General features: G+C 38.2%; 3 protein-coding genes across 3 annotated transcripts in view; 2 read left to right on the top strand and 1 right to left on the bottom strand.

Annotated features, from left to right (window-relative positions):
- The window catches only part of CTSO (cathepsin O), a 10,946-nt gene extending 1,989 nt beyond the window's left edge, over positions 1 to 8,957 (top strand). The window contains exons 2-8 of the mRNA XM_009893769.1: positions 703 to 808; positions 1,822 to 1,955; positions 3,139 to 3,306; positions 4,817 to 4,938; positions 6,171 to 6,334; positions 6,786 to 6,878; positions 8,894 to 8,957. Coding sequence (XP_009892071.1) covers positions 703 to 808; positions 1,822 to 1,955; positions 3,139 to 3,306; positions 4,817 to 4,938; positions 6,171 to 6,334; positions 6,786 to 6,878; positions 8,894 to 8,928 — 822 coding nt within the window. The 3' untranslated portion in view covers positions 8,929 to 8,957. The remainder of the gene's footprint in view (positions 1 to 702; positions 809 to 1,821; positions 1,956 to 3,138; positions 3,307 to 4,816; positions 4,939 to 6,170; positions 6,335 to 6,785; positions 6,879 to 8,893) is intronic.
- Positions 8,958 to 11,448: 2,491 nt separating this feature from the next.
- Positions 11,449 to 22,868, bottom strand: TDO2 (tryptophan 2,3-dioxygenase). The gene is made up of 12 exons (XM_009893709.1): positions 22,834 to 22,868; positions 22,374 to 22,473; positions 21,171 to 21,261; positions 20,251 to 20,321; positions 18,484 to 18,611; positions 16,693 to 16,879; positions 15,375 to 15,482; positions 14,288 to 14,399; positions 14,119 to 14,176; positions 13,513 to 13,592; positions 12,818 to 12,908; positions 11,449 to 11,602 (listed from the first exon to the last, which is right to left on the bottom strand). Exons 1-12 carry the CDS (start codon positions 22,866 to 22,868, stop codon positions 11,449 to 11,451), a joined length of 1,215 nt encoding a protein of 404 aa, XP_009892011.1.
- A 10,079-nt stretch (positions 22,869 to 32,947) lies between these two features.
- On the top strand, positions 32,948 to 49,582 carry ASIC5 (acid-sensing (proton-gated) ion channel family member 5). Its single transcript, XM_009893708.1, has 10 exons — positions 32,948 to 32,987; positions 36,623 to 36,929; positions 38,866 to 39,097; positions 40,231 to 40,350; positions 41,297 to 41,446; positions 42,036 to 42,183; positions 43,699 to 43,755; positions 45,315 to 45,483; positions 48,667 to 48,758; positions 49,383 to 49,582. Exons 1-10 carry the CDS (start codon positions 32,948 to 32,950, stop codon positions 49,580 to 49,582), a joined length of 1,515 nt encoding a protein of 504 aa, XP_009892010.1.
- The last annotated feature ends 4,961 nt before the right edge of the window (positions 49,583 to 54,543 follow it).

Genomic DNA, 54,543 nt, shown 5'->3' with positions numbered 1-54,543 from the left:
CGGAGCGCGGAGCCAGCCCGGCCCCGAGCGGCGGTGGCGGCGGGAGCGGCGGTGGCGCTGACGGGTGTTCCTCCCGTGCCTGAGGGGCCGGCGCGCGCCCTGCGGGGGGTGCGCTGAGGCCTCCGGGAAGGCCGAAGGTGGCGCTGAGTTTTTGGTTTTTCGTGTTGAACTTCGTCAAGCCGGAGAAGTTGGGGAGGGGGGTGCCAGGTTGTCTTGCTTTTGTCGGTTAAAAACATATTTTTCAGAGATCTGGGATTCCTGATAATTTAAAATTTAGGGTTGGGGCTTTTCTTTATGCCATTAGGCCATTCTACTGTTATTTTGCTTTATAAGGACATAAACTCTTATCTGAAGATACTTCTGTGTATCTCTGAACCACAAGGTTTGTTGTGCTGTCAGAGAAGGGCATCAGATGAATTTGACACAATTTGTTCTCAGCTTGCCTGTTTTGTCTATCTTGTATCTTTTTTTTGCCCTCTATTCACTTAACAAATGCTTTTTTGGTATCTTTCTTGGTGTTGAAATTAGTCTAATGGCTTTCATATTGGTTTGATAGGAATCCGCAATTAATCTGAGGTGAACAGCTGTCTTGTTATCAAAGTTCATGTTTACTGTTGCTAACCTTTTCTTTTTCTACTCTTATGGTTTTGTGACTACTGCTAACTTAATAATGTCCACAATATTACTTTTCTTTTCCTTCAGGAAAGCGCTAAAAGAATTAGATTACTGAATTCATCATCAAAAGATAATACGACTGCTTTCTATGGAATAAATCAGTTTTCTCACCTGTTTCCTGAAGAGTTCAAAGGTACATTTTCTGGCTGATGCTAATATCTTTTCTGTTATTTTTCTTATTCTTTCCCAGAACCTTGTATCTTTCACATTTACAGATTCTTCCACTGTTGATAGTCAGCTAGTTTACAGTGTCTGGTACCAAACTGTAAGTACTTCTGAAGGATACAACAGTCCTCTTCTTGTTTCTCTAGTCTTGCACGGTTGAATTGCCCAGAGCCTGAATTTGATTTAGTATACAGACTCTTCTTGCTGCCTTCTTCTTGGCTCTCTTCTCACTGGGACTTAAAAGACTTCTCCAGTTGCAACAGTTGTAAAATTGGAAAATACACGAGGCTCTTGAGTACCCTAAGTTCCTATTCTCTACCCTAAGGCAAAATTGACTACAATCCAAACAATGCTCGGAGGTCCAAGGCTGTCCAAGGCTGTTTCTATGACTTTCAGGAGCAATATGACAAGCTTAATTTTTTTACTAAGAAAATTTGTCTGATACCTAACCTAATCTTCCCTTCTTACCATTGAAGTATGCTGTTATATGTTCTATTCATTGGGGGATTTCACACCTTTTTAAATTTTAAATAATTAAGTAGGTTTCTTTAGTGAAAAACTAGCAATTTGAGTGTGTTTCAGAATCTTTACATTACTCTCCTCTTATTTTTCCCCTTTTCCATGACTAAAATAAAGTAATATTTTTCCAGTAAGCAAAATGTTGTGAAAATTTTCAAACAGAACTGTTTTTACAGAATGGTTATTGATCAGCTATAGTAAATCTTTACACTCTGTACGCACATTCCCTACATGGAATATTTCTGTTCCTTGTAGGACTGTAGGAATATTTACATTCTTTCTGGAGTATAATGATTATTTTAAAATACCTGGATTTTCTATGGATTTGAGAATGAGAAGTAATGTTATGATTGTAACTGCAGATAAAAGTTGCCTCTATGGCTTCTGGTAAAACAGTTTTTCGTGATTATTTTTTTTTTTTTTTAGTTAGTAGATTTATAGATGTTTGTATTCTGTGTTTAGCTATTTACTTAAGAAGCATACCTCACAAACTTCCCAGATACATAAAAGTGCCAAAGGGAAGGGAAAAACCTTTGCCAAAGAAGTTTGATTGGAGGGACAAGAAAGTCATTGCAGACGTGAGAAATCAGCAAACAGTAAGTCCTGGTGTTTTTCTTTCCTGGTTCTCAAGCACTGCTCAGAGACCGTTCCAGCAGGTGCGTCGTACAGCACAGTGAAGGTTTTGGAAGGGACCAGCACTGCCTCGAGACTCCTTGGAGCGCTGGCATAAGTATGGCTGGTTGAACGTATACAAAGTCACATCGCATTTTATGCAAAGTGGGATTAGACTTAAAAGCATGAGATGTAAAAGTTATGCATTTAGAAATTGTGCAATTATAAACAGTGTGTAATACGTTTTTTGATCTAATTAACTAAATCTGCAAATATTTTGCACCATGTGGATTTTGTATTTTTCTGAAGAGATGGCGGTAAGTTCAGTACCTGACCTCATTCCCCTCTTTCACCTGGATGGGTATAGATTGTTTGCTGTTGTTTTCTTTCATTGTTGAATGCCCTTGGCTGGTCAACACCTGTATCTTTACCAGTGAACAACTTGGGGGATGCATTCATGATAGGAAGATAACCAGACCCTACGTGATTACAATTTATCCCAAAGTGGTTATGGTCACCGGTAAGAAACAAACAAGCCGTTAAAACCCCAATGTCTTTCCTTTCTGTGCTTCTTATAGTGTAACCTGGACCTTGCCTAGGAATAAATTCTGCTTCCTATTTTAAATGTGACTGTTTAAAGAACATAGAACTGCAGGATAGACTCTGTTACTGTCAAAGAATTTTTCTATTATGTTTATTTTCAGTTTACTCTTTCTTAAAGTGGAATCTAATGTATTTCTATAAAATTCTTCAGACTGTAGGAAGTTGTAGACTGTGTCCTCAAGTGCATCCTTTTCAAAAAGTTACTAACTAATGTGGTTAAAAAGTAATTTCATCCTAAGCCCCAGTCCTTCTTTAAGAAAACATATCTTACAGTAAAAAGCATCCTCAGACCTATCTTAAAGGGCAAAAATGAATCAGGAAGAAATCCTTAAAGACAGACACCCATAATGCATTTCTAGCTTTCAGAGAGCAGTACAGGGGAAAAAAACAGTTCAATAGTTTAAATGGCTGATTAAATTTCTTCTATTATTGCCTTAAAAACGAAGTTCAAGGATGATGTAGTAAATGAAGAGCATTAGAAGACCTTTTTGACTCTTTTCATATCAGGCTTCAAAACCAAAGTTGACTCTTTTTTCTCCCCTGTTTCCCTTCTCTTTGTACCAGTGTGGAGGCTGCTGGGCTTTCAGCGTTGTGGGTGGTATAGAGTCTGCCTATGCAATTAAAGGAAATAACCTGGAAGAACTCAGCGTACAGCAGGTTATTGACTGTTCATACAATAATTATGGCTGCAGTGGGGGATCCACTGTTAGTGCTTTGAGCTGGCTGAACCAGGTTTGAAACTTTTCATAAATCTTGAACACTTCCTTAGCTTTCATATGAACTTTTTTTTTTTTTTTTACTGGGAAAAAGTGATGGGGAAGGTGGAGTGTACAGCTGATCTGATTTTTTTTTAATATGTGTGTGTATGTATGTTTGCATACACGTGTATATATATGTACGTGTATTTATTTAGTTTGGAATCAAGAGAAAGTTTGTTCAGGCAGAATTGAAACTTGATTGGAATTTTATAGTCTATATATGTTCTTGTGAATGTAACAAATTAGCCCACAAGGGTTGAAAATAATGTTCCTTGAAAGCTACAGTACTTCCACTGAGTTCAATTGGAACTGCAAGCATACAGTATCAGTGTAGAAGGAGCCATTTATCTATTTGTCATTTTGTGGATTTGAGTGTCCAGTTTAGGCACCAGCATCTTGGGAAAAGGAGGAATGTTGAGAATTTCTGCTTTTAAATTTCTGTGGTTTCTGTTTCAAAGACTGTAAAATCATAGGGAGTGTGGAGAACCTCAAAATAAATACCTTTGTTTCACTTGCAACCCAGAACAATGAAAATGCAGACATAGTTTCTACTTTAGTTGTAGCCAACACATCTCATTCATGAAAAATGCAAACTGTGTCTTAATAACGTGTAAGTGGAAACATTTTAATGACTTTGAAATAAGAAGTACTCTTTAGGAAGACGGTTTGAGTTACAAGAATATAAAAAGAATTCCTTAGGTTTTTTAAGTTTTTCAAAAAAGCTAATTACCCATTTTAAGAAACTCTGTAACCCATGAAGATTCATGTAACCCTGGCTAATAACAGTCTAGATAGTCTAGATAACTTGTTTAAGTTGGCATTTCAAGAAGGACAGAGGATATCCATCTGGATTCCTCTGCAGCAAAATTCCCTCTTGCTTGGCAACAGAGGGAGTACAAATGATTTAGACTGGAAAGGCACTGTGATAAACATACTGTACTGCAGGAGACAAGAAAAGCATAAAAGGTTGATGCAATGGCTTTGCAGCTGGACTTTGAACCGTGGCAGGCATTGTAATGCATTACATACTGGCATGAGGATTTGATGCTAACAGCAGAATTGGACTTAATTTCAATATTTTATCTAACAGTTCTTGGTATATTTGTGGTTCTTTATCTGTCTCAAGGGCAGGGTAATTTTGTGTATGGATGTCATTTGAAGAGAATAGAGTCATTCATTAAATGAATGCGTAGTCTCTGTGTCTTGAAATTGATGACATTGCTCATGAGGCTAGTTTAAACAAGAGATAGCTTTTAAGTTTTGATCATTATTTAAAGACTTCTGAGTCCCTTCTGAACCTTCCCGCACAAACACAGAAACTAGAGATAGTAAATAACTTATTTCCCAACATAACATTCTTATTTCTGATCTCGCCAAGAATACAGTGAATTTTGAGTCAGTTTTGTGGTCATTTTCATTGTGTTTTGATCTGCATAGTGTTAAAGTCAAATGCATTAAATTCTTATTCATTTATCTTCTTGCAGACAAAAGTAAAACTCGTGAGAGATTCAGAATACACTTTTAAAGCTCAGACAGGACTATGCCATTATTTTGGTCATTCAGATTTTGGAGTTTCAATAAGAGGATTTGCTGCATATGACTTCAGGTAGTGCCTATCGATTCTTTTTATTTGCTGTACTTTTTATTCTGTGTTCACTAACTTGTAGAGTAAGCTAGAGCCAATAGTGTGTTGACCAACCAAAGGTTAGGAGGTTGATTGCATCAGTTCTGTAGCTGTGTACTGCATAAGAATTAATACATAACATTTTTTAGGGTTATGGCTTGCCGCAATGAATCCACTCAACCCTGCCATCACTAAGCTTATTCAGATTAGAAAGCTTAAGTCAATGTCTTGCAATTAGGTCTTTTCAGTTGGCTGTGTTTAAATTGGAACATTGAGTCAGTTACAACTTTAAATATATGCTAAGTTACATTGCTTAAGTATCAGAAACTGTAAATCCTACCAATAGTAATTGTAATTTGTTGAAAAATTTAGGAAGTATTCTGTTATTTCAGTATGTATCCATTTACATACTCACCTGCATCCTCCTGTAGTCCATGACATAGCAAACAGTGTTGTCAACTGAATTTTGTAAAGACAACTGTTTGGGGTTTTTTTAAGGTTTCTGTACCAGGAAAGTTTGTTTCTAATTTTTGTCAGTACAATACAGCTGCATACTGAACTTCAAGACAAGAAATCTAATTTTGACTAGAATTGAATTATTGCCAGATATAAGTAACTAAGATCAATTACACCTTTGCCAGTCTCTATTTGCCAAATTTTGTTATTGCAGACATCATGCAGTGATAAAGATTCCTGTTCCAGCATATTACATAAGTAAAACTGTATGAGGATGCTAAGTCTGACAGTGGTAATGATGTCCTGTGTTTTGATATGTTTGAGATACATGTTTTAGTGTATTATTAGTGTATGTATTAGTGTATTATTAGTACGTGATACAAGAGGCACTTCTGCATGTTTGAAAACTAGTGGGAAATAATAATATAGGCTAATGGTTTGTCCAAAGCTGTTTTTTAATTGAGAAGAGTGATGTATAAAAGGTACCTAGTGCTCACTATTGCCCACTGACTTGAACCAGAAACCTGCTGCTTTTTAATAGCATCATATCTTTGGATCTACACCTCATGTTTGTATTACTGTGGTGTAGTATATAAAATATATATTCATTGATGTATGTTATATGGTGTATAGAACTCATAGGAAACAGTTGAATTATTTTATTTTTAAATTGTACTTAACAAGTAGATTACCACCTCTCCAATTGCTTTAGTGTGCTAACTTAAGTCACTTGGCATTATCGCTCACTTTTCTCACAGCGGTCAGGAAGAAGAAATGATGAGGATGCTTGTTAACTGGGGCCCTTTGGCAGTAACAGTAGATGCGGTTAGCTGGCAGGATTATCTTGGCGGGATCATACAGTATCACTGCTCCAGTGGAAGAGCAAATCACGCTGTTCTTATCACTGGTTTTGACAGAACAGGTGCGTTTCCATCACCTGAACTTCAGTCCAGTAGGTTTTATGTTTTTTCTCTTACTTACAACTTGCCTCCTGTAGAGCAGGTGATTAAAATCCAGAACTGTTGAGAGCTGTTTGATTTGGTGTCACATCAGTTCTGGAACCGCAGCCTGATCCCAGGAGAAAAACTCTTCTTGTCTGTGCTCCTTCAGTTCTGTGGAACTTCACATCCTTGTTAGGTCATGAACATGGCTGTATGTGTCTTTGTGCTAGCAGAGGATATATCCAGTCTGTTCAACGCTGGACTATAAGCTTTGTCCTCTATGGGAACAGCAGTAGTTTTCACTGTACTATATCATCAAACCATCAGAAACGATGAGATACTAGAATGGTAATTAACTCTGTAGAGTGTTAGAAGTTTTTTATGCTTCCCACATCTCATGTTGTCTCTTGTTGACAAAAATGTCTTTTGCAGGTAGTATACCTTACTGGATTGTACAGAACTCTTGGGGGCCTACATGGGGAATAGATGGCTATGTTCGTGTCAAGATAGGGGGCAATGTCTGTGGTAAGTCTGACAAAAAATAATTAAAGTGGTAAAGGCCACGTGCTGGGATATGTTTCTACATGTAAGTAAAGCAATATAATGGGATCTTCAGAGAGGAAATACAAATCATTGCTATGTTTTAAAAGAGATGAGATGAGTCCATCTGGAAAAGTAAATAAAGCGGTTGCTAGTTCAACCAGGCCATATAGTTGAATGATTGAAAAACACCATGCGATGGTAAAGCCATATAAGGCATAACAAATAAAATGCTATTGTACCTTACCGTGTAGAGGTAATGGCATTGTAAAGTGTACGGTCATGTATCATAGAATCATAGAATGGTTAGAGTTGGAAGGGACCTTAAAGATCATCTAGTTCCAACGCCCTGCTGTGCGCAGGAACACCTTCCTCTAGACCAGGTTGCTCAAAGCCCCATCCAACCTGGCTTTGAACACCTCCAGGAATGGGGCCTCCACAACTTCTCCATCATCTCTGTGGCCCTCTTCTGGACTTGCTCCAATGAGTCTGTGTCTTTCCTATGTTGGGGGCTCCAGATCTGGACGCAGTACTCCAGGTGGGGTCTCGCCAGAGCGGAGGAGAGGGGAAGAATTGCCTCCCTTGACCTGCTGGCCACACTTCTTTTGATGCAGCCCAGGATACGATTGGCTTTCTGGGCTGCGATCGTACATTGCCAGCTCATGTTGAGCTTCTCATCAATCGGCACCCCCAGGTCCTTCTCCTCAGGGCTGCTCTTGACCGATTCTTCAGTGGATCCGTGTGCCCTGATTGTGGCTTTTGTTGTAGGATAGAGGTATATACTTTTAGTGCTAGTTCCATCTCCCGCCCTGTGTCTGCATGAGATTTTTCTTGGCGTTTGAGGGGGTTTTGTGGTGTTTAATACCCAGTTTCTTCTGAGTTCCTGGATATGGAGGTAAGGTAGATGAAGCTCTTGTTTACCAGCAGAGATTGCTGAGCCAAATTGCTGGGATTTGACTACTAGATTGTAAGTGTTGTGTGTCCATTGAATTTTTGTCTTTAGATTAACACTGCAGGTCTTCCATTGGCTTCCCCTTCCATGAATGTTTCACAGTAGCTCTCAGTCATTGTAAAAGGTCTTAGATGATGTAAATCTTCTGCAAATAAGAATAGATAATATTTGGTTTTCCTGTACTGGGTAAAGATCAGGACGATGTATCTAATCATAACTTTTCCATGTTGGTTAAATTTTTGTTCTTACTATTGTATAAACAAACTATTTTGAAAGAGAAATTTAGAAGTAGCAATAACTAAAGCAAGTCAATTGTAGAAGTGGTCAGGAAGAACAGCCATGTTATTTCCAAAATTTATTCTCTCAAAAAGCAGAATCTTTCACGTTTTCTGTAGCATGTTACACAAGAACAATCCAGCAAAGGCCAGTAGTTGCTTTCCCCCACAGAAGTTGTTTTCTGATTTAGAGGTGCTCTGACACCACTTTTGAGGGTGTAAGAGCCATCATCCTTTGGTACCTTCACAGACTGTAGTCAGACTTTCCTTTTAGTGCTGGAAGGAGTACAACAACGCGAAAAGGACTGAGCATGAATAAAAGCCTAGTTTGCTCTCTATTTGTGTGCATATGAGTGTTCAAAAATGTGTCTTCTTATGGAATTTGTGATCTCTAGTCTCTTGGTGAGCTTTCAAAGCTGCATAGGTTCATATTGTCTATCCATTGCTAATGAATATGATTAAAAGGGAAGATGATATCAACGTTTAGATTGCTTTCAGCACCCATATTGGACCAATGCTGAATCCGCAAAAAGGACCTAAAGTTTTGAACATGAAAGCAGAGGAGGGAGGAGTGTAGAGCATAGCTGTAAAGTGTCAGGCAAGGAGGAAATAAAAGGGTTGCAGCTGATTCCCTGCCCCCCCACCCCAGCAGTCATGCATACTGTCATGGCATGGAGGGGAGAGGGCATTATGTGAATGTGAATTCTGGGAACTTATTTCTGGCAAGTCTCTGCTTCCAGTATTATTAAATTTTTTGTTTGTTTCATTTGTAGGTATAGCGGATACAGTCTCGTCGGTATTTGTTTGACACTGGCCAAAGACCACGATTATTACTTGGATAATAGCTTGGCCCACACTTTATATGAAGATATACTTCAAAGCAACATTTTCTAAAATAAGAAATTACTGTAAGGGCAATTCCTGCTTTTAGGCAGTACAGGAATGGGTTGGCTGGAGTTTTTAAAAGTGTTTTTATTTGGAATGTGTGTTGCATATCAAATCTCTGGTAGAATAAGAAGACTTGGAATCAACTGCAGAGTATGCAAAAAGAACTTACCAAGATGGACTTAAACTGTGAATGTGAACTCTATCCAGGTCTACTCCATAACAAAATCTTACAAGGAAAGAAGTGATGACAAATGATAAGGAATTTGGATCAAATAACCAATAGTATGACAGAATACAATCAAATTGCTTTGAATATAAGAAGAACCATGATTAGGTCTGCTTTTATTGCTGGGGAAGAAGGGCAGTTGGAAGAAAATATTCCCTCTGTTTTGCTCTGATACTTATCTTGGCTTTTCTAGCACCTCTGACAGAAACTTCCTCCTTTTTGTGAAATCCTATTTTTTTTCTACAGCTAGAGTAAAAGAAGAGGGAAATAGAGAGTCAAAGTTGTTTCCTGAGCACCCACTGTCTCTGAAGTGCTGCAGTCCTTCAGTTTCAGTCTTCAGACCTTTATTGGGTAAATACAACTTTAGAGCAGGGAGTGGGTTTTGGAAAGTGTGTAGAATATCTGAGCATTAATTTGTTAGGTGGATAGAAAATTAAGAAGTAGCTGTAGTTAGACAAACCAAGGCAGTTCCAGTTGTTTAACATCCTGTGTCCTGGCAGGCTGTATGTATTTGCAAATCAGCCTTTCCATGCTTTGAGACCTCGATCAGTTCCATGCCTTCTCTCTTCTCTACTTCCTAACAGTGAAGCCCATTGCAAAGCAGAAATTAAAAACCTTATTCATTATAGAAAAAAATATGAGGGTGGGGTTGTTAATGTATTTTTGCCACCTTTAGAAAGTCAGCCATTACAGAATACTCCAAGTAGGGTAGATGATAAATTTCTCTACATTAGTTGAATTCATAGGTGGGATTTGCTGGGAATCAAAAGGTGGTTCCAGCCCTGCTGACCTGTAAAACTGGACTTGCAGGCAAATGTAACTAGAATTCACAACCAAACATGGAATTCTAAAATGCTCTGGATTTTCCATCTGGAATGCTTTACCTGTATCCTTTCTGAAGCACTACCATGAAAAGTACTGAAGTAATTCTGTAATTTTTGCACTCAATTACTGTATTGTGTTTATAGATCCGTGTATTATTATCTTTTTATGACAAATGCAATCATAATTGTCTATTAGAAGTAGAAGGATTAAAATGAAAATGCTTACAAATGTTAATATTTTAAATGAAAGGAAGACCAAGTGCTATGTCTCACTACTTCAGGTTCTGTGACTTTCTGAATTTACTGGCTGAAAACTTTGGATTACAAAAGGGGAAGTCTTCTGTAGTTTGCCTTGCCTTAGCAGTGTACAAACAACAAATAGCACACTTCCATAACTGGAAAACAATAGCCAAAGTTCATAATTGGCATTGATAAAAGTAATATTGTTATAGTAGGATCGAGCACAGATGTTTTTGAGGTGCTACTACCAGGCATAAGTATCTAAAGCGCTAAGATACAGAGAAACTCACCAGAAATTAAGGCCTACAGTGTATTTCCAAGCAAAGCGTTTAAAAAACGAGTCCATCTAATGAGAAGAGAACACAGCTTTATCGGTATTCTATGGCCAAATTTGACTCACTTTTATTAGATACCAATTATATTTTGAATAAAAAACACTTTAAATGCCTGTTGTTTGAACTTTATGCTTGCTTTAGAAGACAACTTTACTAAAGATGAGCTTTAACACTGCTTTATTTGAAAGGCAAAGAAAGTTTATATCTGCCATTCTCAACAGTATTTCTATAGAAGGGATTTACATTCATATGTAACACAGAGATAGCAACATGATTCTTGATGTATGTAAAAGTTCAAGACGCTTGGGTATCTATAGACTTCTTTTTTTTAAATCTAGCTTTTGAAAATCTTAACCCAAAATTCCTTTTGAGATCCCACTAAAATTCAGAAACTAATATTCTTCTGAAGGTGATGAGACTAATTACGTCCTCAGCTAGAAGTAAATTAATAACAGCCATTAGGCAGAGAAACAAATACAAAAATATGTACAAATAAGACATAATGGTGATAATTCTGTATAATTTTCTCCTTCTCGCTAGGTGTAGGTTTTAAGAAGCCAACTAAGAGTTAACTGGTCGTTGAATTGAACTGGGGTATCATTTTAGTCTTAATGTCGGGTAACTCAATACAGATTATTTTTCTACGAACAATTAAGTTTCTTCCGTAAGGCGGTCATACTATTCACATAGCTGTCATACATAAATACGTATTTACACACCCACACTGCGTGAGAACAGCTGTTGTATTTGAGGGGTAGCACCACTTGAGGTGAAAGTCCTGAAGTTCTTTACAGCAACCCGTCTAGAAAGGCAGGCTAGTCAGAGTCGTCGCTGCTAAAATAGGAGCTGTCGCAATATTCTGCCGTGTAAAGGAATTTATGAATGGTTGGGTTCATCTTTGGTATCCAGTGTCTTGGCACTAGAAACGTTGAAAGATTGAACAAATCCACAAACACCTTGTATCTGTCACTGAAAAAGACAATTGGAACAATTAATACTGCGTTATCAGTATAGAAGGCCATAATTTCAAAATCCTCAGGAATCATTCCATCTCTTTTATTTATTTAATAAGATTTCTGCACTAGCCCTCCTCCTGAATATTCCAGAGTAAAAATCCAATCCTAACTGTTTCTGTGCGTAACAGATTAGACTTAAAGCAAATATGGTTGCTATAGTCACATCTGTCTTCTGAAAATGTGGAGTATGTAGGCTATAATCTCCAGACCTCCACCCTTGTGGTAGGTATGAAGTAGAATTTTTGTCTAGGAAAAATATTAGCCTGGAATTAAGGAAGAGCAAGAAAGCTTGCTGAAAGACAGTGAACCTTTAATATCTGAATTCAATCTGTCTACTTTCTATTCCACCCCCTGTGACGATGGTTGTTGATGGGAATCATTGCCCACAGCCGTACGCGGAAGTCACCACCTATGTGCCGTTTCTCTTTGAAAACCAACCTCAAAGAAGTTCTTTTTGAGAAGATGTTTTAAACAGCCTTGTGCTTTTTGACATAGTGTTGTTCAGGACTGTCAGGATGTAGTTGCAGCTAAAAGGTTTGAATTGTCTAACTAAGCTGAATCCTCAAATTTGGTGTAAATAAAGCTGTACCCATTCAGAGAGTTCTGTGCTCCAGGACGGCCCCAACCGTCCCTGTTTCTTTTTTGCTTTATCCAACAGAAGGAAATGTGTTTCTGGTTGTTGCCTGCACAGCTTGAGAGTATTAATTACTATCAGCTTTAAGAATTAATTACTAATTAATTACTATTCAATCCTATATACGTCAACAGAAGTACCTTAGGTTGTATGATTAGAGGTCATGGTAAGGAATAAAGAAACTGTCATCAGTTGCACAATAGATGGGACTCACTTCCAGCCTGTATCACCTCATTAATTTGGGCTAGCTTGTACACCCACTAAACAGTGCACGGTTAATATTACTGCTCTAAGAGCGATACCTAGATCCCTTGACGGAGAACTATAAATGGCACTTTGCATGAGTGATCAAAGGGAGTTCTTTTTGCCTCAAAAAGCTTGAAATTTATGTATGTCAACCCAATAAGTAAACGTACAACAGCCAGGAGGAAATACTAGAGTCCCGAAAGGGAAACAGTAGCCCCCGGGCTGCCAACGAGCCGTCTGAAATCTGTTCCCTGGCGTTGGAGTATCAACAAACTGCGTTATTCTTACCTCACTGTTGAGCGCAAATACTGGTAGCCTGATGAGCCTCCGGTGCCAGCCTTGCTGCCAATCATTCTGTGCACCATGCAGACGTGGTTATCTACGTAATACGAAAGAAGAACGTGGCGTGAGTTCAGTGTTAAGATATAACCAAAGGGTCACATGAAGGTGCATCACTGACATATTAAAGGTCATTCAGAGATCTGTACAAATATCCCAAATGACTAGGTCTTCAGCAATGCAGGAGTTAATTATGCCACTCTTCAGCCAATGAATATAGTTATTGTTAATACAGAATGAATACACTTATTATCATATGTTATTATGCTCTGTTAATAGAGAATTAATACATTCATTTATGAATATCTAGATAGGGAAGGAGCAGAAGTATGTGTATGAAGAGTCGTCATGATGATGTTTTGGCAGACATTGGAAAATATATACCTGTCCCTTAAATAAAATCGTTCACCTAACTTAAAGCAAGTCATAGAAGTGATCGCTGTACCTATCTATCTAATGATCACAGCAGCAGCTCTTTATCTTTCCTTTTGGCCAAAGTACAAACAAAAAAAAGTCCTTCCTAAAGTATGAACTCAGAAGCTCAATTCTAAAATACTGCGTATAAGTCGTCTCAAAAAGGGTGAAACAGTACAGTTTACTTGCAACTAAGAGAGGGAGTGTCACCGTCAAAAGGTGGAACTTACATCTCCATTTGGTCATGAGCACATCGAGATCCATAAGGGAGGTAAGAAGCTGAAAGGGAACCTGAAAACGAGGCTCCTCCCTTGGAAAATGAAAGAGAAGACAGTGAGACCTCTTATGATGCACTATATTTTTCAAAGTATCACTTTACCAGTGCGTAACAGTGACTTAATGTATATTTTTCCTACATTGGTATCGAAAGGTCAGTAGATATTCTCACAAAGGCTGCTGCCTGTACGCCTCGATCTGTGCTTTTTCCCTCATACTTGGAAAAATATTCTAAATCTTTGTAGGACACTTTGCAGAACAGTTTGAACGAGGTATTTGTTAGTTTCAGTCTGAGGAGCAGCGTCTGGTCAGACAGGAGCTGGCTGCCCAGAGAAGCCGTGTAACCTCCATCCTTGAAGATGCTCAAAACTCAACTGGACACAGCCCTGAGCAGCCTCATCTGACCTTCAAGTTGGATCTAACTAATCTGGGTTTTCATGGAGGGTTGGACTCGATTACTTTCCAAGGCCCGTTCCAACCTAAACAAACTTGTGCTGCTGTCCTTAACCTTCACCTCTCTTCCTGCCAGTGAGCATTAAAGATATATCTTCTAACAGTACCTGTAGAAGTAGATCATTAAGGCGCCCTTCAGAGCTTTGTAAGAGAGCCGTCTTTCTCCTGCAAAGTACAAGTGTCCTTAGTTACTGATTTAATATAATGCTATTACATGATTACATGTATCGTATAAAAGATAAAAAGTGCATATTGACATATAGTAATACAACCTACCTTTACTAAGCAGATGTTCATGGCGTTTTTCATCAAATAATGAAAGTAATATATCTTTCTGTTTTTGGAATTCAGATAGTAAGTCGTCTTTTTCTTCCGATTCTGGTTTGGCCTTTAATATTTAAAACAAAAAACAGGGTTTAGAATTCAACAGGGAAAATTAAACACTTGAACGACCCATGATGTTACTTCTATTTTCATCCTAAGTACTTTGTAAGTTTAGATCTTTAATGTAAGAACTGTGTTTTCAAACAAGGTAGATGAGTCACTGTCCTTTAAAAAACACAATTACCACAAAACGTACAATAAAATTGCTGTCAACATAATTCAGACAAATGAGTGTTCAAACAAACGGGCAGCTTATTGCTTTTCTTTAGGTCTAGAGGCCTTCAAATCACTTAAGCTTCATTTGTTCGAAGTCTGATTATTTTATTATTTTTTTCAAGGGAAGAAGAAGACATCCTTGCACAGCCATGGGTAAGAAAATTGTACATAAAAAATAGAGATAAATTAGAAAGTTGTAGACAGATATTCTCAGGAAATTCATTAATTCTTATGTTATGGTGGGGTTTTTTTCCATTAAAAATATACTTAAAGCTACAGGTCTTACAATGCTGGGGGATTTTCTTGTGCTTATTTGCCAGTGTAATTCAAATGATCACATGGCAGCGAATCGCCACACACGGTTAAATAAAAATGGGCTGTTTATAGTGACACTCCATACTCGCAGCTCATGGGCCCAGACTTTGTGGGGTTTTACTCTGAACTGCAGATGCAAGTACTAACTAAAGCTGAAGTTGTAGTTTCAGTAAAATCAATTTCAACCCTTCCACTGATGCTATCCCTTTCCTTTTGCAATCAAAATAATCCATGCATCCCATGCTTTAAACCGTCTTAGATGTCACATTACAAACTTATTCAGATTTCCTGGAGAAGTTTGCAATTTTTTCTGCTTCTTGCAGACAGAGGATGCTGAAGATTAAGGGAAGTCAGTGAGAAAATGAGTGGGCCAAAAGTCAAATTTATGTCAGGATGTCATTTTGCCAGCTGTCTTTGCTTTTAACTAGATCAGGAGCACATGATATACCTGCACCAGGGCAAATTCCTCTTCTAGACCTTTTAAAACATTCACTTCAAATTGTCCCCAGAAATCAAATCCTTCTGCATCGAGTCCTGGAGTTCTTTCCAGCCATGCCTTTAATAACAATAACGTGTTCGAACATTAGCAATGCAAGTGCAATACCCCAGAAGTACAAGTTACAGCAACATAAATTATACTGCTACAGTTGTTCTGGTTTAATATCCCGTGGAGATGCTTATTGCTGGAGTAAGCATGTCCGCGTAGATGATTTATACCTGCATAATGGTGCTGTGCAAACACACCCACAGGTTCCAGGTTAAATGACCAATGTTGGAAGACAAAAGCTGTCTCATTCTAAGAGTATCTTTAAAACCAGCTCCCTTGTAGGTACAGGAAAACAATCTTAATCCACATATACAGGATCATTGTAAAGATAAATCTCAGAAGGAAGATATAAAACCATCTATACAACCCATTTTTACCATGTCAGGCAGGCTGAATACTGATCAAGCAGTCTGTCATTAACTTACATCACAGTATGTGATAATACAAGACATACATTTACCTGGCGCTTAGCAAAGCTTTCTCTTGGTATCCTTTTAATAATGGGAGTGAAATTAGGTGGGGAAAAAATCAGGAATCTTTATGGTCAAACTCCGCTTAGAGATCACTTAGTTCAGCTCCTTCTCATGTGAGATTTCTTTTGTATTCTGTATCAGGTGTCATTAGACAAATGGATAGGGCTAATAAGAGTGGATGCTTCTATTGAGGTTTATACTGCATTATTCGTTAGAAAGTTATGTTAATTTTGTGTATGAAAATGACAAGGGAGTTAGAGAAATTGCTGAGTCATTCATAACTTTGAGAAAAAGTCATTAAATCAAGGTAAGTGAGAATGAAGTACTTGTTAAACATCTTTTCTCCTTTCCATTTTGGGTTGTCATTTTTCTTTTTTTTAACCCCTCCAGTAGCCATCACTACCAGTGGAAATATTTTTAAAGTTTTCTTCTAAAAAGGGTTTATGGTCATGAAAAACAATGTGAATGACACTGTACATTTATATTCTTAGCTCATACTTCCACAATGCAATTTAGTAGTTTAACAGTCAGACTTGTCAGACAAGAGGAAATGCTGTGAAAAATCAGTTGGTTTACTAATGACTGCGTCTCTTTCATACAAAATTGGGTAAGAATCCAAAACACGACTGACTGGGAAATTGCAAGCATGCTTGCTTCTCTCAAGGGAGAAGAGTTTGTCGCTGACACCAATGAATGGCATTCTTGGGAGATGGTGGAAAACGAATCAAGGTCTAAGACATTGTTACCTCCACAAGTTGCAGCAGCGTTGGTTCTTGCTCCGATTTAAGCAGTAGTTCATAATCCTGTCCCTTGAAGTTATCACGATAATGCCTTCTGTTGTAGGGGACTCTCAGACTTTGGGGAACACCAATTTTGTTCTCCAGCAAGCGAAACTGCAGGCTCTGAAAGCCCGAGGCTGGGCTTAGGTAGTATCTTTGGGAACAAAAGAAAAGATACAAAAATACGGGATATTATTTTACAATGATAGGGTTCTCTGTTTCTCAACAAAATAAAAAATATGTATTTTATATTTGAAGAATATCAAATAGATATGTGAGCATTTTTATACGATTGCAATTAAGAAAAGAAAAAAAACAAGCTATTTTAATGCAACTACAATGTATGTACAACATATTCTAATTTTCTAGCTATATATTGTTTGTGCATACACAGATATACACACAAATTTACGTTTGTGTGTGTTTTGAAATGGTAGCTTTGTGTGTGTGATGTGCAGGAGTAAACGTTAGTGTCCTTTCCAGACATAATAAGCAACTTCACCCCAAATAGCTATTACAAAAATTTCCACATCATTAAAGTGGAAAATGAATGTGTTTTAAATAGGCTTGTTATACAGAATAATTGCTATGTATACAATAGAATAACGTTCAGAAAAACATCTAGTGGGTTTCGTTTGAGGGATTCGTTAATGGGATTCTTTCAGAGATAAATCACATGACCATGCTGAAAAAAGTAATTAACAAAAGTAATCTGAAACCCCACAACGCTAGATAATTGTAATGCACTCTGAATTGCAAGTGTAAGATTTGGCAGAAAGAAATCATTGATTTGATCTTGTGTTTGCTTATCAAATGACAGTATGTTGTTGAAAAGCAGAAGCCAGAACGCATCAAAACAGAGGATTAGCCCCTGGATTTTCCCTGCTGTAGTGTAATGCTAGACAATACAGATGTTTCAAACTTCCAAGAGAAGCAAAATTGTAGTTTCGTGTGCTTTTTAGTTAGGGAACATTAAGAGACAGAAAGCAAAGAGTACTAAACCAATGCATAAGTGGATGGGATGCTGGACGCCACTGAGGTCACTGGTCAAGCAGACCAGGGACAGGAAGGCAGAATGAAGCTGTCACACATGGTAGTGTAGTGGAAGGTCACAGCTGAAGCATGGGAAGAGACAGAAATGCCACGGGAGAAGCGAGGCAAGCCAAGGGATCCCAAAGAAAGCCTGGGCAGAGGGCAGAAGAGCTACCAACCACCAGCCCATCAATACGTTGGGCAGCTACTGGAAAGCAGAAGTTACTGGGGAAAAAGAAGAGTCAGCAATGCTTCCTTCATCCGCTTGAAACCTCCAGCACTGCAGACCCACTGAAAACGATGCAAGGAAAAACTACGCAAACCAAGACAGCTGAAATATCTATTTGATAGTCTACAGAGAGTGCATTTCTCTCACCCAAGCACTTCTAGTTTTTGCCATAGAATACAGCTGCAACTGCACAGAGGTAAGTTTCAAGTAAATTGTTAATGGCACCACAGCTGTTGTTATTGTTTTCACTTTTTACTCTGAAGCCCACAAACATCAACAATGAACTTCGTTGCAGAGCATGTTGGACTCGCACTCAAGCTCAACTTCTTAATTGACCTGTGCACTCTAATGTCACCGTTGCCTCTCTGAGGTATGCTCTCACCTTGCTGGATGATGCAGGTACTAGGAGCTGACAGGGTGCATGCAAAATTCACAATCAGTCCTAAGCGTGGGAATTACCAGCTCATGGATTACTGTGGAGGAATATGAATATTTACCTGAAATCAAAGAAGTCCAATGCAGTCATAGTTTCCAAAACTGAGAACTGTTCCACAAGTAATTTCAGAATCATTGAAATTCTGTTCATTCGAGTAATAACCTTCAGCATGTTCCTCTCATCTCTCACCTGTAGAAAAAAATAAAGACCATAACCACAAAAAAGGGTGTTCTCTTTATATTCTACCTATTTATTTCGGGGCTTTTCACTGTTCTACATCTATAGTTCCCAAGTCCTTTCCCTGTGAAATCCATAGCAGCAAAATCTCCTATTGGATAGAGTGCCCTGTTTTTAACTGACACCTAGAACTATAATTTTCAAAGATTGAAATTTGTTTTTCTCTGGCTAATGATACATTGCAACTAGGCCAAATATATAGGTGTTTTTTTTTTCTTTTCTACATTTTTGACTGAAATAGAAGTCACCACAAGAAATTAAATTCCAGACCAAAATCATTTATATCATTCCAATGATTACAATGCTATTTTTAATTAAACGTGATATAATAATTATATTATGCTTTCTATTCAAATTACTTCTATAATCATTTCTACTATTGTAAAGGGACAAGTCATAAGGCAGGTGGGGAAAACAGAGAACACTGCATCTGGTGGGAGATAAAAATATTAAATGGAGAACACAGAAGCTCTCTTCTGGCTAAGTTGAACACTTTCCCTGCAGACGAGTCTGCTGAAATTCCTATTAGCTTTAATGGGGTCAAATTTCTCTGTAAGACCAGGGCACACAAGCAGAAATATCAAACTACAAAAATGAAAGATGATAACCATTTCCTTAATCATCTTGCTGTCTACTTAACCTTAACACTGGCATTTCAAATTCTGATTATAAGCGAAGTTTCATTTCTCACAAAAATAAATAATGAAAAAATATTCTGCTTAACTGGTTTTGATCAATTTTAATTTGATATAATGTTCAACTAAAAAGCCAACAGAATTATGAATGTGGAGGACAACAAAGAACATTTTCATTGGACATTATGATAAAAAGGATCCTTCTTTCACTCTGGTCTAGTTTCAAATTTTCTTCATATACACACACTTGTGATGTTATTCAAGGTAATTCTCAAATTACAGCAGTCAGCCTTTTTGTGGATGTAGTATCGGGTCAGGAGTTTTCCTTTGTTATCTGTTGTTAGAAGATGTGTTTAGCTTTGGGCAAATGTTTGGAGATGTTCAAAATATTCCTGTTATATTTCTAATTTTCAGAAAATATCATACAATTGTACATTGTGATTTTGATTATTGCTTTTCTGTTGGATTTAATAATACGCAGCTACTGAAAAGAGTTTTCCTTTTGTCTAGCAGGTATTGGATGGAAGGATATAATATGTAGGCTTCAAAAAATTGAACAAAGGCAGAAGTAACTTTTCAACATAAAAACACCTGTTAGCCCTCTGGTTTTCAGTTTTGCCTCTGAACATGCTTTTTCTGCAGTAGAATATTCACAAGGTAAGTTTCTGCCGTTATCCAGTACTAGTATGAGAGCCATTTTGGCCAATGAAATTGGACTTGGAGAACGAGCTATGCAAAAGGCAGACTTCAGGAGGAAATAAGGTTTTGCAGATCAAATGTCGGTAATACCAAGATGTAAGAGCCACTCAGCCAAATTTCATTGGGTTTTTTTGATGCTATTTTCCAAAAAGAGCACATGTTGCTTTAGTAAATGCCAATATATCAGGCTGGAAGGCAGGAGACAAGAGAAAGAGAGGGCTGCATTTTCCCCAAATTAATATTTGCTCTTAACTTACGTGGCCATTTTGAAAGATCACCCGCACAGAGTCCAGTTCCCACAGAATCTGCTTAAACCAAAGTTCATAAGCTATAACAAGAAAGGCACTGTTAGCATCAACCTCAACATTACTTTGTTTTCAATTCATAAATTGAAGAAGTAAAACTCTTACATTTTATTTGAAATGAGTAGCCTATGTTTGCACTGCTGGTGTACAAAAAGATGCTGATACACAAATGAATCACCTGTTACAGTACGCTGTCCTTTACCTATACAGTTACATGAAATAATCGAGTGTCAAGAATGTTGACAAATTTTTTTTTAAAGCATGCCTTGCACATGAGATATTTGTTCTACAGAATGTTCACTGTAAAAAGGGGAAAGAGAAAAATCTAGATCTGATACTCCAATAAAAGCTAACCCTAGAGCTGCTTGCAACCTTTATGTCTTCTACATGTTTACTGTCAATAACAGGAAAACACCATCAGGCCAGTGCCTGCAAAACATGCGGATATTAATGGTTAGGGAGTGCCTAATCACTATGCTGGCTTCTAGACAGCCTCTGGCTGGTTAAAACCAGAGTGAAGTTTCAGAGAAGGCACAAGGCAACACACAAAAGCCTATAATAAACTGCATAGCAGCTTGTTAATCAGATGGGGAATGAATTTCACCACCTTAATTTCTCTAGAAACAGAACCATCCAAGTCTTGGTTTACCAAATCCAAAGTTTATACTTATGGCTTCATAAGCATAGAGTTGATTGCAGCCTTACAAATTATATAGGGATGTATACAAATATAAATGCAGATAAAAGACAGACCAATTGTAGTGATTGTGTCTAAAATGAAAACAAATTGTGTATTGCATGTTTTAGCATTGAATAACTCCCTGTGGCAAAAATGCCAATCAGCCTCCCCTGAACTTCTCCCCACCACTTACCTTGATGCGTCACAATGAAAAGATGTTCATCATGGATTTTGTTTCCTTTCTTCTCACTCTGAAGTTCTTGAGCATTCAATATTTTGTTCAGCTTAAAAAAAAAAAAAATATATAGGACTGTTCTGTAAAGCTCTCAATTCTGCTATTAGCAATGTTAGTCCTCCTGTGTAAAGCTAGTATTTAAGGATAATATTAAATATATTTATATGCGTCATATTCCAGGTGGTATGAGAAGTTAGACTAAATGATCTCAGCTGTCATTTTCATAACTGAAAAGTTTAGGTACCTCAAGTAATAAAGTTTGGAAACGCATTTTAAGGGTATTTTTAAGTCTAAAGTAGAGAAAACAAAACATCCAACATGTCTTCCAAATTACACCTATACTGTTGTGTTCCATGAAAACAGAGTTCCTACAGTAAAATTCTGTGTAATCATGCAATAACTGCTGCACAAGAGCTCTGATTTGAGGCTGTACTAGTTATTTCAGTTCTGGCATTACTAATGTTTTTTTACTGAGTCAAATTTACAGTCTAATCACTGTTGTTTTAAAAGAAGTCTTTGCAAGATTCCATGGAGTATGTCAACAAATCAGTGTTCTATTCACAAGCACAGAGTGATTCCGTTCACTTCAGTTCATGCTGCCATCAAAAAAAAAAAAGTCTGGGTTCTTTTATTACTTGTGGAATTTTGTTCTTACTTATTTCTTAATTACTTCTAGTTGTTGCGTTTTTTTGTTTGCCTTTTTTTTTTTTTTTTTTGTGTTCCACCTAGTCAACAACCCACCCCCTAGATTTCTGCAATATATTTTTCCTGCCAAAAATTCTGGGCTTTCATGCAATAGTTCGGGGAAGTTGCACGCAGCCTGCTGACGTGGAGAAAATGCCAAGAGGTGATTGTCAGACCAAAGAAAGCCCTTTGTGGTGCAACACTTTACAGTTTCGCTTTACCAATATAAATAAATCTCTACCAACCCCCCCAGAATATCCAGTTTCCCTGCAGTTTGAGAAGCCACAGTCCACCTGCACCACCCCAGGTGAGACAGGCACCTGTGCCTGTGAGTACAGGTGGAGAGCTCAGGTAGACGAAGAGGGCTTGGAGTCCTGTCTTAGTGACTGGCTGACTGCTGGGAGAAGTGTTCATCACTGGTCCTGGCTCAAGTCTTAGGAGAGACCAAGGCAGTAAACATTAAATCCTTAAACTTACTTGTAGGTAGTCTCCATAGACAAGTCCACCTTTGCTGGCTTTATTTATCCCTTCTTGGGATTTGTCATCTTTTTCATCTTCCAAAGATAGCTTGTTAAATCTAAGGAGAAAATTAAGTAAATGTATAAACTATTTCATTAAAGATCTATGAGTATACCTGCCTTTTTACTAACAGGCGCATCTACAATTCAAACAGTGTTTTGAGAAAAGGAACCGCTAAAAGCAGGCTTTTGGGAAAAACAGTACACTTGAAACACATCTCGTCACAGTAACAGCTGGTTGCATTACATCTAGTTCATCAAATAACAAGTGCTCAGACAAATCCTCATACAATCTCATTTCCTTCAGCAATAGCTACAGGTGTCTATCATTAAGTCCTCTCTGAGCTTTCGTATTTTGCACTAACATTATATCATTTGATCTGACATTATGAAGGAAAACACAGGGACAAGGGACTCACAGGTAGTTGTTCCCCGCGAAGGGGCACCCGCTCATGATTCCAGGATCCGAACTCGCTGAGCTGTGCACCAGGGAATATACTCCGTTAGTGTTCCCAAATCCGCTGTGGTTGCCTTATATGTAACCTTATCTCATTGCCTAGGCCAACCCCCAAGTTCTCCTCCTTAGTCCTCAGCCCGTCCCCGCTATTCAATAACTACAGAAACTATCGCGGCACAAAGGTCAGTAAGTTCATGTGTTGTTGGCTTTCCAGGTTTGGTTGGGTTTTTTTTCGAACAGTCAAAACAGGAATGGCTGGAATACTTGCTGTATCCGATGGCACACGCTTTTTGTGCTTTTTACTGAAAGGTTTCCACCAGTTGCTTCTTTGGGGACCAAGGCTGATGTAAGGGGTAAATCAATCAGAAGTCTATGTCTGAGAAAAAGGCAATATTTAATAAATTCAGCAATTGTTAAAGTAGGTCTTTAACTTGCAGTCCTTTGTATTAAGATACCAAGATACTTCAAAAAAGTGAAACATGGAAAAGGAAAGAGGAGGGGAAGGTAAAGAGAACATACTTCTATGGCAGACTGAATAATGCTTGTAAGAGATCTCGAGTAATACAAATACTTTCAAAAAATGCATACAAATTAAGTAAAAGAACTAAAAATAATCACGTACATCTCATACTATTTTTCCAGCAGTTTAAGTCATGAAAATTTCTTAATTTTATTTCCTCACACAAAAGTTTCACTCTCATTTGTTGACAAACGTTACCCAATTCTGTTTAATCATCAGCTTAACATGTAACTAGCGTGCACTTCTTTCCCGCTTGCCAGCCTTTTCTGAAAAAAAAGTTAATGCTCAGTTTTACTGCAAACAAAGCTACAGGGCCCCTGTGACCTCAGACCATTTGATCTCCGCAAGACTTATACTGCTCACTGGTGTCTGTGCGGTGGTTTCAGCCATTCTAGTCACTTAAGAGTAGTTGGCTCATAAAAAAAGTCATATGCAGTACACGGGTGATGGGATGTATACCCTGCTAAGCCAGAGGCCGTATGTCAGGCTACGCACATGGTAGCTTAAAACTAAGCTCAGCCACAAGAAAAGTAGGAGTCCACTGAGGCAACCCACCAGCAAGGTCAAGGTGTTCTTCCTTCATGATTTAAAATCCGACAGAGTAAAACAATCCTCTCACCACACACATCTATACATCTGCTTAGGATCCAGGTAAGTAGAGATGAAGGTGAAGACTGCGCTGGCACATATGTGTTGAAAACTGTGCTTTTTGCTATCCCATTTGCACTCAAACAGCTTGGTTACAAATGTAATAATACAATCTCTCACATCCACAGATCTCAAAGGCATGGACAAGGAAGGTTTACCTTGTCATTTCTGTACACTTTGAACTGAAACATCCAGATTGAGCCTCCACAGTGAAACCAAACTTGCTGTTGCCTTTTCTCATGCACAAGCAAAGACAGAGTGTGAACCTAGTAAAAATAAGGACAGTTGAAAAATACTGAATTGTTAACCTCACCAGAGAAGTTACTGTCTGTTTTCTTGTGCAGTTTTAGTTTCTTCCGTGGGACACACAGAATAACAAACTTCCAGACCAATGTTCTCTGACTTGCAGCCTTTGTATTTCCTACCCAGCAGGTGAAGGACTTTGACGTTTCAGAGCCCTTTTAAACTGTGTTTAACAAAACATTAACTCCATATTTAGGAAGTAATACTTCCCTTAATTGGTTCAGCATTACCAAACTCTCTCAAAATCTAGCTGAAGGTACTATCTGAACCAAGTACTACACAAACCCCCCTCTGATTCAGCAACAGACAAGCTTCAGTCAATCAAATAAATCAGCCAGACTAGAATGATTTAGAAAGTTATTTCCACTGTTTCCAACATGTTCAAACTCTCTGTTTAGGGACCTCATAGCTGGTCCCAAAGCATCTCCATCCTGAAAAACACCAGCCTAGTGACACTTGTGAAACTGGACAATCCAAATGAAACGCATCCACTACTCATTGCTCTTGCTTGATCACCATGTTCACTTCCTCCTCTTAAACTCACTTGCGCTGGTGCATTTAGAAAGCTTTGCTGTCCCCAGGACCCTCCTTCTGAGAAGACATTCCCAAGTGTCTCGCAGTCCTTTATCACCAGTATCTGCCTTTCCATCCGTTCCTCTTGTATTTCATTATCAACCAAGAACCTGAGGATACACATGAGAGGATTCAAAAATACGATTCTCAAAATCATCAGAAAACTGCAAAAGCATTGGAAAAAAGAAACACAAGCAGTTTGTTTCAAGCCCACGCTTGGGTCACAAATACATTCCTCTACCCATGATTGTAAAACATTACGCTTTGATTTAAAATAAGAAATAAAAGTATCTTTCACAGTGCTTCAATACATGAAATACTGTTATCAAAATATTCACTCAGATCCTAGAAAAGCCCCAACAGTTTAACAATTCCTTTCCATGACAGAAGTAATTAAAAATAAGTAAGCTGCTACTTTCAAACACAGTGCAGAATGGCGATGGTAAGCCAAAGTTCTGCATTTTTACAAGAAGCAAAAAACAAATGTGTGTTTAAGAAAAAAAGACTACCTAGTACATTTGTTTGAAAATGTTTTTAGCATCTAAAATATATACCCTATGTACTTTGCACATACTTTGTAGACTGAATACTACAGACTATATTCTTTGCATTGCATGCAAATACATGTTTATCAGCCAAATTATATGAACTCTCTGATGTTGCACACAAACCAGAAAAGAGAGAGCAAATTAGTTCTATCTCTCATAGGTAACCCCGACTGAAATAAATGTTCAATCTAAAATGTGCATAAGTTCAATCAATCTGATCTGATAGTGCAGTAATTTTAACAGTCTGTGTTTCACTTTGAAAACTAGAAGTGTTGGAAGTGGCTTCATGTTAACTTCTTGAGCAAAAGCCTTACCTCTCCCCTGCCCTGCCACAAAAGCAAGCAAACAAAATGAGACCCCTGTATTCATGTTTTATGGAGAGAAGCAAAAACAAGTATGGAACCTAAAGTTGGTAACTCCCACCTGCGTTGCATATCTAGCCGGGGCAAGCTCTGTAGATTGACCATTTCCTGAAAAGCTGGGTAATACTGTGAATAATATTAATCCTAGCAGCCATTCATTTAAGGAAATTTAGTCTCATCTAGCTGAGTGCTGCTCTCTAGCTATTCCAACCATAACAGACCTCAAGCTTTCCAAGATCAGTGGAAAAAGAGCTCTTAATGAGGACTTGAAAGCCCCTGAAATAAAACCACAGACAATGCTGAACTACCATTCATTCATCTTACTGGCTACCTTCATGTAATCTCAGTAAAACTTCACAAGTTTGTAATGAACTTGGAACTAAAAAGAATTTAAAAAGAGACTTGTACTACCTGGTTATGAAATTGTCTGTTGGCAGTGTAGATGATTACACAGATTAAAAGAGCCCTCAGGTTTTGCTCAACTCGGAGCCTTCAACTCTGGGTAGGCTGTAGACACCCTTAGAAATAAATGTGCTTCTGCTGTTCTGCTCAAATTTGGGGCTCACTGGAGGGATCTAATTTTTTTTTTTGAGTGGTTTTAGTGGCTTTTATGCCGCAGCAGGATTTTACAGCTACTTTGCCATCTCTTTATACTAGCATAATCATAAATGATGAAAAAGCTCTTCCATGTGAATATACCTGAAAGCAAAACATAACCTTAATTTTAATTAATGGTATTAGTTTTTTCTCAAAATGCACCATCATTTCCCTTTTTCGTGCTGAACACTCAGAACCACGTAAGAGCAGATGTAACAACACACACAGCTTGCTGTTCATGCTGTGGATGACTGACCAAGGCTGTGGAAACCAAAAGTGTGTGCGTGCCCTTGAGTTTTTATTTATTTATTTTTAAAGCATGAAAATCAGACAGAGAGACTTCTGTTCATTCCAGAAACATATCAGAGCTCTCTGACCTTCAGCAGAGTGAGAACGTTCTGCTTCATGACCAGGCTGAACACATGATAAACAGTTAAGGGCAACAAAAGGCAAGGCTACTATTTTTAGTATTAAACACTGATTTTAAGAAGTTCCTTTTTGGCAACTGTTCTGGAGTAAAATCTACATCTTCTGATACAAAAAAAAAAAAAACCAAACACCACAGCTTCCCAGAACTGCACTTTTTGGCCTCCAGACGAACTGTCATGGTCTTCATGACCAAGCATGGGAATTGCTAAGGACCCTTCTTAATCCACCCTTGTCCCCTTATTATGTTTACCTCTCTCTCCCCAGCTGTTGACATGGTGTACGAGGCCAGCGTTGCTCATCTCAGCTGCCACATGGTTGCAGAACACAGACAAATGGAACGTACTTCGACAGAACAAATGAGTTGTAATGGCAAAGAGAGGACCATCCCTCTAGCCTGGCCAAGGGCAGGTCTGATGTAAGGCAGAGGTGCATGTAGCATATTTTGTGGATGCAGGTAAAGCCAAGAGTCTGCATGTTCTTATTGCACGGGGCTCTATGTCCAAAACATTAGTCTGACGAGGACAGGTAAGAAAGAACAACCTCCTATGTAGTGTCATGAATCCAGTAAGAGTCTTCTCCCCTGCTAAATTAGAAGTGACTTGTTCACCCAAGCCAAATCTCAAGTTATCCTACATGAAAACACTTACGGAGAAGAAAAAAAAAAGCATGCACAAATGGTTTGGACAGCGTTACCCGTTCTTCTGCTCAAACTCTCATTCTGATTACAAAATCATCACAGATCAATTTGTTTTTCCAACGTTCATTAACTTGAACAAAGAGCTTGGAGACCTTCTGGCTACAAACAACTGACGCTTGAAGCTTCCCAACACTGTTGTCCCGAATTACAGACTAGGAGTTATCCAGCACAGATAGCTTCTACCTGCGTAACGGTGGCTGCAGTGAGTTGAATAGAAGATCCAAGTAGGTCATGCCATGCTGTAGAGTTTCTAGTAGAAAGTAGCAGATGTCTTAGGAAGAGCTATTAGAACAAAACAAACAACCAAACATTTAAAAAAACCCAACCCAAAACAATCAAACAACCCCCAAACAAACAAAACCCCAACAGGTAAAAGCAAGCTTACAGCATGATAATTTTCCTAATATCTCCATCTAACTTTCCAATTATGATAGTCCAGGACTTCCTAAGGCACCTGTGTTCTTGCATTTAGTAACCCTTCAGCTGTGAATTCACCGCCTGCAGCAACGAGTTCCATAACTGAAGCATATATCATGTGAAAAAGTATTTCCTTGTGCTAGTTTCAAACTTCCTGCCAAGTAATCAAGTAATTTTAATTTCGATTTGGTATGAAGTCGTGGCTTATGAGCTTATGAGAAATAATTGTACTATACCTTTATAGTCCCAGTCACCTTTTTCTGTACTTACGCAGATTCTGTTGGGACCTTTTTGAGACGAAGCATTCAAAAAGCAAATATCTTTTTTATTTACAGATATGAACACAGTTATTTCCATAAAATTATGGTGATGAAGGATATGTTTCTTGGACAAAACTGCAACTATAATAGCGCAATGCAGCATGGCAGCTACTGGTAGGTTTTGGTTGACAAAGTGCAACTCAATTTGTGCAGGTGAAGCACATAATAGCCTATGCCAGAACCTCACTATACAAGCGCTGAACGAAAATCACTTCCCCAGCCAATTTAATGATATAACAAGAGACAGACAGGTGAATAAATACATATAAAAGGAAGGTAAAGAGAAGAAGATAAATTTGGCACCACAACATGTCATCTGCTCAAATGAGTGTTTTGTTATTTTCAAAACTGGAACTCCTGTTTAAGTAGTGTTTGAAATTAACAGTCTGCTTTAAGAAAAATAAAATTCAGTGTCTCAAGGCTAAAACAAACAAGCTTAAACTTGATGCAATATTAATAATCCAATCAGACATTTGTTTCTGGGGGAGGAACAGAGCTCAAGGTCTTGCAAACTACAAACAAAGAGAAGAGATAATGCCGCAAGGATTTTATGGTGTGGTGGGTTTTTTTTTTAATATTGTATTTGTTCTACTTCTTAAACACAAAGAACTTTGTTGTCACTTCTCGGCAAACCTTTAACTTCCATTTACGTTTCACACATCCCAGCACAATCCCTCTCCTGCTGTCTATCATTTGTGGCTCCAGCAGGGTGCAGAAGAATTCCTTTCACCTTGCACGGTATCTGAGCCTGTTAATGCTGGTACCCAACCTCCTGCCCCAAGCAGTGCTTAAAAAGGAACTCTTCTTAGATTACCAACAGTTCCTTCTACACCTGTATTTTGTAAATATACAGCACTCGTGCTGACTGTGCTTCCCCTGGTTGTCTGCGAGCTGTACTCCAGTGGTGAAGCAGCCTCATCTCTGAAGTGTCCCAGAGGGGAAAGTTGTCTTCCTGAAGTTCTGACAGATAATTATTTCCCAACTATGGAGAAAATGTTCTTTCACTGTTATTGCCAAAACCTCCTCCTTTCTTCAATGAAATCAGCCAAAACTATAAATGCAGGAAAACCAACAAATCTTGAATATGTGCCAGAGTTGTCCCAAGGCCAACCTATCCTCTTTGGATGCCTTGCAGCCACACATGCCAAGGTGCAATTCTTTAGTATAGGAAGGCTCTTGGTTTTCTCCTCCTAAACACCTGATTCCTCATCACCAGTCAAGTACGGCGAAAACAAAATCTGGAGCCGTAAGCCACCCCTGTGCCTCCACGTGGCTCAACTCATGCTGCTGTTTACCCCATGGTACAACTGGCTAGCAAGTGCAAAGGGCTGGTGCAGGACAAACGCTGATAACAATTTGCTAATCTGATGCTATTCAGTATTATCATTAATGGCCTGGATGACGGAATAGGTTTGCACACTTCTTAAACTGACAAATGAGGACAGCCTGGAAGGTATAATACATGCTGGCAAGTGGGGGCTGGCGTTCAAACTTATCTCAATCCACTGAAATAAATGATGTGCAGCTTCAGTGATGCAAAGGGTAGTTCTTTGAACTTCAGCTATTGACAACCAAACTAGCAAATACGAACTTCTTTAGAAATCATCTGGATGTGTCAGTTATTAAAAAATAACATATTAAGCAACAAAAGGCAAAACTGTGAAAAGAACAAATTTTATACTGGAAATTTTCCACATGGCATGGAAACTGTCCATCCAGCATCAGAAGGATTTGTCTGTTGTATAATGTTCTGGGACCACTCTTCAAGAAAGATGAAGACCACTTGGAAAAAGCTCAGAAGAGAAGGGCAAGAGCATTGAATATTTGGTGTAAAAAATACAGCCCATTAAGAGAGATGGAAAGAATTATACTTGACCTGCGTAACTAATAGAAGACTGTGGGGAAAACTGATAAATACTTTTCCTCCAAAGGGAAGAATAATAAATAATTTTCCATATACAGAGGGATGTGAAAAGGAGTAACCAGTTGAAATTGTGGCAAGGTAAGACAGACATAAGAAAACAAAAGATAAAGACATTTCTGGTATCTGTGGAGCACAAGAAAACATTGATGAGAGCCTGTAATTTCTCCAGGCATAGCTGATTCTGCTTTGATGCACAGAGGTGGGCCAAATGAGTCCTCAGACTCTCTTTGAGCCCCTTTTTTCTGCAGCCCCCCTCCATTGTTGAATCCACTGGCATACTTGCTTCGAAGGAAGGAGCAAGACAGATGCTTCCATTTACAATTAGTTACCATTTTTCACATATCCCAGCATTTGTCATGAAATGGCAACGACAATACATTGTAACAGCCCAGATGGTGGTCCCTTTCTTTCTTTCCTGCTCCTTTTTTACTAATATTTGTGTATGAATGGAGTATAAGTATTTGCAGCCCCCTATATTAGCAAATGCATTATTTTTTCTGTCTTAGAAGGCGGTAATTTTTGAGAGGGTTCTACTAAAAAAAGACAGCTAGGCAAAACATTATGAAAAGTGTTGATGTCTAAAAAGCACTTACAGAAATACCCTCATACAATGAAACATAAGTTGGAAAGAAACACGTCAACAATTTCTGGGAAAAAATATTTCCAATGAAAGCTACATATACATCGAACATATATCTGTGTGCACGTGTGCATGTATATATGTATTTTCTCTCAGCAGCCCGTAAAAACTACAAAATATTTTGCTGCAACGAGGCTATAAAGAAATAACTTTATCAGAACCACATTAGCTGTTTGTCTCAGAAAATAGCTACGTAGATATGCTGGCTACAGCATTTTTTTTTAAATTTAGCACTAAGAGAAGAATTGAACAGCACTGAGGATTGACTTCAAATAACATTTTCAGTGCAAGATTTACAATATGTACGACTACAAAAATCTGTCATCGGTTGGTTTTCCTAAACTTTACCGCATTAAGTATCGGGGAATGTGCTGTTTAGATAACCAGATACACACTACAAGGAGTGAGTGGTTAAACCAAGCTCCCTGTGACCAATTTACAATCAGAAAGCTATTTGTGCAAGCTATTTGGGAAAGACGAATAGATGGTTGGTCTTCGCCCCCTAGTGTTTGCTTAAGAATTAATGTAAAGCCATAGAAGAAAGAAAATTGTATAAATTAATTTCTTTTGTAAAACACAACCAGAGAACATAAACCGTGTTTGTCTAAAGTATTACATAAACATAAAGACTCTTTGTAAGGCATCAATACACAGAATCTTAAAAAAAAACAAAACAAAAAAACAACCAAAAACCAAACAGTAAGATGAATCATATTTGATGTGTAGAGAGCAACTTACAGTTTGTACTTCTTAATCGTATGCACATAGCAGTATAAAAGACTGACATAATTTGCTTTATGGACTCAAACAACTCAAACAAGTGGCGTTGTCTGGGTACTGTGAATTAGAGTGGTTTGCATTAATAGGACTCAACAGATCTGCAAATAACTGCTTGGCAGTGCATTAGATACGGTTGAGTTACATACAGATGTTGAAAACCAGTTTACTGTTAAGCACTTGGCTGCTTGAGCGAAGGCAAGTGCTGTGCAAAGCGTGCCCTGGCAGAGAGCCTCATCCGTAAGGCAAAAGTGGCAATGGAGCAGAGATTTCCAAGAAGCTGAGTACAGAAATCTTCTTGTCACATGGGAATGACTAAATGGAGTTCAGTGCTTTACCTTGCAGCTCGTAGTTTGAGCAACACGGCCAGAAAGCAGTCGGCAATCAACTAGACAGTGAGGGACTGTGGGGACAAGCAAATACACCTGATAATCAGGAACACTGTGGGCAATCAACTGGACCGCTACTAAGAGAGTGAATGAAAGAAGCAGCAGCCATTCCCATCCCCTGAAGAGGGGGGAGAGGGAATGTGAAGGGGTATTTTTTTTATTATTATTTATTTCCTAAAGCATTAATGAAGCCCATCCTAGGTTTGAGTTTCCTAGTATTTTCTATTGCCTTTTATTAGAATCTCAGGCCTTTTCTTGAAACAAATTTCAAACAAGACCATAGCATGCATCTAACACAAAAGCAGTTTCTGTCCTTTTTTATAAGGAGTTACTGGAATGATTGACTCCGCATGATTTTTCATCCTCACCGGCAGGGTCAATTCTCAGGAATAACGGCTCATTTTTGCTAAAGCCCACAAGAACATGAAATCTGGAGCTGGTTATGAAGACAGCTATTCAAAGTATGGATGAACTGCATCCTGCTGCTGGTGGGAACCTAGAGGCAGACGTTTATTGCTCTCCAGAGCAGGAAGGGCTCCTTATCTACTTAAAGAGAATCTATTCAGTTCTGAGCAGCAAAGATGACTGGTCTTTCTAAAATAAAAGGAAAAATTATGAAAGAGAGTAACTTTTAAGGTGATGAAAAGCACAAGACAACCCTGCATTTTGCTATTATTAGTATAATACATACCTGAAATAGATATAAATATGTACATCTGATCCTGTCATAAAACTAATCTTCTCTTTTACTTTGCAGACCATGTTATTTAAAGGTGAAACATAGCAACCTTGGCAGGTAAATTGCCCAGTGTTATGTGTCATCGAGCATCACCTCCCATTTAGTTTTCTATAAAAGCCATTACCTAGCAATGATCACAGTGATAAGGCAGCTTACTTATCCAATCCTTCCTTACTGAAATAAGCACAGCTTCATGGACCAGCTTGGGAAATTCATTCAATCGGATGCTAAAGGTATGTGACCAGACATATTAGAGTGCTTTACCAAGAATTTTAGTTACCTTTTGGTAGTTTTTTCAGGATTGACAACCAAAATGAGAAAATTTGTCTCCTTTCTTTTGCAACCTCATCTAAAAATAGCAGCAGTGTACATTTTCAAGACACAGAGAAGGAGGGAGAGATGAAAAAAGCTTGTAGGAAAAAATACTTGTACACTTAAGTGGGAAAAAGTCCCTAGATATTGGTCCTTTACACATTTAGAATAAAGCTAAAACAGTTTTAACTCGGCAATTACTTCTCTGAATGATACCATACTTTAATGATTTTTAGATTAAGGCAAAAAGGAAATCACAAATCTATCTAGACTAACTAATCCTTGCACAGGTGCCACATATAACCTCCCTAAAATAACTTCTTCCAGGTAAGAGCTCTGGCTAAAGCTGAGCTATCTTTTAAAAAGCCTTTTTTTTTTTTTTTAATATGCTCATTAATGAAAATCCAATCACAATTAAATATTAGGAATGCAAAAATCAAAATGTTTTACCATGTTTCTGCTATGCAAGAGTTTAGCTTCCAGTTTCCCTTCTGGGTCTTGTTACCATCTTTTTCTCTACTTGATCAAAGAGCTTATTATTATCTATCAGTTTCCTCTATAAGTAGCTATAGATTGTGAACAATTACCTGCTGACTGAAATAAAAAAAAACCCCACAAACAAAACACATTTAAATTCAACTTACAGTGTTACAATTAAAGATACTGTGAATTTCTGAGGTTTTTATATAAGCTTGTAACAGTATGTCCCCGGCCACGTATCCCTTGTTGTATACGGAGGAAAGTAATTGCTCCTTTAACGACATTGACTAGAAAATCAGATTTATCTGACTAACTATGATGGTTCTTGGGGCTTCTCCAGTAAGCAGTGTTTCCTGGGGCAAAGCATCTGCAGCCCATCCTGAACATACGAGCTACCTTAGTAGTTCTTAGCTTAATGTTCTATATTTGGCTCCAAACCTGTGGTTCGCTGCTGGACCTGGATTCCTCTCATTTAGTTACCTCCTTGCTTTTTAACTTATCTATCCATTAATTGTTGCATCTTGTATATTGTTTTTATTCACATCTTTGACAAAAATATTTTTTATTGCAATGCCTACATTAAATGTACTTTGTGTTGCTATTAAAAGAAGATGGTTCTCTCAAACCTTATTGTCTCATATGTGTAAGGTCTGATGTCTGTCTAAGACCTTACTGTCTATCTAGCAGCAGCATGGATACTCTAACTCACTCACAGCTGTTTCAGCTATGTTGGTTATACAACCTTAGCCCAGATATGCACAGCCTAAGTTTTGCAGATAATAGGATGAAGGGTTAATAATTTATAATCTCAGACTCACTGACATTATTTTGATGTATTGTTTTACTCTTCATTAACTCAGATCTGGAATAACTATTCTGTTACTAATTACATATCACCAGAATGTACCTATTCCTCATAAATAGATCAAATGCCAAAATAAATGGCTAGTCCTGACTTACACATTTCATACTATTTTCCAATCCACTGTGCGAGAAATTTCATATTAGAAATTTACCACTTGACCCTATGTAGTCAACAATATTTATTTTTTTTTAATTAGATCATTTCCTAATGAAATCTAGAAGTAGAGCAAGGATTCTTAAAGATGCTTATCTAATGGTGTCAATTCATCTGGTGAAAGACAGTAACAAAACCAGCAGTATGATATTGGATAATCTTATGTATTAACAGCTAAACTTTCACAATGAGATAAAATATCACATACTACTTACTGTAGTAGCTATGCACAAGAGCTGAGATACAGTTTAGTTACATATTTGTACAGATTCTAAGTTACACTTCTGCTGATTAAGCTAACCAGGGGGTTTTGATGGCAATGGACTTCTAAGTGGGGATATGCTGTCATTCTCTTACCCAGCACGGTGTATATAGTAGAAATAAACATATACAGTGCATTCCCTGGAGAAAAGGGTCTGGCATGCTTGTGGTCTCTTGTTGGAGTCCATGGGCAGCAGATGCAGACACAAGCCAGGAGTGTACTTTGTTCCGCTGTTGTTCAGGGAACACGCGAAGTCCTGTCTCGCTGCACGTGCTCTGGTGTGAGAGAACCCTACAAACGCTACCTATCACAAATGCAGCAAAACCAGACATACGCTCCATCCCAGTGCAATGTACAAAAGCACACATGGCTGAAGAGCTTCGCAAGGAGATCCAATAGTCACTAGAGATAGGACATAAACTTTTGAACAGTTTTCCAGCAGAAACTTATTTGATGATAAAAAGGGGTCACAGTACATTATACCAGTACTGATCAAAGTTCTTACGTAGATCTTTAAAGAACGATATGAAGTAAATTCTTTCCCTTCAGAAACATTTTGAAATCCAGCACCATCTGGGATTCCATTATCACAGTCCAAAGGCTGTGCGGAGACCAAACCAACATCCCAGAGTGCTGATGTGGTCACGATAGATTTAGCAGATGACCCTTACATCCCTTTGTTCCTTTGCCCAACTGCAATAGCCTCAAGTAAATCAGCCTTATGAAGGGTATATTTTCTTTCTACAACACGTCACACTATTAAATCTATTTTTTGGTTAAAAATGGAATTAGGGATGCATTGAATTGCTGTTAAACACTGATCTAAATAATGCATTTTCAGATCCTAATTATTATTGTCTCATAAACTCTCTTTGATTTACTGTTCTTATGGACTTCCTTAATGACAGAATACAGTAGCGGATAACAATCTGTGAACAAAGTACTTTGTAAAGAGACTGGTTCATTTAGTACTAGATACAGGAAAGGTCTTATTAGGTTTCCCTCATTTGGATGTTTTGAGAGAGAACATTCTGTTCAAATCTATGCTCAAAATATCATTCAGCAAAAAGCATAAGAAAATGACTACACTTCCAGGTATTGATTATATTCATTACTTTTATAGCTCTTAACCTTAGAATTTAAAATGTTGACTTTTTTTTTTTTTTAACATCAGTTTGTAGAAACCACAAGGAAAATGAAAACTAAACCCACTCTTGTTTCAAAGTTATAGAATCAGGCTAGTACAAACCTAAAGAAAAGAGAGTAGTTGAGTAGTTATCCTTTTGAACGTGTAACCTTTCAAGTTTTATCCAGAAACTTCTAATAATGAAAGAGTGAAATTCCTTTTCGCATCATTCCCTTTTTACCTTATTTCTCAGACCCAGCATGAAGGACCAGGCCTTTAATGGGATGTTACTGTAAGAATAAGATGCTCAGCTTTTTACAGTATGTTCACAGCAACCTGTTGGTTTAGATCACTGAAGTATGTCAAAACCCAATCTTTTCCATAGGAGTAGAACTATTCTTTTGTATTAATGTGCTTAAAAATTTGTGTGCTTAAAATATTGCCAGGTATAGTCTGTTCCCAGGCAGCACTGAGCTAATCTCTGTGCACACAACTCTTCAAGGGCTCTAGACCATCCTCAGAAGCCAGTTCACTACTTAAAGAGAGAAGTTACAATTAAGGAAAAAATGTACAATTGCTTTCTGGTATCATAATTACATGGTTTCTTTTCTTAAGTGCCATTTAAATGCTAATTTAAAACTAAAGTGTTTTCATGTTGTTCACTATTAAGGAATATTGGAAAAGATACGATCATACTTGATAAAGAAACTGCTGCCACATTTGGAAGACAGAAGGAAGTACCATCAGGAGTTTGCCTCATCCACTTCGTTTCATGGAGTGCATAATATTGTCCAAACGCGGAGCAAGACCCGCAAAGTGCTGTGGCTGTTAGTGGTGGCAGGCTGCCTTGCCATTGTTATTTGGCAAATCTGCAGTCGCTTCATCTACTACTTCAGTTGGCCAACCACAACTACAGTGGTGGTGCAGTATGTGGAAAATGTCAAATTCCCTGCTGTGACTTTTTGCAATTTGAACAGGTAAAAGTTATGTTTGTTGTTCACCCTTGAGAGGCAACACCTCTTTATCGGAATAATATAAAGCAGTCAGATTCCACAACTCTCTTGAAAAAAAAAAACCCACATAAAACAAGGAAAATATGGCTCTGAGGGGTATGTCTTTCATACCACCACAAGATTTAAATGAAGAGAAAAAATAGGAGAATCAAGAAAGTGGGGTTGTTTTTTTAATCTTCCCCCTCCTTCAGATGAATAATTGCACTACAAATTTTTAAGTTTCCAGATGTAAGTTGGAGTAGAAAAACCTCTCTGGTGGTGGTGTTCTATGTCTGAGCATTGCTTCTACAGTGCAGCTAAGGGACATGTCCAAGTTAAATATAAAAGACAAGATTTGCCAATAGAGATTCAAATAGAAACCTCATAGAAACGCAGAAATTTAGGCAAAGCAGATACTTTTTCAGAGGTGCTCAGCCTTTACAGTTCTGGCTGATGTCAGTGGGATTTGCAGGAGGGAAACAGTTGGTTTGTTTGGAAGTCATGCATCCAAGCATGAACTTTACTACAGATTTCTACATTTGAAGATAATGGTGAAGATTCAGATGCAGTCACTGTGAAAATAACGTAATAAGCCTATGGCCTGATTTTTAGAGTAAATATGTAATTTAGGAACAGTTTCAGAAATACAGAAAGTTTACCCGTGATTTTTTCCTTGAGAACTGTAAGTTTTCTTATCTTCTACCTTTTGCTGGCAGAATCAGCCAGAAGCACAAGTCTCAAATACGCGGAGCTGTTCTGCCTCACTATGCCTATTCCCATGGCTCTGCATAAAGCCATCCTGGGTTACACTGCACAACAGGCACTGCGAATAGAAGTCCCTCTTGATTACAGTGGGCTGTGTGTCGTAAAAATCTCTCACTCCTTGTAACTATAGCGGCAGAACATTGTCAGTAAGTAGTCAGCTACTGAGCATGGCAGCTGCCCACCTAAGTGACAGTTTGCTGCCACATCCATCTGTTGTTCGTGCTGTGCTTATCCTTCCCTTCTGGTTTTGGTAACTAGTTTTTTTTTGTTGTTGTCAGGACACAGAGGCACAGATCTACCCTCGTCTTTATTTTCTGACTTAAATTCAGTTGTAAAGAGTTGTTCATACCAATCTTCCTTAAGTTTAGGCATTGAGACCTATTATACAAATACACTGATACGTTTTTAAAAATAGGATTGCAATTCTAAAGAACATGGTATTGCAGTTTCACTTGGTTTTATTCTCTTTTCAAACTTATAACTGTTCTGTGAACCCTTACTTTACTTCAAGGACTTCAATGCTGTACATCGGGAAAGCATGTCCAGCACCAATGTGTTTGAGATTTTTCAAGTGGATTCTAGGAGTAAGGATCACCTTTGGTTTATACCACTGTGCCACCAGCCACAGAGCTCAGGAGAAGGCACTGTCTCTACGTTGGGATCTAGTGCCTGAGCAAAGCAGGTGCACGAGATGACTGAAAATGCACTTAGAAATCAATTTTCTAAATGATGGAAGACAGCTTTTTTTGAAAGGAGCAACTCCTCCCAGCTACTCTCCCACATGTAAACGCAATTCTTCAGCAGTCATCAGTTCTACAAATCTGGTTGTTGGCTTATGCAGAAGGCTAATCTGCTCACTTTTTTTTTTTTTTTTAATAAACAAGCACACACAATAGAAACATTTCTAATACAACCAACCAGAACAGCCCTGGGAAGGTGTCTGTTTTCTGTTTTCAGGTATGGAAAATACTGTCCTAGAAATTGAGAGTATATTATTTATTCATGTTGTAGAGATCAAAGTGCAAAGTAATGAGCAAAAATCACTTATAGTTTGTGAGCAGGCAACAAATGGTGTCAGAGATTTGGCAAGAGCAGCCTTGAGATCAGTCCTGTAACTGCAGAACTCCAAGCAATTCTTTCTCCTTCCCACTGACAGGTTTCAAGCTCACGCAGTAAGCAACCTCAGAATAATTTTTTTAATTTGGAACATTGTGTCTGGAGTTCTCCAAAAATTCACTGTGGAAGATAAATATTCTCAAGAGCTAAATGATTTCCTTCTTGGGAACCAGAACTTCAGCATCAAAGAGTTTACAAGGAAAAATGGGTTTTATCTGAACAGCAGCACATTGCTGGAATGTGAATTTTTTGGAAAGCCATGTTACCCACAGGTAAATATGTTTATTTTACTAGAAGAGTAGCATGGAGGGGAAGGGGATGTATTCTTACCATTCAACTTGAGACATCTAGTTTTGCCAGCTACTCCCCCTGTTTTCCCTTTACAGTCAGCCAATGGAGAAAAAAAGTCCTGCTCTAAATCACCCTGAGGACCCCGATCCTCCCACTGACTGCAGAGACAGCCTGCTGGACTCCCTCAGCTGTAAAATGGGATTTCAGCCTAAATTGCTCTCTGCCTAGTGCCACTTCTGAATAGATAGCAGCCTTTGAAAGCTATCATACCTCCAGGCTGTATCTAACAACCTTTTGCATAAATGGCCTATAATGAAGGTCAGTTGGAATGGACTGTTTTGCATGATGTGATTGCACAGTTTTGTTCTTGCGGTCAAGAATACAGACAGCCAGGGTAGCTATAGGCAGAGCCCACAGGAATTTTAAATAAGATTAAAATAGCCCATCTTTGGGAATTTCGGACAAAGCAGAATATGATCATCCCATTCTTATGTTGATTCCCCCACAGAGCAATTCTCAACTCAAACAGAAAACATAAACAGAAAAGTCAGGCCTATATTCTTTCAGATTGACCTAACCTTTAGATATGCTGTAGCTTCTAAAATTACGCATTGGAGAATTGTCTTAACCGAGAGACACGTAGTACTAATAACTAAAACTAAAGCAATGAGATGCAGTCACATTAGCAAATGTTTTCAGTTAGATGGTGAGGTAGCTTTGGGAAAAAAAATGTAAATTTTGTACTTTCATATGTAACATGACATTTAGTTTTGAAACAGTCTTCATTAAACATCTACTGGAAAAAATAAACAAGGAGGTTTTTAATTTTCTGCAGAATGCAACAGGTATAGAAAAACAAGACCATATTAAATGATTCTGAGCAGCTCATAGGTATTAATAACCAATGTGAAATTTCTCCTTTAAACGTCATTTTTTATAGAAAGGGATGAAATCCTTCTGAACATTTTCATCAATTAACAGTTTTCCAATTGTAATATTTAGCCCTGCCTTTGGGGAAAAAAATAACACCCTCAAACCAGTAGTCCATCTCTTGCGTTGTGACTCACTAATGAAACTTCAAGTGATCTTTCTTGCCTATTTTCCTTTATTGAAGGATTTTGAACATGTTTTCACTGAATATGGAAACTGCTTTACTTTTAACCACAATGATCTTCCAGCAAGAAGAGTGAGTTTATCTGGAAGAGGCTTACATTTACTTTTTGATGTCCAACAGGTACAGCTATCCTGATGATTATAAATGATGAATCATGTAATAACTTACAGATGAGTAGAGGTGTTTTGTTTGGGGGTTGTTTTTTGATGGGTTGATTTTACACAGACCTTCAGAATTTCATGCACAAAATTCTGTGTCAAGACTATTTCTGAGTGGGGGGGTATTTTAAAGGAAAGAAGGAATCTAATACAGATTTTAAAATTCAGAATTATTTATTGACTCTGTCCCCAGCTAAAAGGTTCTGAAAGTTGAGAGTGAGCATATATATACACAGTTCACCTACGATTGAAACAAATCATCAGAGCAGTAATTTAATTTTATGCAAGCACTTCAGAATAAGATAATTTTGTTTTAATAAAAGGCACAGTAGGGAAGGTCATATGGTGCCAATTTCTAAGTAGTACTGAATTTTAGTTGCAGCAGCTGTAAGCGCTCAATGCCACCTAAGATCTGGTTTTTGCACTGTAAATAGCGTTTGAACTTATTAGAATTGTCTTTGACCAACAAAACCCAGAAAACTCAGGGGTATCACCTTGTGAAATCAGGGAAAAACCTAAAACTTGGAGTGATAAATGCCTGAGACAGGAGTGACAGGTTCTGGAGAGAGGAATGGAAAGTTTGCCGAGATGTGATGGGTAGCTCCAGGTAAAAGGAAGGAATACCTGAGTTATGAGTAAAGGTTCATCTATGCCTTCTTGCTTCTGAAATTGGGAGATGACAGAAGGAATAAAAACCTGGAAAGTTTATAGTAACCAGAAGGAAACCCACAGAGGTAATCAACAACGTAAATTCAAGTCAGTTCGCTTCTATACTTTTGTATAAATTGCCAAAAATGTAATTAGAGATGCAAGACCAAACAAAAAAACATAGTAGCTTTTTAAATATAGATAAAGCTTCAGAGGGTAAGCAAAGCCAAAACTATTTTAAATTATTCTTTTTGTATCAGGAAAAATTCACTGATGAACCTGCCCTTGGTTATACTGATGCTGGTATAACTTTTGTCATCCATTCACCCAAAGAGCTTCCACGCTTTGATGGTTTAGGTCTGTTAACTCCAGTCGGCACACATGCACAGGTCGCAATCCGCCAGCTGAAGGTAAGGACTTTGTCGACCAAGCAGAAGTATTGGTCTTTACAGTCTCTAATGCTCCTCTGAAGCGTGACAATGAACTAGCCATTTTGGAAGTTAAATCATTTATCAGGCTGAAGTGAATCTTAAAAATAAGATTTCCTCCAGACACAAATAACAAACAATATTAATGCTCTTTTTTTTTTTTTTTCAGGGGTGGGGGATATATCATTGGTCTTCACAATCTTACTAAAGTCAACCTTTCTTTTCTAACATCTTAGTCTCACTGACATACAATGATACAAGGACACCTCAGCAGTTCTCCTTCAACACATTCTGTTACTATTAATGTTGTCTCAGATTCCTAGCGGAGTCCAAGTGGAGTGGACTACCCTTCTGTGCTAGGCTGTGCGATCAGGTCCTACTCTTGCTGTAAGCGAGAGGAGATGATTTTATAATCCCAAAAGCATACACTGTAGTTGCCTCCAATTAAATCACAATGTTGCTAGTTATGTCTTCAACAGACTTCATTTAGCACTTTAAAAATGTGAGAAAATAATGTCTAAATTTAAAATAGAGTGAAAGAATTATATCTTCTGCTATTATTATCCTACAGTCAATTATCCAAGAATACCCATGGGGAGAGTGCAAGCCTGATATAAAGCTTCAGTACCACAAGATTTATAGCACTAACGGATGCTTGCAGGAATGCAAAGCCCGGTACATACAGGACTGGTGTGGCTGTTTGCCGTTCATTCTTCCAGGTATTTCTCAGGAACATCATAATACCATATACTGTATTTAAGAATCATCTTGCTAGGATGTTATTGAACATTTGTTCATTGAACAGCAAAGGAGATGGGGCACATGCTTAAGGGATATCTACAGCTGGGATTAATTAAAATTATGTACATTGGGGGTTTTGTTTTTTTAATTCAGAGGAAAAAAAGCAAGATATTTGGTCAGCTCTACACCTAACATCTGGTCAATGGCTACTCTTAGAATACAGAGCAAAAATCTTGAAAGATTAGATTATGCCTCAGGGCTGCGAGAGGAGTCTGTAGTCTTCAACCTGATGTCCTAAAGAGCTGGAGGTAAATCCGTAAAAAGTCATAGATTTTCACATGTGCCACAGAAAACCTACTTTGCAGGTGTTTAGCAGCCACTGCAGAACTGATTGCCTGAAGGCAGAAACCAGCGTCCCCCACATGAACCATGGAAATAGTTTAGCACTGGAAGAGGGTTCTGCAAAAGCCAAAAGGCTGCATGGTGCCATCTAATGAGCCTGCAATGCTGAGTACGGGGGTATGCTGTAATACTCCCCTCAAGAATCCAGGCATCTTAATCACACTAGAAATGTAAAGCAGTAACTCTGAGCCCTGATCACTCTCATCCCTCCCACCTTTTCAGCACTAAAAGTAATAACACTGTCACCTCTCTCTGAAGCAAGAGCTGGAACCCAAAGATCTACTCTCACAGTTCTTTTTTCCACAATTAACGGGCAAGAAAGCCACTGTCATGCCTGCCCTTTCTGGCTCAATATATTTTTAAATATCCCCAAGCAAGGCAGAATGTTTTCACTAAGAGAGAGCCATTGAGTAGTCTCCAGCCCGTTTGTTTGACAACCTCTTGCAAAGGAGGTTGGCAATCCTCTGGAAACTCTTGCGGAAGGGGTTTGAGATGGAAAGTAAGTCTAGGTCTCCCATAGTCAGGGTGAGTCCTTCATCCCCTGGCAATTAGATAAAGGAGGGTAACACCTTTAACTACGTGCTAAAAGGCTTAGTAATATTCCCATGAAAGGAAATAAATTGGGTTGAAACTGAGGCCTACTAGCTCACGGTGCTATCTTACCCCTCAGGTCTCCACGTAACTCTTGCATGAAGCTTAAAACTTGTACTGAAAAATGTGGGGTGTAATCATATAATCCAGCTACCTACTTTGTTTTTTCATTTCCACTAGCAAAATCAGAAATTCCTGGCCTTAGCAAGCTAACACAAAGAGTGAGCCACAAGCTTAAAGGCAGTTCTGACTGGTACACATAATGAAGATGTTTGCTCCAGTAGCAAGCCTCCCGGCTTGGTCTGTTATCTCTTTTTACAATATACCCCTTTTGGTATTGGTAACTGCGCTGTGCCCAACTGAATCGTTTTCTCAGTTGTATAATGATAAACATGAAGTGGTGAGCAGGTTTTGATGACGTTGCATTTCAGTTTAGTACAAACAAAGCTATGGGTTAGATTGTTAATTGAAGTTCCTAAAGTTTGTTGTTTATTTTTAAGGAAATGGAACAGAATGTGATTTGCTGAAGTTTTATAATTGTGTTTACCCTGCAGTCTGTAAGTAATAACTTCATATTCATAATTTCTAAGCCAATTCCAAATAGTAGACAATATCCATCAATTAAAAAAAATACTGAAAGTAGTATTGAAATGGAGCACATCCTGGTTCATTTAACATTCTGAAAATAGAGACCAGACAGACCATTAAATAGATGCCAATTAAAAAAACATAAGAATTAATTTTTGTTATCAGAAATGGTTCAAAATGGGAGAATGTTCAATTAATCTGTTTTCAGTTATCAAGCCTCTGGCTTGCATTTTTGCATCTTCATGGTCTCATCCTTCTAGCTCCAAGGTTGTATTATTTTTTTTTGTGACAGAAAAGTGAACAGCACAGTAATTACAGATTTGCTAACTGATAGATAATATAATTCAAAAATCACTGGACTTTAAGGTTTTATCTTCTCAAAAGTAAAATGGATTATATGTTGTCAAAGGGCTCCAAATTCAATTTATTTCCATAAGCAAATAATCTGCACACAGTAGATATGAAATTTGTAAGTCACTATAACAGACTTTTTGGAAAATCTTGCAAATGGTAACCTGGGAAGTAACTTCTCACGAACTTTAGAAAGCCTCCTTTTTAATTGTCTTGGATTCTGCTATGTAACATGACTCTCCCTTTCCAAAGGAATGGAAGATTAAGATAGCAACTAGATTAAGTTTTGGGGTGCCTGTGTAGTGGTTTATGTTTGCTTTGATTAGGTGTGTGCAACATTGAGGGAATAACTATTACTATGAACAGTGACTATTTCTCTTTCCAGTGGCTTTTTTGAAACAGATTCCACTAAGTTCACATTCTTAGATAATCGTGATCTCTGATAGCCTGTCATGGTGGAAATGCAAATATTATTTTACTTAATGAATATTCTGTGATCAAATTTCAAAGAAACCACTGAGCAATAAACAAAAATGACCCCTAGGTCCTATCAAGGGTGGACAGGATTCGGAGCTGGACCCCAGAAGGAGCCAGCATCACAGTTCTGTACCTGGTGAACCATGTACCTGGCTTGTATGTGACTGATCCCCAGGACCCCAAGTTAAGTGCTAAGTCTCCTTTTACAGTGTAGGAGATGCTAAACACCTGATAACAAAATCTCAAATGACAGCACACTGATCAGTATCTGTGGAACCTACTGTTGGTAAAAGCATTTTAGGATCTCTGAAGGCCGACTGACCAGAATGAAATTCACAGCTCTAGCATCCCTGGAGAGTGCCTCAGATCATCTGAGTTATCTCCTCCCCTGTGATTTGCAAGAGCGAGAAGCCCACATGCAGAGGGAGCAGACACAACAGCTGCCACCACGCCAGGGCAAATAGAGCATCACAAGCAAGAGATTATGGTACTTGTTTCAGAGTACCAGATGGCTTTGGGTTATGGTTAATGCTTCCAGAAGTATTTATGCCTTACTATTTTTCTTCTACGTGAATTTTCTCCAGCTTCCCCAGATTTCTATAATGATTTCTTTCTGTTTCTCCCCACTTTCATCAGCATGGTCTTAAAACCATATGCTTTTTTAGAAACATTATGCAAATTCTTTCTCCTGAAATTTCAGATGATATAGAGATAAAAGGATTATGTACACTAGGAACCCACAATTCCACTTGCCCTACCCCATGTGAAGAAACGGATTATCCTACCACTGTCACCTATTCAAGTTTTGGAGGAGAAAAAGCCATAAAATACTTTTCTGCAAAACTGAAGAAAAGCCCAGAATATATTAGGTAATCTTGCTTAACACCTTGTCTAATAAAGAGATGATCAATTACTTCTAAGTGTGCTAACAGAGTGTATGATGTAAATGTGACCTTTTAAAGAGATACTCTTATGTGTGGTATTAATAATGCTGTCTGTGAGATAAATTAATCTCTTAGACAAAATTGGCTGAAATTTATACAGATTCATATCGATAAAATACAGATACATCTAAGACTTGTGGATATCATAACAGAGATACAGCAATTAAAACGTAATGTTCTCAAGTACCTTCTACCACTGATCTCTTATAACAAAGTTTTTTTAATAACTTTTGCAATTAAGAATAAAGAAAGGTCAGGGTTATCAAACCTATCCACAATCCATGTGAGCAATCCATCCAATAGAGAAGACAAATCTTCACCCTTTCACAACTGCAGTCAATGAGCAACCTAAATACATGCTATAGAATGTTGTTCTCCTTTCCCTCAACCCATTCCCAAAGGAAGCTTCATAAGCACTGAAGAGCTAGGTTTTATTGTAGCAATGTAACAAGTTTTAATAACCTTTTCTATTGTTAGTAGAATTTGCTAATACTGTTTGTATTACAAAAGTTATTTAGAAAATATATGGTACAATATTAATTCTCATGAGGAAGCAGAAGAGTGAAATAGCATGGGTCTATCTGTGTCACTGAAATCACTACACAGCAAAAGAAAGCAGGTTTATACCCAAAGAGACCTTCTATGTGAAAACATGTCTCAACAGTATTGACTACATATTTTATCCAGGAAATGGTGTTAGAAGTTATGCTATGCATAGAGCTGTGTCGCTCAGTAGTAGCACTGAGCTGACATAGTCTGAAAACTTTTAAATTCACAGAAGAGATAAGCTTATGCTTTAATTGAGCATATCACAGAACAGTCAGGGTTGGAAGGGACCTCTGGAGATCATCTAGTCCAACCCCCCTGCCAGAGCAGGGCCACCTACAGCAGGTTGCACAGGACAGTGTCCAGCGTGGGAGACTCCACAGCCTCTTTGGGCAGCCTGTTCCAGTGCTCTGCCACCCTCAAAGTAAAGTTCCTCCTCATGTTTAGATGGAGCTTCCTAATGTTCAAGTTTGCGCCTGTTACCTCTCGTCCTATCACTGGACACCACTGAAAAGACTGGTCCCATCCTCCTGGCACCCGCCCTTTAAGTATTTATAAGCATTGGTAAGATCCCCCCTCAGTCTTCTCTTCTCCAGACTAAAAAGACCCAAGTCCCTCAGCCTTTCCCATAAGAAAGACGTTCCAGTCCCCTAATCATCTTCGTAGCCCTAATATGCTTTACTGTTACAGTATAAGTTACAAAATAAATAATAATAATAAAAATGTTACAAAATAATAAATTGATGCCAGATTTCCTTGCAAACACAAGCATTATATGTCCAAAAAATAGAATGATTTCCAGATTTTTTCTAGAAAGATACAAACTAGTTGTCAAAGAGCATTTAATAGTGTTATAGACTGAATTACCTCTTGCTCACAGAGGTAGATGTTAGCAGTACAAGTAAGCATTAAGACAAGTGCTACATGAACTCATATTATTCACAACATCAAAATATGTTTATAAAGAACTGTAGAAAATTTGGCTAATGAAATATCTATGCGTATTTAATTGTTTCATTAACTTCAGTTTTCCCACTCTTGAAGCCATCAGTCCACAAATGTTTATACGTGAACAGGTACTATATGCATCATAGAATAGTTTGGGTTGCAAGGGACCTTTAAAGGTCATCTAGTCCAACCACCCCCACAATGAGCAGGGACATCTTCAACTAGACCAGGTTGCTCAGAGCCCCGTCCAACCTGACTTGAAATATTTCCAGGGATGGGGCATCTACCACCTCTCTGGGCAACCTGTGCCAGTGTTCCACCACCCTCATTGTAAAAAATTCCTTCCTTGTATCTAGTGTGAATCTTCCCTCTTTTGGTTTAAAACCTGTCACTACAGGCCCTGTTAAGAAGTCTGTCCCCAGTGAAGATTATGAAAACTAAACCTGTTGTTAAATGCAAACGGCATTAATCCTTTGAGGACATTTTATCTTTGTTGATTATTTTATTGTCTGTAAACCTCATGCGTAACCCAGTAATTGTTCAATTAAGCAAGTAAAAAATACAGAACATTCCCCTGTTACCAAGCCTTAACAAACAGGAATCCTGTCCACTTATTAACAAGTACATATTCTGAACTATAAAACATAGAGATCTATTGACTTCTGAATATGTAAGGAGGGAAAAGTTAAATATTTATTGGATAGTTCTGCTAGCAACTCCATGACAATGGTAGGAAGTCTTATTAATAGAAGCCATGAGAATAAGGTTATTTTTGTTAGTCAGTGTTACTTGAATTTTAGGATTATCACCTAAAGAGGTAGAAGTGATCATTTTGTGTATGAAATATTTTGTTTTCAGTGAATATTCTTAATGAGCTTATTATCACTGTCAACCCAAAATTCTAACTGTTCACTCTTCTGAAGAATAATCACCACTTTTAATCTTAAAGGTCAAAACATTATGTGTGAAATCAATTTTTGTGTCTATTTTGTTCCACAAGCATTATGTTTATATTCCATTTAGGAGTTACGCAGAATCTTTCTGTAGACACAATATCATAAAGATGAGCTCTTTACTCACACTGAATCATTCCACAGGTTTGCGCCAACTGAGATTTACCTACTCTTCTGCTTTTGCAGCAGGCAAGAATATAATTAGGTAAGCGAGGCTATTAGCAGAGGCCAGAGCTAAACATCCGAGTATAGGACAAGAGCTCTTCTGCACAAACGTGCTCACTGAAATACCCACAATTAAATATGCAGTTGCACATAAACAAGAGTAGTAGACTACACTTCCAAGCACCGTATCTGCTGTAGGTCAGGATGCTTGACTCCTCTACTCTTAAAAAGTATGGGTCTATCTCACAGCACAGATCTAGAGTTACCTTTTCAGCGTAGCCTGAAGATCTACTCTTCTGATAAGCTCGTGTTATAACTATTGTTAGAACATTTTTTTCTTTTCTTCAATCATCTAACTCACTTTGGTAACTCTCATCTGACTGTTATTTAAAAGACACCATCACTCTCCCTGAACTCGGTCCGTGCCAATAAACGTTGGTAAAAATGAAGAGCAGTCCTGAATGTCTCAAGTAATACCGTATGTATTTGTCATTAGGCAGAACCTTGTGCGTATTGACATTAAATATCATGATCTGAGCTACAAAATAACACAGCAACAGAAGGCCTTGACTATATCTGAGTTGCTTGGTAAGTGAATGTTTAATATTTCTTTATTGTTGATTAATAATTAATCTAAAAATAAAAAAGCCCACACAAACCACCCTGGTTTTTTCCATTCTTTTCCCTCCTGAACCATAGTCTATGTGGGCTTCTAAACAAAAAGCAATACCTTTTATATTATAATGGTAATAATCATGTCTGCCTCATGGTCACTTTTAACACTGTCCTGTCATTCTATTAAAGAACCTGCAGTATTGACAGCAGCTGAGAGTAAGAATTAAGTTTGCCATTAGTTTATGGCTATATCACACACAGGATTGTAAGAATAGTGAAATTTACAGGATTTGGAGGGGAGACAAAGAACATGGGGAGGAGAAGGGAGAGAATGGTTTAAAAGGCATAGAAGTAGGAATTATTCTAAGTAACTGTTTCACAGTAGGATGTGTTGTGTTTTACTTGCTTTATTTAGAATTTTAAGAAACGCATTAGTCTTCTCCAATAAACATTCTTCAGAATATTAATTCTGTTTTCTTAAAGTGATGGGTTATGTATATTGAATTTATTTAACACTTGAACCCGGCAGGGTTTTGTTTGCTTGCTAGCCTAAACCAAATGCTTAGGATGACATATGTTTATTTTCTTCTATTACAGCTGATGTAGGTGGCCAGCTTGGATTGTTTTGTGGTGCCAGTATGATTACAATCATAGAACTGCTGGAATATATTTTCACTAATTTCTGTTGGATGTGCATCTTTCTTCTGTTGAAAGCTCCTGAAATGCCTCAATGGAACAATCCATCCCAGAACCAACCAACACACAATGAAGAAAAGAAGGGGATACAAGAATGTTAGTGGCTTGTAGAAGGCACAAAACTAATTGTTTCTGCAACTTCCCTTCCTTTTTAAGATACCAAGGAGACAGTAATATTTTACATTGCTCCCTTCCCTGCACTCCTTATTCTTCCTGCTTCTTTTATTGCCTAGAACTATTTAACTGTGCTAAATAATTTTAAAGAGTGAACTTTGGAAAGTCTCCCTTTCTCTCATGTAAAGAAAAATGTAATCTTTACCTAAAATTTTATTTTAAAGAATTACCAATTTTTTTTAATAGCAGAGCAAGCGATACCGACACACAACAATGCAATTTAGCATTTCTTACCCAGTTTTTGTCTTCTGTATTTTGAGTTAGGAGAAATAATATACATGCCAAATTAACACACACAGGTTTCTTAACCACCATAAAGGTGAAATATTGCTATGCTGAAAAAGAAGATTCCTTATTAATGAGAAAGTCTTAGCTAGTAGGTTACCGCTGTTACACGTTCCAGTGAAGGATATCATAGCTTTGCCTATCAGATTTAGGAGCGTGCCTGATAACAATAGCATCTACAGTGTATTATCTGTTTGGCTGAAATGCTTAAAAAAAAAAACCCAAAACCAACTCATGAGTCTGCCAACTACTGTAGAGACCTGTAGGGCATTTGAGTGGATGGCAAGTGAGTAAACATAGGCCAAGTTCAGCGTTTAATGTCATGAAAGATGATAATAAAGACTAAAGACTTCATCTAAGTCTTACTGAAAATCAGTGAGAATAAGAATTTTGTGGCTTTGGTGCTGAATCAGGCTTCCTGAACGTTTATTCCTTTAGAAATATTCAGAAATGCTTCTGTGCTTTCCTGTGTCTGCAGGGGCCTATGGAGCAGTAGTGGGTTTAAGTCTTATGTATTTAATCACCAAAGTCTTCTTTAAAAAAAAAAAACTTCCAAAGATGTGTAATAGCGTAGTGTAAATAGACACTCTCCCCCCACTCACTAAAGCTCACAGAACAAGAATCGTGCACTGGAGGCGGGTGTTGTGTTCTTTTAAAGTACGTCATCTTAGTAAACAGCCTGATCCTTTTAAAATGTGAGAGTTAATAGGATAGGATAATTTCACTTTCTATGATGAAGTTATACAGCGTATCTTTAATACATTTCTTAGAATAGGTCTCTGAACACAGTTCTGAACAAATCCATGCTTGCCCAAGTCTCCTGCCAGAGTCTATCAATCAGAGCTTTTGATGCATTTGGAGGTGCCAAACAGAGCCTGGATAGAAAAGCCCTCTGGGAGAGGTAGACACAAAACAGTCTTGTCAGAGATGTACCCAAGAGTACTTTTAAGACTACATGATAAAGGATTACCCTGATTTAAAGCACTGGCTTCTATTCAATTAACTATTCATAGTAGTAATCTTTATTTGAAAACTTACAAACAGTTGTCTAGACTTCAGATAAGCACCATATTAGACTTTGCTAATCAAAACATTTTTACATTAGAAAGCTCACAAAGGCTACAACATTATATCTTCTGCTCCCCAGTCGGTGCCTGGGCTCTGCAACCTATGAGCATGCCTCTGCACTCTTAAGTAATGTCAATGCTGAGCCTGAAACTTCAAGTGAGCAATCAGCCATAGCCATGCTCTGTAATTCACACTACTCTTCCATACCATCCCCTCAGATTCAGTGACTAATAATAAAATAGTTTCTACAAAGTAAGTGTACTTACTGAGCAGCCGACTCCTCGAGATTAGATATACAGCAATGAAAATCCTCCCATTTTACCATCATTGGCACCATCTTCCCTTCAACATGAGCCCTAGGACAAGCAATTCAGGAAATGTGTTTGCTTCCAAGAGAGAGATGCCTTGACTTTACTCCTCAGTAACTGCAGGCTTGAGAGACCTTAAGGTTAAGTTTAAGATTTTTGCTCCGTACTTTTTTATTGGTCATTTCTGCTGGGACTTCCTCCCCCCACCCTTACTATTACCAAGCACACTTGGAACCATGGCCGTACAAAAAGGTCCATCTAATCCCACCGTCCAAGGCGTATATTGGCCAACACAGAGGAAGAATGGAAAGAACAAAGCAAACATACTGTGATATCTCTGTAAAGATTTCTCCCAGCCTTAAACAGTCTGTAGCTGTGGAAGCCTTGAGCAAGAAGAAATTATGTTTTTGGAAGTAGAAATCAGGTATTATCTGGCTTCTGGATAAAAAAAGTGGAGGAAAGATTAAATATAGTGATCTAGCACACTTTGTATTTTAGAGATCAAATTGTTTTGTAGCTACCAATCACAATGATTATTTTTGTTTGCTTGTACTAGTAAGGGCTAAATAAAAGAAGTGGCATTGTAAGGACTAAACAAAAGAAAACTGGTATTAATTCTGCTGTGCCGAAAGCTCAAGTGAAATGACACATAGAACATGCTAAACTACCAGCAAAAAATCCAGTTCTCGGAAAGGGAAGGTTCTTGCATCTTTGCTTAGTTTAACAAGGCTAAAATGACTTTTGCTTACTCCACTGATTTTGGACCATGACAGCCGAAATTACTGCTTGGTTACATATTCTTCTAACAAACGTGGTAGAAGACGTTCTGAAGGAAGCGAAAGACTACCGTTTTGCCCAAGGTCAAGTGACAGAGTCAGACTTTTTTTTTTTTCCCTCCGGCAATGGCTTCCTATGAGATTATATAAAGTAATTGATCCCCCATCACAGCTAAATATAGCAAGTGTGCTGTGCAGCAGAGCAGAAGTAAGGGTGCTTTTGTATTTTAATGTATGACTACTGTTCTATTAACACAACAGAATTTTAAGAAGTCTTAAGAAACTATTTGGCTTTATTGCATAGGTAAAGATGAGGTATCTACAAGAGCAGCAGAAACAATGCATTTTAAGAGTTTGATCATATCATGTCCCGATTTAGCATCACTTTGCTGCTTATTTGTTCACTTCTTCTTTTCACAAATGCACGTCCATGATCCAAGCACAGACATCAGCAAGCTTTTCCCATGCTAATTGTTTGATCCTAAAACATTAATCCTAACAATGAAATTAGTGACCCCCTGGGTTACTTCCAAATCCTTGTCTGATGTGCACAAAGAGATCTAACACAGAATTTTGTAGCTGGAAACGCGTCAGTCTGAAGACAACACCCTCCAACTGGCCCAAAGTACTAAGTGTTGCACAACAAACAAAATGAAAACGGGACATATTTTTAAATGCATTCTGCAGAAGTCATTAAAATGTATTTAACACTGTAAAGAATATCACGCTGTTGCATACAGCATTTTCTGAAGAATGGAGGAAGGCAATTGGGTTGTGTGGATAAGACCTGTGTTTGGTTGCTCAGGATTTTATGTCCATAGAGTATTGGTGTGTTCTCTTATGCACGGTATTCATTTTCACACCGTTGGGTAGCGGATCGGAGTATCAAAGTAGCTTTTGGTACAAGGAAGACAGCTTTATGATCTATCAGACAGAGAACCTGCCATGATAGATTGGGGTGGGGGAAGGCTGGAGATTGTTAAGGACTAGCATCACATCTTTCGACAAGTTTCTTTAGCTCGTTTCCTTTCTTCTAAGGTATTTTAGAAGACTACTATTGCAATGCATGTGGCAGACATCTCAAAAGGAGTGCCAGAAAGGAAGGCTTTGTTAACGGAGAAATTGCAATTTTGGCCAAAGAGCTCAGGACACAGGCCTGGCACTTGCTTATTTGGCAAAGTAAAATGAACACAGAATGGCCTGTACGGGAGAAGGATCTGGATCAGACTTTTACACAGTGGATTAATTCATTGCAGCATCTCACCAGTAGATGCCCCACTTACCTTAGGCTTCTTTTCACAAGCCTTCTACATGTAGCTGATTTCTCAGCACCTATCAGGAATTACTCAGTATAACTTGAATCAGGTTATTTACTTCTGATTAATGGTGTATGAGCTAGGGAAATATTTCAAAGGAGTTGTCAGCAAATTTGACGTTACTTAGCCTGAACTTAGTGACAGCATCTTTGCCACACAATGTTTAGATTAATTTCTGAGGTAAACAAACAAAAATATACAGCCATCCCCATTCTGCATCAAAATAAGCTGATCAAAGTATCTCTTAAGGAGGTTATACAAACCATCTGATCTACTGTTGCTTAAGAAAAAGTGTTGGTTACGGCAAAATAAGAATCACCTTATTCCTCGCCATTTCTTTAAGCTGAAACTATACAGGAAAAAAGGAATCTCCCTACACAGTCACTCAAGTTTGAAGGTAGTTAGCTGTGCCTACCCGCTAGCCCTAATACAAGTGTTTGCGCTGTGTGTGAACCTGGTGCTGGCAAAGCTTCAGGAAAGCAGTCTTCCTCACCCAAGTAGTACCTCGAGGCAGCATGATACAGCCTCTGGGTTTCTTACAGCTCCTTTCCACTTTAGCACTGCTCTGGGGTTGCTCAGTATTTTGGAAATCCAAGGATCAGCATGCGATTCTAAGAAATCCCAGGCCAAGACAAACCATAATGGTTCACTCATACTGCCTGTCAAAATAAACAGTGTTTTAGAAGTGTATATATCTCTTATTACGCTATAAACATTAGTATATCTAGTCACTGTAAACATATCCCCAGCTAAACACAATCTGAGGCTGACAGTTGATGTGCTTACTAAACTTTGGATACAAGAAACACCTCCAAGCTCATATTGCAGTAATTACTCATTGCAATGTTGAAACCTGACTGGGTTAGAAGCAATAAGCCCTGTATGAATGGGATACTGCTGTAGAGGGAGCGCTAGCATCACATCTTCTTGATGCTGCTTATGACTGTCCTGGTCTTGTTAACCCTCTTGCACTGTAAGTCCCTTTACCCACCAGAAGCCACTCATGTCTGTGGACTCCTCACTAGAAGCAAAGCCACCAAAAGAAGAAGGGAAGCTTCTTTAGAAAAGAAAAGCCCCCAAATGTCCCTGCCCACTATACACACAACTGTTGTCCAAACAGGAGCTTCCTACCCAT

This window comes from Charadrius vociferus, unplaced genomic scaffold (assembly GCF_000708025.1).
Source record: "Charadrius vociferus isolate BGI_N301 unplaced genomic scaffold, ASM70802v2 scaffold59, whole genome shotgun sequence".
NCBI lineage: Eukaryota > Metazoa > Chordata > Aves > Charadriiformes > Charadriidae > Charadrius > Charadrius vociferus.
Note: the sequence above shows the minus strand (reverse complement) of the source record. Positions and strands in the feature narration are given on the sequence as shown.

Bases quoted from the DNA above. Each gene is read 5' to 3' on its own strand.
- TDO2 (XM_009893709.1), bottom strand. From the start codon at position 22,868: ATGAGCGGGTGCCCCTTCGCGGGGAACAACTACCT. The intron at 20,322-21,170 runs GTAAGTGGTGGG...TTCTTGTTATAG, and splicing joins TTTCATTGTGACGCATCAAG to CTTATGAACTTTGGTTTAAG. The intron at 14,177-14,287 runs GTAGGTTGTATT...TGTACTTTGCAG, and splicing joins TGAACATCTGCTTAGTAAAG to GAGAAAGACGGCTCTCTTAC.
- ASIC5 (XM_009893708.1), top strand. From the start codon at position 32,948: ATGGACCAGCTTGGGAAATTCATTCAATCGGATGCTAAAG. The intron at 39,098-40,230 runs GTAAATATGTTT...CCTTTATTGAAG, and splicing joins GAAAGCCATGTTACCCACAG to GATTTTGAACATGTTTTCAC. The intron at 43,756-45,314 runs GTAAGTAATAAC...CTGAAATTTCAG, and splicing joins TTGTGTTTACCCTGCAGTCT to ATGATATAGAGATAAAAGGA.